This window comes from Amblyraja radiata, chromosome 7 (assembly GCF_010909765.2).
Source record: "Amblyraja radiata isolate CabotCenter1 chromosome 7, sAmbRad1.1.pri, whole genome shotgun sequence".
Lineage (NCBI taxonomy): Eukaryota > Metazoa > Chordata > Chondrichthyes > Rajiformes > Rajidae > Amblyraja > Amblyraja radiata.
The window spans coordinates 85740062-85812150 of record NC_045962.1 but is presented as its reverse complement, the minus strand read 5'-3'; the positions used below and the strand labels follow the sequence as shown (position 1 = coordinate 85812150).

At 45.2% G+C, this 72089-nt stretch overlaps 1 protein-coding gene across 1 annotated transcript; it reads left to right on the top strand.

Annotated features, from left to right (window-relative positions):
- The first annotated feature begins 12612 nt into the window (after window positions 1-12612).
- eaf2 (ELL associated factor 2) lies at window positions 12613-63766 on the top strand. The gene is made up of 7 exons (XM_033024893.1): window positions 12613-12845; window positions 12876-13042; window positions 42651-42745; window positions 44550-44686; window positions 46708-46865; window positions 52608-52847; window positions 62825-63766. The coding sequence occupies exons 2-7, from the start codon at window positions 12940-12942 to the stop codon at window positions 62866-62868; spliced, it is 777 nt and encodes a 258-aa protein (XP_032880784.1). The 5' UTR covers window positions 12613-12845; window positions 12876-12939; the 3' UTR covers window positions 62869-63766.
- Window positions 63767-72089: the final 8323 nt, after the last annotated feature.

Genomic DNA, 72089 nt, shown 5'->3' with positions numbered 1-72089 from the left:
TATCCCCACTCTCTGCTTCCTATTTGTTAGCCAATCCTCTACCCATGCTAATATATTACCCCCAATCCCATAATTTTTTATTTTTAGCAATAGTCTCTTATGTGGCACCTTGTCAAAAGCCTTTTGGAAGTCCAAGTATACCACATCCACCGGTTCCTCTTTATCCACCCGGGTTGTTACTTCCTCAAAGAATTCGAGCAGATTCGTTAAACAGGACTTCCCCTTCACAAAACCATGCTGGTTCTGTCCGATGAAGTCATGTTTATCCAAGTGCCCCGTTAGTGTTTCTTTAATAATTGTCTCTAACATTTTACCCACCACCGATGTTAGACTAACCGGTCTATAGTTACCCGCCTTCTGTTTACTTCCTTTTTTAAATATAGGTGTTACATTGGCCATTTTCCAATCCACTGGGACCGTTCCTGCCTCCAGGGAGTTTTGGAAAATTATCACCAATGCATCCACAATCCCCACCGCTATCTCCCTCAAGACCCTTGGATGTAATCCATCAGGCCCAGGGGATTTATCCTCCTTCAGTCTCATTAATTTCCCTAATACCACCTCCTTGGTGATCTTAATAGTATTTAGCTCCTCCATTCCTACCGCCCCCTGTTTATCCAGCGTTGGAATATTTTTTGTGTCTTCTATGGTGAAGACTGATACAAAATACTCGTTTAATGCCTTTGCCATTTCCATGTTCCCCACCAACAACTCTCCAGTCTCACCCTCCAATGGACCAACGTTCACCTTAGCCACCCTTTTTCTTTTTATATAGCTATAAAAACTCTTACTATTAGTTTTTATGTTGTTCGCTAAATTCTTTTCATAGTCTATTTTCCCCGTCTTAATTAATCTCTTAGTTATTTTTTGCTGACCTTTAAATGCTTCCCAATCCTCTGCCCTCCCACTATCTCTGGCTACCTTATATGCCCTTGCCTTCAGCCGAATACTATCCTTTATAGTTTTACTGAGCCATGGCTGACTGTTCTTACCCTTACCCCTTTTTTTCTTCATAGGAATAAATTTTTCTTGAAGGTTATACAGTAGATCCTTAAACGTACACCACTGCTCATGTACCGTCTTATTCTTGAGTCTGCTATCCCAGTCAACTTTGATCAGCTCAGTCCTCATACCTTCATAATCCCCCTTATTTAGACTAAGCACCCTAGCCTGAGTTTCAACCTGCTCCCCTTCTATTTGAATATGGAATTCGACCATATTGTGGTCACTTGTTCCCAACGAGTCCCTAACTATGACATTTTTAATTAATCCTACTTCATTACACAGGACCAGATCCAAGATTGCCTCCCCCCTTGTCGGTTCTGCGACATACTGTTCTAGGAACCCGTCTCTAATACATTCTATAAACTCTTCCTCTAGTCTACCCTGCCCAGTTTGGTTTGCCCAATTAATATGAAAATTGAAGTCCCCCATGATTACAGCAGTTCCCTTTTTACATGCGTCAACTATTTGCAGATTTATGTTCTGACTAACAGCGTCACAGCTATTTGGAGGTCTATAAATTACACCCACTAGTGTTTTTTTCCCCTTGTTATTCTCTATCTGTACCCAAGCTGTTTCACTATCCTGATCCTTCAACGCAATATCCTTCCTCTCTATTGCCGTTATTCCCTCCCTTATTAAAAGGGCCACCCCTCCTCCCTTTCTTTCCTGTCTATCTTTTCTAATTGTCGAGTACCCCTCTATATTTAACTCCCAGTCCTGATCCCCTTGCAGCCATGTCTCCGTAATGGCCACGATATCATAACTATATATACTTAATTGCACCGTTAATTCATTTATCTTATTTCGAATACTCCGTGCATTTAGATAAAGCACTTTCAGATGATTTTTACTACCCTTCCTTTCCGTTTTTGCCCCTTTTACATCTAGAGCTTTATCTTCACACATTCTGGATCCTCCTGCCACATTTTGATTTTCCGCTTCCCCACTGATACCCTGCTCTATTTCCTCTACCCCTGCCGTTATTACCCCCCTTGATACCTCCCCCCCGCTACTTAGTTTAAAGACCTCTCTACTGCCCTAGTTATATGATTTGCCAGGACCCCAGTCCCAGCACCGTTCAGGTGAAGTCCGTCCTTACAGAACAGATCCCCCCTGTCCCAGTACTGGTGCCAGTGGCCCAAGAAACCAAACCCATTTTTCCCACACCAGTCTTTGAGCCACGCATTCAGCTTTTTAATTTTACGTACCCTCGCCGATTTGGCCCGTGGCTCAGGTAGCAATCCGGAGATTAGTACCCTCGAGGTTCTGCTTTTTAATTTATTCCCTAACTGCTCAAACTCCTTCAGCAGATCCTCCTTCCTCGTCCTTCCTATGTCATTGGTCCCCACATGGACCACGACCACTGGATCCTCCCCCTCCCTCTGCAAATTTCTCTCCAGCACCGCAGAGATATCCTTAACCCTAGCACCGGGTAGGCAACACAGCCTTCGGGACATGTTCTGCTGGCCGCAGAGAACCTTATCTACCCCCCGAATAATACTATCCCCTATCACAACGGCATTTCTTCTAACTCCCCCCTCTTGAATGGCCCCCTGATCCACTGTGCTGCAGCCAGGTTGCTCGTCCCTCCCACAGCCCCTGATCCCGTCCTCACATTGAGTAAGAGCCTCGGTCATGCTCGTCAGGGACAAGGGCTGTGGCTCCTGCCGCATCTCCTCCTGGTTCCCCCTACCTGCCTCGCTTATGGCCACACCTTCCTTTCCTTGCTCACTAACTACTGAATTAGTTAAACTGGTCGGTGTGACCATCCCCTGGCACAAAACATCCAGGTAATACTCCCCCTCCCTGATGTTCCGCAGCGTATGAAGTTGGGTCTCCAGCTCATCAATGCGGAGCTCGAGTTCCGCTAGCCTCAAACACTTACTGCAGCTGTAGGGATCATCTACATCAATGGTGTCGACAAATTCCCACATCTCACAGTATTGGCACATCTCCTGGTCGCCCATCTTGCGCTACGTCACGCCGGAGGCGCACGATGATTACGTTTCCCTACACAATATGAAACGTAATTATTATTATTATTATTAGAACAATCGATCCCTAACACACGAACAATTTCAAGGTGCTGCTCAGTGGCTTAACCTTGATAGGTGACTAGCTGTCAAGGTGTTGGGCGAGGTTAGATGTGGGGGTGAATGTGTATGGGGAGGGGACACAGTCCGTTAACCATTTTTATTGCCTGTGGGAAGAAGCTGTTTAGCATCCTGCTGGTTCTGCAGCTGATACTCCTGTACCTCTTCCCAGGTGGCAGGAGGGAGAAGATGTGGTGGGAGGGGTGGTAAGGGTCCTTAATGATGTGAAGCTTCCTATGTGTACCATACCGTTAAACACGGACCCCAATACAACACTCTTGCAAGACTCAACGGTGCTTTGTTTAATGACTCAAATGTTGTGAAGCAGATGCACTTGGGAAGAACGAAAGCAGAGATGATTACAATAAATGTTTTAGAACCAAAAACTGTGCGGGATATTATGGATGATCTGTCCCCGACCGAAGAATGTGAGCTCGCGCATTTCTCAGTTGCCACCGATGCCTCAAACAAGGGAGATAGAAAAATGTTTCCAGTGTGCGTGAGATATTTCTCTGTGTCTGATGGAGTGCAGTGTAAGTTACTTGACTTTTATGAAGATAGTGATGAAACTGCAAATGGCATACATCAAGCTCTAATGAGCTGTCTGGAAAATTATGAACTGGATATTAGACACGTCACAGCAGATAATGCCAAAGTAAACTTTGGAAAGCACCACTCCAGTTTAGCAGTTGTTGAGCAGTGTCAACAATCGCATTCTGAAAGCTAATTGCCCAGCTCACATAGCTCATAACTCCTGCAAGCACGCCTGTGATCAGCTGTCAGTGGATATTGAAACAATTGTTCTAAAGGTCTACAGCCACTTCTCAATATCTGCTTCCCGAAGAGAGGAACTGAGTTTACTTTTTGCCTTTGTTAACATTGAGTGGCGTGAAATTCTGCGTCATGTTTGCACACAATGGCTCTCCCTTCATCCAGCTGTCGAAGGTCTCTTGCGAAGCTGGCCAGCTCTTACGTCTTACTTCAGGTCCCTTGAGACCTGTCCTGTGGCAATGAAGAGGATTTTTGGGGATGAAGAAAAATCTGGAGCTACTGAAATTTACCTGTGCTTTTTCCACACAACGTGGGGTGTCTTTTTGACCAACTCGTAAAAAAACTGGAGGAAACTAAATCTGCATCACATATCAATAGTCAATAGTGAGATATATTTGTCACATACACAATTAAGTCCAGAGTCCAGAACAAGGGGTCACAGTTTAAGGATAAGGGGGAAGTCTTTTAGGACCGAGATGACAAAAACATTTTTCACACAGAGAGTGGTAAATCTGTGGAATTCTCTGCCACAGAAGGTAGTTGAGGCCAGTTCATTGGCTATATTTAAGAGGGAGTTAGATGTGGCCCTTGTGGCTAAAGGGATCAGGGGGTATGGAGAGAAGGCAGGTACAGGATACTGAGTTCAATGATCAGCCATGATCATATTGAATGGCGGTGCAGGCTTGAAGGGCTGAATGGCCTACTCCTGCACCTATTTTCTATGTTTCTATGTTGCTATAACCCTTGACACCCCTATGTTTCTATGTTTCTAATAAAGTGCAGTGAAATGAATTTGTCAGCAGCAGTACAATAAAAATGAACACACAATACACAATAAAAATTTAACACAAACATCCACCACGGCATTCATCAGTGTGGTAGAAGGCGCAAAGTTCAGTCAGTCCTCCTCCATTTTCCCTCGTGGTCGGGACTACAAACCTCCGCAGTCGCCGCTGCGGGCGTCCAGATGTGCAGGCAAGGTAAGTCCCGAGTCGGTGCTTCCCTACCGGAGACCGCGGCTTCAAGATGATGTAGGCCGCGGGCCGATGGTCGGAGCTCTTCTACAGGGATCCTCGGCGAGGGATCCCACTCCGGATGGGATCCCTCGGATTTTGGTCGGTGGGGGCGCTGCAAGACGGCTGCCCTGCCAGCAGCGTGTTAGTCATTTTTTAGTATGTCTAAATGTGTGTTTTAATGTCTCTCGGTGTGTCTTGTGTGGGGGGTGGTGAGGGGGGGTAAGGGGGGAACCGCTTTCGGTCGCCTCCTCCACGGAGAGGCGACTTTTTCCATGTCGCCTCCCTCGCGACCTAACACTAAGGGTTGGTGCGGCCTTTCCCGTAGTCGGGCCCGGAGCTTTAACAGCGGGCGCAGCGTGGACTTTTCATCGAGGAACGGTCGAGCCCTCGCTGGGGGTCGCCAGAAGGGAGTGCTCCGATCGCTGGCCCGCTGCAGCCTGAAGCCGCGGTCTGCGGCGCTTCCAGCTGGTGCGGCGTCCAGAGCATGGGATCCCTCGTTGGGGACGACGGAGGAGAAGAGCTCCGACCACCGGCCCGCGGCCTACATCACCTTGAAGCCGCGGTCTGCGGTGCTTCTAACCACAGACGCGGCGGGGACTTATGTTTACGAGGAAGTCTGAGAGTTCAAAATGAAGATGCTTCAGCAGAAACAGGACAGCTTTTTTTGGATACCAGACCAAGCAGCTGATGGACAAACAAGTGCCAGCACAAAGGCCCAACCAGCAACAGGAATTTGTGAAGTTCTATGACTCTGTCAATCAATCAACCTTTATTGTCATCTTGCAAAGCAACAGTTGCACAGTGCAAAATGAGAAGATGTTTCCCAGGGAATACCAGAGCATCGCACATAAAACATAAACATTTCACACATAAATAAAAACAATAAAAACAATCCAGTCCCTGATAAAAACAATACGAATAGTTAAAAAGTGCAGGTGAAAAACAGCAACATTAAAATACAAGTAAAAACAGTCATAAATTGTCCAGGGCAGCTGATTTAAGTGGCCAGTGCCAGAGTTGTTATTAAATTGTCAGTGCAAAAAAGCAGCAGAATCAGGTGGAGTGACTGTTTAGCAGCCTCACAGCCTGTGGAAGGAAGCATACATTGACAATTGACAACATACATTGACAAATAGTTTGATTTCTCACCAGAAAATTTAATTATGAAACTGTAAACGATCGGCCTCTTAAATCTATGAAGAATTCTCCTTCACTGACCTGGAGCAGGTGGTGGCTGCCCTCAAAATGACAGACACAGTCAATATGGACCAACTTTATGAAGAGTTTTGTGCTAGCCGGGAGGAAAGGCAGAAAGCCAGACGGGATACAACAAAATCCACCAGTGAGAAGTGGGTGGCAGTTTTCCAAAACATAGGGATCAACATCATGGCTGATCATCCAACTCAGTATCCTGTACCTGCCTTCTCTCCATACTCCCTGATCCCTTTAGCCACAAGGGCCACATCTAACTCCCTCTTAAATATAGCCAATGAACTGGCCTCAACTACCTTCTGTGGCAGAGAATTCCACAGATTCACCACTCTCTGTGTGAAAAATGTTTTTCTCATAGAAATATAGAAAATAGGTGCAGGAGTAGGCTATTCGGCCCTTCTAGCCTGCACCGCCATTCAATATGATCATGGCTGATCATCCAACTCAGTATCCTGTACCTGCCTTCTCTCCATACCCCCTGATCCCTTTAGCCACAAGGGCCACATCTAACTCCCTCTTAAATATAGCCAATGAACTGGCCTCAACTACCTTCTGTGGCAGAGAATTCCAGAGATTCACCACTCTCTGTGTGAAAAATGTTTTTCTCATCTCGGTCCTAAAAGACTTCCCCCTTATCCTTAAACTGTGACCCCTAGTTCTGGACTTCCCCAACATCGGGAACAATCTTCCTGCATCTAGCCTGTCCAACCCCTTAAGAATTTTGTAAGTTTCTATCAGATCCCCCCTCAATATTCTAAATTCTAGCGAGTACAAGCCGAGTCTATCCAGTCTATCTAGTGTTGATGGGACATGTTGGTTAGTGTTGGCAAAGTGATCCGAAGGGCCTGATTCTAAGCTGTATGAGTATGACTATAGCAAAGCGATGTCAAAAATGTACGCTTCACTTGCCTGGACCTATCTAGTATTAACAGCGTTCAAGAAACTTGGCACCATTAAACCTTGGAACAGTACACAAGGAGTGAAGGATTGGCCATGATCTTATTGAACATCAGAGCACGTTTGATAGGACACAAGGTCTATCCATAGACACAAAGTCTACCCATTTCTTGTATTCTAATCAGTGACTATTGGCACAAAATGCTTTCGATTCCCTGATATCTTGAATACATAGAACCTAGAACAGTACAGAGCAGGAACATGCCCTCTGGAAACACTGTCTGGGCCAAACAGGATGCCAAGATAACTATGTGTTTAAGAAGGAACTGCAGATGCTGGAAAATCGAAGGTACACAAAAATGCTGGAGAAACTCAGCGGGTGCAGCAGCATCTATGGAGGGAAGGAAATAGGCAATGTTTCGGGCCGAAACCCTTCTTCAGACTGATGGGGGGTGGGCGGGGGGAAGAAAGGAAAAAGGAGGAGGAGGAGCCCGAAGGCTGAGGGATGGGAGGAGACAGCAAGGGCTAACAAAATTGGGAGAATTCAATGCCCATGCCCCCAGGATGCAGACTCCCCAAACGGAATATGAGGTGCTGTTCCTCCAATTTCCGGTGTTGCTCGCTCTGACCATGGAGGAGACCCAGGGCAGAGAGGTCGGATACGGAGTGGGAGGGGGAGTTGAAGTGCTGAGCCACCGGGAGGTCAGGTTGGTTATTGCGGACCGAGCGGAGGTGTTCGGCGAAACGATCGCCAAGCCTCCGCTTGGTCTCACCGATGTAGATCTGCTGACATCTAGAGTAGCGGATGCAATAGATGAGGTTGGATGACAATCCTGTGAGGAAGATGCTATGAGAATGCCGGGTGACTTGGACGGGTTGGGTGAGTGGGCAGATGCATGGCAGAAGCAGTTTAAGGGATAAAGCCATTTAGGACGGAGACGAGGAAACACTTTTTCTCACAGAGAGTTGTGAGTCTGTGGAATTCTCTGCCTCAGAGGGCGATGGAGGCCAGTTCTCTGGATACTTTCAAGAGAGAGCTAGATAGGGCTCTTAAAAATAGCAGAGTCAGGGGATATGGGGAGAAGGCAGGAAAGGGGTACTGATTGGGGATGATCAGCCATGATCACATTGAATGGCGGTGCTGGCTCGAAGGGCCGAATGGCCTACTCCTGCACCTATTGTCTATTGTCTATCTACTGTACCCATTGTTCAAGATGTGGACTCTTATACATCGGCAAGACAAAACGTAGACTGGGCTATCATTTCGCTGAGCACCTTCGCTCAGTCTGCCTGGACCTACCTGATCTCCCGATTGCTAAATACTTTAATTCTCCTTCCCATTCCCACACTGACCTTTCTGTCCTAGGCCTCCTCCATTGTCAGTGAGGCTAAACGCAAATTGGAGGAACAGCATCTCATATTTCCCTTGGGTAGCTTACAGCCCAATGGTATGAATCTTGATTTCTCTCACTTCAAGTAGCCCCGGCATTCCCTCTCTCTCCATCCCTCCTCCATCCAAGACACATCCGCTACTCGTTTTCACTCAACAAACAGCGAAATGGCCTGTTTCCTTTACCATCCTTACTTTTTTGCATATCTTTCATTCATTGTTCTATATCTCTCTACGTCTATGTCTCTCATTTCCCTTTCATAGAAACATAGAAACATAGAAAATAGGTGCAGGAGTAGGCCATTCGGCCCTTCGAGCCTGCACCGCCATTCAATGTGATCATGGCTGATCATCCAACTCAGTATCCTGTACCTGCTTTCTCTCCATACCCCCTGATCCCTTTAGCCACAAGGGCCACATCTAACTCCCTCTTAAATATAGCCAATGAACTGGCCTCAACTACATTCTGTGGCAGAGAATTCCAGAGATTCACCACTCTCTGTGTAAAATTCCAGAGATTCACCACTCTCTGCACCACTTTCCCGTGACTTTGGAGGATTTCGACCCGAATCGTCACCCATTCCTTCTCTCCAGTGATGCAGCCTGTCCTGCTGAGTTACTCCAGCTTTGTGTGTCTATCATATGCAGTTCCTTCCTGCACTTTATCCATTTTCACTGTTCCCTGCATATTCATGTACCAATCTAAAAGCCTCTTAAATGCCACTATTGTATCCCACCTCTACCACCATCTCTGGCAGCACGTTCCAGGCACCCACCACCCTATGTGTAAATATATATTTTACAATACCTCAATACACGTGACAATAATAGACCTGAACCTGACCTGCTAATCTCACCACTTCGACTCCCCCTCCCATTCCGAATCGGACTTTTCTGTCCTGGGCCCCCTCCATGGCCAGAGTGAGTCCTACTGCAAATTGGAGGAGCAGCACCTCATATTTCGCTTGGGTGATTTACACCCCACCGGTATGAACATTGACTTCTCCTATTTCAGGTAGTCCTTGCTTTCTCCCTCCTTCCCCTCCCCTTCCCAGCTCTCCCACAGCTCACTGTCTCCGCCTCTTCCTTTCTTCTTCCCACCCCCCCCCCCCCCCCCAACCCCCACATCAGTCTGAGGAAGGGTCTCAACCCGAAACGTCACCTATTCCTTCGCACCATAGATGCTGCCTCACCTGCTGAATTTCTCCACCCTGGGGGGGAAAAAAGGTTCTAACTGTCCACCCTATCTATGCTTATCATATTCCTGCATACGTCTATCAGATCTGCCCTTGACTGGCAATGTTCCAGAGAAATAAGGGGTTGGACAGGCTAGATGCAGGAAGATTATTCCCGATGTTGGGGAAGTCCAGAGTAAGGGGTCACAGTTTAAGGATAAGGGGGAAGTCTTTTAGGACCGAGATGAAAAAATCATTTTTTACACAGAGAGTGGTGAATCTGTGGAATTCTCTGCCACAGAAGGTAGTTGAGGCCAGTTCATTGGCTATATTTAAGAGGGAGATAGATGTGGCCCTTGTGGCTAAAGGGATCAGGGGGTATGGAGAGAAAACATGTACAGGTTACTGAGTTGGATGATCAGCCATGATCATATTGAATGGCGGTGCAGGCTCGAAGGGCCTAATGGCCAACTCCTGCACCTATTTTCTATGTTTCTATGTTTCTAAATCAGTTTAAGTTTCTCCAATCTTTCCCTACAGCTAATACTGGTTCAATGGTACTTTATTGTCTCAAGTACCGAGGTACAGAAAAATTCCTTTTTTGCATACAGTTCAGTAAAAGTAAAAAGATTACATTACATATTCACAATCATAATTAAGCGCAAGTCATAGAGTGATACAGCGTGGAAATAGGCCCTTCGGCCCAACTTGCCCACACCAGCCAACATGTCCCAGCTACACTAGTCCCATCTGCTCGCATTTGGCCCATATCCCTCCAAACCTGTCCTATCCATGTACCTGTCTAACTGTTTCTTAAATGTTGGGATAGACCCAGCCTCAACTACCTCCTCTGGCAGCTTGGTCCATACCCTCACCAACCTTTGTGTGAAAAAGTAACCCCTTAGATTCCTATTAAATCTTTTTGCCTTCACCTTAAACCTATGTCCTCTTGTCCTCGATTCATCTACTCTGGGCAAGAGACTCTGTGCATCTACCCAATCTATTCCTCTCATGATTTTATACATGAAGATCACCCCTCATCCTCTGTAAGATCACCCCTTGTGCTCCAAGGAATAGATTCCCCGCCCACTCAACCTTTCCCTATAGCTCAGACTCTCTAGTCCTGGCATCATCCTCGTAAATCTTCTCTATACCCTTTCTAGCTTGACACCATATTTCCTATAACATTGGGCCCAGAACTAACACAATATTCTAAATGTGGCAGGTATCTAACAGATTATACTAAGTAGATTATACTAAGACAGTATACAGGAGTTGCCATCTTTCTGGAGCCTTTTTTTATAATTCAAGTTTAAAGTTGTGATGAATGTAAAGTCTTAGCTTGGCCATAAAGGCCCATTGGCCTGGTGGGGTTGCAGGGTCGGCCATGCCAAGAATTTCATTGTACCATTTCGGGACATATGACAATTAAAAACACTCTTGACTTACTCTTATGTCTAGAGTCATAAAGTCATACAGTGTACACTCGACCCAACTTGCACACACTGACCAACATGTCCCATTTACACGAGTCCCACCTTCCTGCTCTTGGTCTATATCACTCTAAACCTATCCTTTCCATGTACCTTTCCTTTTCCACAGAAATGCTGCCTGATCCGATGAGCTACTCCATGATTTTGTGTCTATCCTCGATATAAATCAGCATCTGAAGTTCCATACTAAAATATCCATGTTTAAATATTTCTTGCCTAAATGTTTCTTAAAAGTTGCAATAGTATTACCTCCTCCGGCAACTCATTCCATACACCCACCATCCTTCGTGTAAAAAAAATGTTGCCCCTCAGCCCCCCCCCCCCCCCCCCCATCTTAAACTTATGGTCTAATGTATATTTTAAGGTGAAAATTGACAGATTCTTAATTAGTCAAAAGTTACGGGACGAAGATAGGAGAGTGGGGTTTAGAGGGAAAGATAGATCAGCTATGATCGAATGGCAGAGTAGACTTGATGGGTCGTATGACCTAATTATGCTGCTAATCAGGGTGGTGAATCTGCGGGATTCATTGCTACAGAAGGTCTGGAAGCCATCAATGGATATTTTTAAGGCTGAGATTGACAGATTATTGATTAGTAAAGGTGTCTGGGATTATGGGGAGAAACATAGAAACATTGAAACATAAAAATAGGTGCAGGAGTAGGCCATTCGGCCCCTGATACGATGAGCGAGTACAAGCCGAGTCTATCCAGTCTTTCTTCATATGAAAGTCCTGACATCCCAGGAATCAGTCTGGTGAACCTTCTCTGTACTCCCTTATGGCAAGAATGTCTTTCCTCAGATTAGGAGACCTAAACTGTATGCAATACTCCAGGTGTGGTCTCACCAAGACCCTGTACAACTGCAGTAGAACCTCCCTGCTCCTATACTCAAATCCTTTTGCTATGAATGCTAACATACCATTCGCTTTCTTCACTGCCTGCTGCACCTGCATGCCTACTTTCAATGACTGGTGTACCATGACACCCAGGTCTCGTTGCATCTCCCCTTTTCCTAATCGGCCACCATTCAGATAATAGTCTACTTTCCTGTTTTTGCCACCAAAGTGGAGAACCTCACATTTATCCACATTATACTGCATCTGCCATGCATTTGCCCACTCACCCAACCTATCCTAGTCACCTTGCAGCCTACTACTACACCTATTTTTCATGGTTCTATGCTTCTAAGATTCTGCTCCTTGATCTCAATGAAGATTGCCAAGACTGGGGGCGTGGTGGGGGCGTGGCCTTGAGTAAGGGGGCGTGTCCCGTTTGTGCGTGTGTGGGGGAGAAAACGGCACCGCCCCATGTGACGTCAATGGCAAATCTGCATACGCGACCTGACAATCATGCGTTGATGGACAGCGGGGTGGACCAATGAAAGCGCGGCGGAGTTGGGGAGTGGGCGGGACCGTGGAGGGTTGGTCACACCCGCTGGTGTCGGCCAATCGCGGCGCGGCGGAAGGAGGTGGGGGGGAGGGGGGAGGGGGGAGGGGGAAGGTGGGCGGGCCCTTGGCGTGATTGTCTCCGCCCCCTCAACCCCCTCCCCGCGCGCGCCCTGAAGGCGGTTGAGCGGCGGCCGCCGCGCGAGCAGTTAAAGGGGCAGCGCGAGCGCCCACGAGAGAGAGAGAGAGAGAGATTGTGAGTGAGAGTGAGAGTGTGAGGGAGAGCGGGAGATTGATTGAGAGAGAGTGTCAGTGTGAGTGAGAGGGAGAGAGTGAGAGTGTGTGAGTGGGAGAGTGTTTGTGTGATAGTGTGTGAGAGAGAGTGTGAGTGTGAGAGAGTGAGTGTGAGAGAGAGAGCGTGAGAGAGAGAGCGTGAGAGAGAGAGCTGGACGCCGAGTATAGTGGTGGTAGGAGGAGAAGGAGGGAAAAAAGCTCCGAGGATGAATGGAGGAGCTCACCCGCAGTTCGACCGCAAGGAGCACGTTTTGAAGTTGGGCGGCAGCTTCGACAAACGACCCCAGTGCGGCTTCCACACCATCCGATGTGAGTTTGCCCCCCCCCCCCCCCCCACCCTAGACGCGGGAGGGGCGAGGTGGTGGGGCAGCTGGTTGGGGAGGATCAGATTATGGTGGTGGTGTGGGGGTAATCCGGGGTGGTGGTGGTGGTGGGGAAGCAGTTGGTGGTGGTGGTGGGGAAGCAGTTGGTGGTGGTGGTCAAGCAGGTGGTGGTGGGGAAGCTGGTTGGGGGGGGATCAGGTCGCTGTGGTGGTGAAGCAGGTGGTGGTGGTCAAGCAGGTGGTGGTGGTCAAGCAGGTGGTGGTGGTGGTCAAGCAGGTGGTGGTGGTGGTCAAGCAGGTGGTGGTGGTCAAGCAGGTGGTGGTGGTCAAGCAGGTGGTGGTGGTCAAGCAGGTGGTGGTGGTGGTTAAGCAGGTGGTGGTGGTCAAGCAGGTGGTCAAGCAGGTGGTGGTGGTGGTCAAGCAGGTGGTGGTGCTGGTGAAGCAGGTGGCGGTGCTGGTGAAGCAGATTTGGGGGGGGGGGGATCAGATGGTGGTGGTGTGGGGAGGAATCGGGTGGTGGTGGTGGTGGGGAAGCCGGTTTGGGGGCGATCAGATGGTGGTGGTTGTGGGGAAGCAGGTTTGGGGGGGGGGGGGGGGGGGGGGGGGGAGAATCAGATGGTGGTGGTGTGCGGGGAATCTGCTTCTGCTTGTTTACTGCACAACCGCCAACAGCTGGGCTATCTCATAGAAACATAGAAAATAGGTGCATGAGTAGGCCATTCAGCCCTTCGAGCCTGCACCGCCATTCAATATGATCATGGATGATCATCCAACTCATTATCCTGTACCTGCCTTCTCTCCATAACCCCCCTGATCCCTTTAGCCACAAGGGATCTCGTGCAGGTTACGCTCGCGTGGGCATGGGTTGCCAAATGGTTATTTAGATTTTTATGTGGACAAATTTGGTGAGATGATCCAAGTCAAAGTTGTCAAACTGTGACTTGAAGAGTGACAAGGGTGGTGGTGGGGTAGCAGGATTTGGGGGGGGGGGGGGTCAGATGGTGGTGGTGTGGGGGGAACCGGGTGGTGGTGAAGCAGGTTGGTGTGGGTATTCAGGTGGTGATGGTGAGGAAGCTGAGGGGGAAGCAGGGGGTGGTGGGGAAGCAAGTTGGGAGGATCGGAGTACCTTCTGAATTTTGTAGTCGGCAGGGCAGTACTCTGCATATCGCCAACTTGGACAATTTAACATTTTATCAAGCCAATTAACCTACAAACCTGTACGTCTTTTGAGTGTGGGAGGAAACCGAAGTTCTCGGAGAAAACCCACGCAAATCACAGAGAGAACGTACAAACTCCATACATGCAGACAGCACCCATAGTCGGGATGAACCCGGGTCTCTGGCGCTGCATTTTGCTGTAAGGCAGCAACTCAACAGCTGTGCCACCGTGACTGCCGAGTATTTTAGTTTAGAGATACAGCGCGGAAACAGGCCCTTCGGCCCACCGAGTTCGCACTGACCAGCTACCCCCGCACATTAACACTACCACACACGCACACACACACACACACGTGACAATTTATACATACACCAAGCCAATTAACTTACATACCTGTATATCCTTGGAGTCTGGGAGGGAACTACGTCTTTGGAGTCTGCAAGGGAACTGAAGATCTCAGCGAAAACCCACATGGGCACAGAGACAATGTACAAACTCCGTACAGGGAGCACCCATAGTCGGGATCGAACTCGGGTCTCTGGCGCTGCAAGCGCTGTAAGGCAGCAACTCTATGGCTGCGCTACCATGGCCACAAAAGTCGTAGGGTTTGGGGGAGGGAAGCCAGTTTGTGGTGGTTGGGGAAGGAGGTTTGGCGGTAAAACAGATGGTGGTGTGGAGCAAGCAGGTTTAGGGGAATCAGATGGTGGTGGTGTGGGGGGGGGGGGGAAGCAGGTGGTGGTGGTGATTACGTGGAAGCATATTTGGGGGATCAGGGTATTGTTTTTTTTGGGGGGAAAGCAGATGGTAGTGTGGAGGAAGCATTTTTGGGGGAATCAGTTGGTGGTGTGGGGGGAAGTAGGTAGGGGGAAATTGGCGGTGGTGTGGGGGAAAAAAGGTTGGGGGGAAATCAGGTGGTGGTGGGGCAGCCGGTTGAGAGGATTAGTGTATTGGGGGTTGTGGGGGGGAAAAGCAGGTTTGAGGGAAAAGCAGATGGCGTGGAATAAGCAGGTTTGGGGGAATCAAATGGTGGTTGTGTGAGGGGAAAATCAGATGGTGGTGGTGATGGCGAAGCGGGTTTGGGGGATTAGATTAACAGGGTTTGTGAGGGGGAAGCAGATTGGGTGGGGGAAGCAGATGGTGGTCATTGGAGGAAGGAGCTGGGGGGGAAGCAGATGGTGAGGTGGAAGCAGGTTTGGGGGAAATCAAATGGTGGTGGTTGGTGGGGAGGTAGTGATGGGAGGGGAAGCAGGGGGGATGGGGAAGATGAGGGGAGGGAAGCAGGTGGTAGTGAGTTCAGGTGGTGGGGTAACAGGTGTTGAAAGTTTTTAATAAATACAAAAGGAGGATTTGAGAGAATAGAACAGAGGGTGAGTAGAGATTGCAAGGGAGAAGAGGGTGGATGGTGGAAAGGTTGAGGTAAGCTCTGATTGTTGAGTTTGTCATACCTTCGTTTAACTGTGTTGGGACTGGCTCATGCTTTGGATGGTTGTTAAATTTTGTGTTGGTCAAGTAACTAAAATGAAGGATTATGTGTTCAGAATACCTATATGACATGACTAACCTATATACGGAGTGGTTTCAATCTTTATCTTCACCCCTTGCTGGCTGTGATGGTTATTGTGGCATTGTTGTGGTTCATGGTGGATTGTAGTTGACCTTGTGTAATGGCAATTTCAAACTTCGCCGATGTCCAACTCTCCGTTGCCATTACTATACAGGCGTGGACTTGCGCAAAGGAGTGAACTTGCGCAGACGATAAAAAAACGGATCCTCCAGTTATTTCCAATTTAATTGATTCTTTATTGAAGTAGTTGTACAAACAAAGAAATGATTCATACCCAGTATTCCTTATTCTCATACAAGCTATAACTTTCCGTTCTCTCAACTGGTCAGAACTGTGTACTCTCTCTCCCTTGCCTGGTCTGATCCAGTCACTCCTTCTCCATCTATGATATTTGTAATGCCCATCTACGTATCAAATGCCCACCTCCAAGCGTTCATAATAATACTGCTAGAAATACCTACACAAAATAATGTAATATGCCAACAGTAACTAGCCTAAGCATGAATGGCTCCTGCACACACCGGCTCCTAATTGTTCTACATATATAACAAAACAATTACCAATAAACATTAAAAGGAGTTATAAAAGCTTTAACTATTATTAAAAACAAAAGTATGCATTTAATATTCTTTTCTTCCTTTTTCTTTGGCTGCTTGGAGCAGACATATGTTATCGGTCTTACCAAGATGTTGCTTTAAAGACTTCATCTCTTTATCAACCCTTTCCTTTAGTTTGCCAGGATCTTCTTCAAAGCTACTTATCATAGCAATCTCCTTTCTTTTTCGAGTCAACTGCAAGTGCATCGTCCTTATTTTAAGCTACCACAGTCTTCAGCGCCCTCCATGATGAGAAATAGGCAATTAGAGAGTTTGTTGAGTCCAATGGATCCTTGAAAATGATGTCTTGTTTGATTTCTGGATTATTAGCAGAAATTGCAGATTACAGGTTAAACTTTGGCCACTCTCTGGCTTACAGAGAAACTCTGGTCCCTTGATCCATCTCTTATTGCTTAAGAAGCAGTCGGCTGTTAGTTCTCTAGAGCAGGGGTCGGCAACCTACGGCCCCCGGGCTGAATGCGGCCCGTAACCCAAAGTCATCCGGCCCGCAGGTGTATTTTTTTCCCTGTAATTATCCGGCATGCAGACTTCCGTCATCTCCAGGCGCGGTGACGCAAGGAGGTCTGCACTGGCGGCCGCAATGGCAGCGCCGTCGAGCGTGGCTGAGTGCCGAGCTCTGGCTGTACCGCATCCTGCGCAAAGTCACCGGCACGGCCGCGCACCTTCTGTGTCTGGGCTTCACTGTCGGGATCGGGGTTGTCAATAGGCCGGGGATGAGTGAGTGTGAGTATTTGAGCCACCCCCTTCAGGACAGAGCCAAGGCAATGGTCCATAGGGGCGCCATGTTGGTGAGCGCCCGTAACTGAGGTGATGTCGTCGAAAGGGCGGGATCTATGTGAACATGTGATTTGATGCCTGCCATCCGGGGAGGGTTGGGGGCGGGATCCATGTGTACATGTGATAGATGTGGCCGCCATCCGCTCAAAGGCATGAGTCATGGCCCCATTATAGAACCAGGTAGCCGACCCCTGCTCTAGATGCTTCATCTGCAGGATTTCCCTTTGTGCCAATATATCTCCATTGTGATACATTAGTAGCATCCCTAAAAAGTCACCTAAGTGGGACAGGCCCTTTAAGCACAGTTGTGCTATCAGTCCAGAAGATGGATTGCTCCAGTAGAAGCTGTAATTCCTATTGCAACGTTATGTCCACTCTGACAGCTAGGACTGCAGCTGTAAGCTCCATTCTGGGAATCGTCATTTGTTTCCATAGTGCCACTCTGGCTTTTCCCATTATGAATGCACCAAGCACCTCTTTGTTATTATTTTCCAGTCTTAGATATGAAACAGTACCGTAGGCACTTTCGCTTGCAGCTGAAAAGTGGTGCAGCTATGCTTATCTGATTTGACCTAAGTTTGCTTTAAATTCCGACATCTTATTGAGATCTGCTAACCATCCTGTCCATCGCTGAGAGAAGGTTTGGGATATGTTCTCATCGCATCCGAAGATTTCCTTATAGAGTTCCTGCATAATCAGCCTGGCTGGCAGAGTAAATGGTGCTAGAAATCCTAAAGTTTCATATACAGAGCCACGGACAAGATACCCCCTCCCCTGGTACTTTCCCTTGCAATCACAGGAAATGCTACACTTGTCGCTTTACCTCCCCCCTCGACTCCATCCACGGACCCAGCAGTCTTTCCAGGTGAGGCAGAGTTTCACCTGCAACCTCGTCTATTGCATCCACTGCAGGCTTGGCGATTGCTTCGTCCAACACCTCCGCACAGTTCGCTTTAACCAACCTGATGTCCCAGTGGCTCAGCTCTTCAACCATTCAGAATCCGACCTTTCTGTCCTGGGCCTCCTCCATGGCCAAAGTGAGTCCCACCGCAAATTGGTGGAGCAGCACTTCATATTTCACTTGGGTAGTTTACACCCCAGTGGTATGAACATTGACTTCTCCAATTTCTGGTAGTCCCTGCTTTCTCCCTCCTTCGCATCCCCCTTCTCCTACTGTCTCTGCCTCTTCCTTTCTTCTTCCCGTCCACCCACCCCACATCAGTCTGAAGAAGGGTCTTGACCTATTCCTTCGCTCCATAGATGCTGCCTTATCCGCTGAGTTTCTCCAGCATTTTTGTCTCCCGTCTTGTGTCTGGTCGATCCTATGCCACAATTCTGAACTCGAACACATCTGCTTCAACGCACCAGTGCAATCCCAGGGCCCTCTCCATAGGCATATTGTCATTGTCCAAGTCCAACTCCCTGGTCTCTTTGGCTCTATTTTCTAGTGGAATGGATGCTGATCCACTTTGACAGCATGAATTCTCCCATTTGGCAGTGGGAAGTCAGGTGTGTTGCCATTCGAACTGCTTCCTGTTCTGAAGGCATGGACTTTAAACAATCATCTCCATAGAAGTTGTTCTTTACTATGTTTGTCACCTCTGCTGGGAAATGAGCTTTGTTGTCTTCAGCAGTCTTCCAAAGTTTGCACAACCTGGTGGTGACACTGCTCCAAAAAGATGTACCTTCATCATTGTGCACCATCCTCTGGCCACCACAGGAACTGCAAATAGTCAATATGCTTTTCTGATATCTTGACCTGATGAAGATATTGAAACATAGCTTTGATATCAGCCAAAAGAGCAACCAGTTCCTTTGAAGATTGCACCAGTCAAAGACTCCCCTCAAGGTCCCTTTCCTTGAGTGATACACCCATGGTGTGGGATATACCAGATCTCTCCATCACTTTGATTAAGCTGATTCACTGGTACCATTTCAGCATAACAATTATCAATAATTTCTGTGAGGAAAGATGGATATTCATCATGAAATTTCTTATTCTTGCCAAATCTGTGTTTCAGGTTCTGGATGCTCTGCAATGCAACGGTTATTTGGCAAACTGACACTTTCTTGTTTGGAAGATAAGTCTAGACAATAGTGTCGGTCTATCATCTTTGCTGAGTGATTAATAATATCCAAGAACTTTACCTCTTTGGACATTTCTTCTGCTTCCTTGCTGGTTCTTTCACTGAAGTTGTGAATGTATTGCTTGACCAGTAGCTCCTCTCGGTTCACAATGGATATTCGATTGGCAGCAGCAGCGGGGCAGCCATTTTCTTCCCTGCTTTCGTTGTCTCTTCTCAGGGGATCAAAGATGACCAACCCCAGTAAGGTCCTCACGGCAAACGGTCCATCCCCTTGACTGTTAACAAACTCTCTTGGTTCCAATACCTTTGTACCATTTGTTCCAATGAGTAGGTCGATGCCAGAATCTATTTTAGGAATCTTGATATCCTTCAAGTAAGGCCATTGTTTCAGCTCTTCCTGGCTGGGAATGTTCAGATGAGAAACAGGCATGGTCTGATGTGTAAACACATCAGATAGTTGTATAAATCATCTTTGTCCAGATTAGATATTTCCAAATCTGAAATATGATGACTGATCACAGGCTTCTCCATTCATTGTATGCAAGAGAATCTTAGTCTTTTCCATCACAATCACAATACTTTATTAGCCAAGTATGTATTGCAACATACGAGGAATTTTATTTGCCAAGTCAGTCATACAAATAAAAAGCAACGGAACATACAAAACACATTTTAACATAAACATCAATCACAGAGATTCCTCCACATTCCTCTCTGTGATGGAAGGCGAAAAAAAGTTCAATCTCTTCCCTTAGCTCTCCCGCAGTCGGGGGCCTCGATCCCTCCGTTGATGGGATGATCTTGACTCCCGTAGCCGGTTGTGGGCTCTCCGCGTCGAGGCGGACCAGCCCCTGCATCGGGGTTGTCAGCTCCCCCGCGCCGGACAATCGAACCCTGCGTCGGGGCCGGTCGAACCTTCCGTGACATTGGAGCTCCCGACATCCACGGCCTCTCCCGAGACTGCGAGCTCCCGATGTAAAGTCCGCAGGCCGCGGTTGGAACTATCCCAGGCAAGGGATCGTCTCCGATGTAAGGCCACGCTCCGCCGTGGGGCCCAAAGTCAGACTGAGGAGGCCTCCAGCTTCATCGATGGTAGGCCACAGAGCGACTGGAGAATGAGATCTGAAAATTAATCGCATCTTCAGCAAGGTAAGAAACTGAAAAAAAGGTTTCCCCGACCCCTCCCCTTCCCCCTCCCCCCACATGAAACAAACTGGAGAATACACAAACTTTTAGCACACATTAAAAATTAACAAAAAGATCCTGTAATGTTCAGTCATCTCATCAAGCTTTCAGTGCAAAAGGTAGTTGAACTACCATGATCCAAAAATGCGTATGTTTGCTACACCGTGTCCCCCTTGCGGCTCTTTACCTGTATTGGTAAGATGGAGAAGATGCAGGTTTCATCACCGGCCCCAATATGCCCACACATCTTGGATGAGGAAACAGCATCACTCACAGTTGGCTTCTCATTCTGTTCTGTATGCTCCGGCTTCTCTGTGTTCTTTTGTTCAACATGAAATATTTCAGGATGATCTTGGTTGAACACGTCACAAGTCATACAGCTCTTGCAGTGTCTACTCATGTGTCCTTTCTTCAAACATCCAAAGCTTAAGAAGTCCATCTTATCTTTGTGTCCCTTCTTCCTGATCAGTAGACACCGCCCTAATGTGTGGCCACTTTTATTACAGAACAAACCAGAACCTTGAGTATTAGTGGTAAATACATTTCTTCTCATTTCACCTGTTGTCAGATTTACTTGCACTGCTGTTTCTACAGATATTACAGTTGTTGCAAAACTGCTTCCCTTTGGTCCTGATCTTTCTCTTGCTTTAGCAAAAGTAGAGACGTTGACGGTTGCAATTGGTCTAGCATCCTGAATGTTTCCAAAAAGTGGATCTGACTGTATCTTCACCTGCCTCTCCATGAAGTCTACCATTTCAGAAAATGTAGCTTGACGTCCATGCTCTTCCTGTAGCTGACATGCCCTGTCCCTCCACTTGTCTCTGAGCTCGTAAGGCAGTTTCAGAAGAATAGTCTTCATATTGGAAGCAACATTCATGAAGAAGGGTTTCGGCCCGAAACGTTGCCTATTTCCTTCGCTCCATAGATGCTGCTGCACCCGCTGAGTGTCTCCAGCATTTTTGTGTACCTTCATTTCCTCCATATTGGCGAGATGTTCCATAGCATTGCAATGACTTCTAAGAAACAGCGAGAACGCATGCAATGCCTTCAAATCCTCTTGCTTGATCACTGACCAAGCAAAGGCCTTGACCATATATGCATTGGCAATCTTATGTTTGTGACCAAAATATTCTCAAGCAAATCTTTTGCCTTTTGATAGTCCTCGTCTGGAGACTAATGTTGGCAACCGTGGACTAAGTCTTTTGGATACCCTCTTGTGTATTGCTCGAGAAAATGCAAGCAATTACTCTTCTCATTAGTTTTTCTTTCCACTGCTTTCTCAAATGCTGTAATGAAAACCTCGTACTGCAAAGGATCACATCATAACCAGGAATGTCTCGGTGGTAAAGTAGAAGAGAGGTTTTGTTGAGCATTCTGCTTCTTCATTAATTTCCAGATATCACGTTGGTTTGTATCATTCCGTGCAGGGAAGGTAGTACTAACATGCCCCGTCCATACCCCTGCTCATCTGAGCTCTAACAGGTGGCCTGAGAGCTGTTTGTTTTGGTCTAACAACCTGTTGCACATGTGTTTAAGAAGGAACTGCGGATGCTGGAAAATCGAAGGTACACAAAAATGCTGGAGAAACTCAGCGGGTGCAGCAGCATCTATGGAGCAAAGGAAATAGGCAACATTTTGGGCCGAAACCCTTCTTCAGACCTGTTGCACATGATCAGGCAAATATTTATCTGCCTGTAGATTTAATTTAGCTGATGTTTCCCTTTGAGCAGCTCATTTTCTCACACAAGAGCTCCTCCCGTGAGATACTCTAGAGCTGCTTCTTGACCCTTTGGCATCAAGTGCATTAAACCTTGCATCGGCTTGAGCTCTGTCTCTGTCCCATCTCTCTTTTAAAATATTTCCCTTGTGCCTCAACCTCAAGCTCAAGCTTGGCATTGGTTGCTGCCAGCACACTCACTTTTCCATTGCTCCTTTTGAGCCTCAAGCTTGTGCTTTTTCCTCATGGCGGCAGCCCGTTCCAAGAGAACAGCCCTATCTGCCTGAACTTCAATATGAGCAGAGACCCTTGAAGATCCACATGATGCAGAACCAGATTGGTGGCTTGATCTTTGCTTTGAAACATTTGAAATACTGTCTTCAGATCAAATTTCTTCAGATTCCACATCACTGTTGCATGGCACTTTCAACTATAGAGTGCGTAGTTTGCAGTCCAACTTCAGATAACCACCTTTCTACATCTTGTTTAAAACCCTTAAATGATTACATTTAGAATGACAAGGAAAAACCTTTTCACCCAGAGAGTTGTGAAACTCTCTGCCTTGAAAGGCAGTGGAGACTAATTCCCTGGATGCTTTCAAGAGAGTTAGATAGAGCTCTTAGCAGAGTCAGGGGATGGGGTGAGAAGGCAGGAACGTAGTACTGAATGTGGATGATCACAGTGAATGGCGGCGCTGGCTCGTAGGGCCGAATAGCCTACTCTTGCACCTATTGTCTATTGTCTTCTTGAAACCACTGATTTTGTCTTTCGGGCAGTGGTACTTTAACCAATGACTCGTGGTTTTCTCTGACTTCATTGCAGAGCTTGGTTAATTGAACCAGGTTAGATTGTACTTCATTCACATTCTCATCTGTTTTCATGAGCTCCTTCAGCTTTTCAATTAACTTGTTAGCTTGTTTACATATCGTGTTTCTTGACTTCTGATACCTTTCCATGAACAATACCTGGCCTTTGTCGGTGAGCTTAATGGTTCTTCTTTCTCTTCCAGAATCCTGTTCCACATCTCCCTCTTGTGGCTGAGCTTTAGACGTACTGGCTTTAAGACGTGTTGACATAAAGCCGTATGCTTACAGGCTGGAATTCAAAACAACTGAGCTGGAATTCAAAACAACAGATATCGTTGTGATTCTCAAGGTCACTTCTCAAACCTCCATAGTGACAGCCGTTTTCCAATGCAGCTTAATGCAGTACGTTCAGCTTCTCCAATAAAGTTTAATGCTGTACTACTCACTAATTCCCTGCGCGTAGGCTTCCGAAGTTTCCAATCTTCATTAGTCAGAAAAGTGCAGGTGGCAATCTTGTCCAGTAATCGGAATGGCGATATCAAGCTTATGAAATAAAACAATCCTTTGTTCCGTTTGAATGATTCACAAGCTCCATGTTTCACCATAGAGAATAGTTCTTACTTTAGCGTAATGGCAATTTCAAACTTTTCCAAAGTCCAACTCTCCGTGCCATTACTACACAGGCAGGTCGGAGTGAACTTACGCAGACGATAAAAAACCGGATCCTCCAGTCGTTAATTCCAGTTTAATTGATTCTATATTGAAATAGTTGTACAAACAAAGCGATGATTCATACCAGGCATTCCTTATTCTCATGCAAGCTGTAACTTTCTGTTCCCTCTCGTCTGGTCTGAACTGTGTACTCTCTCTCCCTTGCCTGGTCTGATCCGGTCACTCCCTCTCCAACTATGATATATGTAACGCCCATCTACGTATCAAATGCCCACCCCCAAGCGTTCAAAATAATACTGCTAGAAATACCTAGAGAAAATAATATAATATACCACCAATAACTAGCCTAAGCATGAATGGCTCCTTCACCTTGTATTTTGCAGTCTTGCGTTTTCCTGGCTTTTAATTAAATAAAGAGCATTCAATACACTCCTAAATGAAATATATTATCTCTGCTTCCATATCCCTCCCCAAAGGTAGGCAAATTGGCCACCAAATTGCAGATCTAAATCGACAATAGGAGTATCGGCAGGAGTAGGCCATTCGGTCCTTCGAGCCTGCACTGCCATTCAATGTGATCATGGCTGATCATCCCCAATCAGTACCCCTTTCCTGCCTTCTCTCCATATCCCCTATCTTTAGAGCTTTCTAGCTCTCTTGAAAGTATCCAGAGAACCGGCCATCACCCTCTGAGGCAGAAAATTACACAGACTGACAACTCTCTGTGTGAAAAAGTGTTTTCTAAATGGCTTGACCTTTATTCTTAAACTGTGGCCGCTGGTTCTGGACTCTCCCAACATCGGGAACATTTTTCCTGCCTTCAGCGTGTGTCCAAACCCTTAATAATCTTATGTGTAAATAAGATCCCCTCTCATCCTTCTAAAATCCAGAGTATTTTATCCAGAGCATCCGCTCCATTCTCTCAGCATATGACAGTCCTGCCATCCCGGGTATTAACCTTGTAAACCTACGTTGCACTCCCTCAATAGCAAGAATGACCTGCCGCAAATTAGGGGACCAAAACTGCACACAATACTCCAGGTGTGGTCTCACTAGGGCCCTATACAACTGCAGGAGGACCTCTTTGGTCCTATACTCAACTACTCTTGTTATGAAGGCCAACATGCCATTCCCTTTCTTTACTGCCTGCTGTACCTGCATGCTTACTTTCATTGACTGATGAACAAGGATCCCCAGATCCCGTTGTACTTCCCCTTTTCCCAATTTGACACCATTTGGATAATAATCTGCCTTCCTGTTTTTGCTACCAAAGTGGATAACCTCACATTTATCCACATTAAACTGTATCTGCCCACTCACCCAACCTGTCCAAGTCATCCTGCATTCTCATAGCATCCTCCTCACAGTTCACACTGCCACCCAGCTTTGTGTCATATGCAAATTTGATAATGTTACTTTGAATCCCTTAATCTAAATCATTGATGTATTGTAAATAGCTGCGGTCCCAGCAACGAGCCTTGCGGTACCCCACTAGTCACTGCCTGCCATTCTTAAAGGGACCCGTTAATCCCTACTGTTTCCTGTCTGCCAACCACTTCTCTATCCATTTCAGCACTCTTCCCCCAATACCATGTGCCCTAATTTGGCCCACTAATCTCCTCTGTGGTACCTTATCAAATGCTTTCTGAAAGTCCAGGTACACTACATCCACTGGCTCTCCCTTCTCCATTTTCCTAGTTGCATCCTCAAAAAATTCCAGAAGATTAGTCAAGCTTAATTTCCCCTTCGTAAATCCATGTTGACTAGGACCAATCCTGTTACTGCTATCCAAATGTGCCGCTAATTCATCTTTTATAATTGACTCCAGCAGCTTCCCCACCACTAATGTCAGGTTAACTGGTCTATAATTCCCTGTTTTCTTTCTCCCACCTTTCTTAAAAAGTGGGATAACATGAGCTACTCTCCAATCCACAGCAACTGATCCTGAATCTATAGAACATGGGAAAATTATCACCAATGCGACTACGATTTCTAGAGCCACTTCCTAAAGTAACCTAAGATTACCCTTCTCCCTCTCAAATTGTGGATTAAAATTTACCATATTATGGTCACTACCTCCTAATGGCTCCTTAACTTCAAATTCCCTTATCAAATCCGGTTCATTACACAACATTACCTTCTCCCTGGTAGGCTCCAATAAAGGTGCTCCAAGAATCTATCACAGAGGCACTCCACAAACTCCCTTTCTTGGCGTCCAGTACCAACCTGATTTTCCCAGTCTACGTACATGTTGAAATCTCCCATAACAACCGTAGCATTACCTTTACGACATGCCAATTTTAACTCTTGATTCAACCTATGTCCAGGCTACTGTTTGGGGGCCTGTAGTCTGTAGACAAGTCCCATTAGGGTCTTTTTACTCTTATAATTCCTTAGTTCCATCCATACTGACTCCACATCTCCTGTTTCAATGTCACCCCTTGCAAGGGACTGAATTTCATTCCTCACCAACAGAGCTACCCCACCCCCTCTGCCCGCCTGTGTCTTTTCGATAGGAGGTATACCCTTGAGCATTCAGTTTCCAGCCCTGGCCCTCTTGCAGCCATGTCTCTGTAATTCCCACAACATCATACTTGCCAATTTCTAACTGAGCCTCAAGCTCGTCCACTTTATTTCTTATACTTTCTTATAAATCAAATCTAAATTAGACTTGTTGTGCATGTCAGTGAGAAAATTGAGGGGAGGAGAGTTAATGGGAATGTGGAAAGAAATGGGCTTTTTGTAGGAGATGCGAAAAACTCGTGTTGGAATCTTGAGTAAAACACAAAGCGCTGGAGTAACTTTGCTGCCTGACCTATTGAGCTTTTTCAGCACTTTGGGATTAGTGTTGGCTTGAACTCGATGGGCTGAGCTTTATTACTCTGAATGACTGGAATTGTACATCTAGTTTGGTGATGGACCAGGCAATGAAACATTATTTGAATAGGAAGGAACTGCAGATGCTGGCTTACACCGAAAATAGACACAAAAGCCTGGAGTAACTCAACGGGTCAGGCAGCATCTCTGGAGAACAGGAATACATGACATTTCAGGTCGAGACCCTTCTTCGGACTCTGCGGATGGGGTGGAGAAAGGCACTGGTGAATGTGTTACAGTGGGCAATCCCCCTGATCCTATAGCCGACATCATTCTGCAGCCTTGACCTCAAGTTACAAATATAATCAACGGGGTGAAGACCTAAGTTTCATTCTCAAAAGTACAACAGTGCACTGGGTTTTTTCAAACTGGCAGTTAGTTTCGCTGTCCCCACAGTAACTATAGCCTAGGTTTTATTTGCATTTCACCAATTTTAGCTGAATGCAGGAAACTTTGCTAAACTTTAATAAAGAAACATGGGACTGCAGATATTAAGTTACACAGGACACAAAATGCTGAAGTAACTCAGCGGATCGGACAGCGTCTCTGGAGACCATGGAGAGATGACGTTTCAAGGCGAAATGTTCTCCAGAGATGTTGCCTGATCCGCTGAGTTACTCCAACACTTTGTCCTTTTGTGAATTTTATATTTGGAAAGTGAAGACATTTTCTGGGTGGCATTGAAGTGTGTCTTGCAGGGTGTAAATTTTGCATTTACTCTCCCTGTTTACTGAGAGGTTTTCTTGGCAGCATATTTACTCATTTATAGCATGTGAGTGTTGTAGAGACACGGGTGTTTAATTGTCATATGTAATAGTAAGATTAAACGAGAACTTACCAGTTTGAAGTTTGATCTTGATTTTATGAGGAGTTACGATGAGCGATTACGTGAAGAAGGGCCGTCCGTCTGCGTGATCGTCAATCTTCAAAGCAGCGGTGTTAAATCACAGATAAAAAGAAGACCTGAGAATAGTAAGATTGTGAAGAAACTAGAACTTCCATATGACCTTGATAGTATGAGGGTGGGAGTGGTGGGCACGTAATCGCTCATCGTAACTTCAAGATCCTCATAAAATCAAGATCAAACTTCAAACTGGTAAGTTCTCGTTTAATCTTACTATTTTACTTAGGAGTCACGTGAGTGACTACGTGAAGATTTCAAAGCTCTGATTTTACGCCGGTTACGAATCCAACGTCACACACTGAATGGATTGACCATGGATGCGTGTAATCATTAAAGCGTTCAGACATTACGTAGTTAAGTAAAGAAACTGATGCTTTAAATGAAAGAAAAGTTTAAAAAAAGTTACCCCTCCCAACCTTGGGGGGGAAACTAAGGGACAGAACTTAAAATGGTACGTGCAAACACCCCCAGTCCGGTTATGGGTTTGTTATAAAACCGGTGGACCGTTATTTCATTCGTCCATCCTGCAGCCACTAGGATGTCGTCAAGGGGCACGTCCATAGCTCTTGCTGCCGACGTAGATGCAGCCCTGGTGGAGTGAGATTTAACCATATAAATGTTTACTCCTGCTACTGCCATTACCTCTTTTGACCATCGAGATGGTTTGAGTTGACACCTTTTGGTGTGGTTTTTTTATGGCTGATGAGGACCGATTGTTCTGAGCCTCTGAGGTTCTCTGTAACTCTCTGATAGTGGTGTTAGTATGTTACCACCCACACAACCGTTGGTCCTCTGGATATGCCAAGAACTGGATCTCCATCCCTGGCATTCCTGGCCTGCTCTGTTTTATCAGGTTCCTGATTAGGAATGTTATGTTGTTCATATTGGTGGTCATGTAGTCCAACCGTAGCTTTTGCAGTGTCTGGACTCTTTGTCAGCATACCACCTTCAGGGTTAGTTATAGGCGGTCCCCACTGTCAAAGTAGGGTTTGTACCACGCTCACATCCCATGTGTCAGTGTACCTTGGCCTTGGAGGTCTTAAATTGTAAATTCCCTTCATGAATTTTGTTGTAAAGTGGTGCGTTCCTATCGAACTGTGCCCTGCTTCCGACATCAGATTGGAGGAGAGTGCGCCTCTGGCACTATAGATGCACTATAACTTAGTTTATAGTTATAGTACAATTGATAGGAACTCCAAGACATCCGTTATCCGAACTGTGTTGTATTTGATCGGACAGTCCTATGCCTTGAAATGGCCTCCTCAGAATCTGCAGACCAACAAGTTATACGTTCATGTAGTGGATGATTGTTCCCTGTAACTGGGTTCACTAGGAGGTCCCTGCTCTTGGGTACAGCCATTACTGGCTGGACTATAATTCCCAAAATTTTTGGGGACCAGGCTTGAGTAGGCCAATCTGGCACTACCAATATGCCTGTGGCTTAGTCTTGCTTGATTTTTGTCAAGCAACGATTTGTGAGACAAATTGGCGGAAAGCATACATAAACATTCCTCCCCAATTGAGGGAGAAAGCATCCACTGCCTTGCTCCTGGATCCAGCTCGCAGGACACGTATCAGGGTAACTAATGGTTAGTCTAGATGCAAACGGATCAACATCTGGTATGCCAAATCGCGTAGTTATTTTGTTAAATACTGTCTGATTCAACATCCATTCTGTGTTATTAAACATTCGTGATCCAGCATCTGTCACCGTGTTATATCTACCTCGTAGATTTCCCAAATATTCCTCTCGATACACCAGTGCCAAATGAGGTTCGACAATCTGTCGTAAGATACAGATTTTACACCACCCTTGTTAATGGATATATGCCACCGCAGTGGTGTTATCAATCTGAATTTGAACAAGCACCGGTTGCATATCACTACAGAGAACCTTGAGTCCATATTGTGCCCCCAACAATTCTGGGTAATTGATTCCATGTGTTGAGGAATTACAGACTCCTGCTCATTCCATCTGCCCCCACAGCTTTAGACTGTGTTGGTGTGTCCCCATCCTTAGCCGCTTGCATAGGTCTGAAGAAACCTCGATGGCTTTCGAGCAAAATTTCCCTGAGCTGTCTCCCATTCGTTATCCACTATAGTTATTCAACAATGGCCTCAAATCCATAGTTTGCCAATTCGGCCTGTATGTAATCTGAGTGTTCGTTCCTTTGCTTGCTGTAAGTTCTGGTAATGCAAAGGCCCGTACTGCTGGGAATGCAGCTACTATTTGCCAATTACACTCGCTGTTTGCCTGATAGATGGCTAGAATTTGACTATCAGGTCATTGCAGGCTTAATTAATATTGTTGTTTGCCCCCTAGGCAAAGTCACCAACATATTTACTGTTTTTGATAGTAAATTCTAGGTTATCAATTACCCTTGTAGGTGTCAATTTTGATTTAACTGGATGGATGAGGTAACCAATTCTTTCAAACAGGGTTTTGGTTTGCTTGACTGATGCTTCTGCCAATTCTTGGTGACTCCAAAATGAAAATGTCCTCCAAATATGCCATTACTATGTGGTTTTGAGACCTTTGTAGTCCCAGAATTGGTTTCCGTAGTTTGGTCAATAGTCTAGGAGCTGATGTCAACCCATTTGGCAGAGCCATGCCATCCAGTTAAACTTCAAATATCTCCTGTTCTTAATGAAAAGACACTGAATAATATGCATCTTTGAGGTCAATTCATGCCATGTGACCATTTTATAGGAAGCTCCTATAAAACAGTAGTTAGACCGTAACAAAAAATTGCTGTTTCTAAAAGCCTGTACAGGTACTGCACAAATGAGTTAAACCTGGATGAAGTGACATCCTCCATCTGTCACCTGCCCAAAATACTGGGCCTGCCTTGAAGACAATTCCGGTCCGAGTTCCAAGTCTGCTTGGAACCTATGTATGTTGTGCAGTAAAAAATAATCACATGTTGTTATCTGTTTTTTAAAACCAGATCTGAAATTCATGTTATTGTCATTTTGAACAAAAACACAAGAGTAAAATTACCAACATGTAACTGGTCCACAATCCCTTGTTTCAGTAAACCCAGACCCACCTACCTCCATGGCTACCGATGGTCTTGTGGTAAGCCCAAAGGCCCCTGATGCGGGTTCCTTTTCTCTCCTTGATTGGGAGTTGGACTGGTAGGAAGTGTGGATTACATGTTTCTCCTGACCTCTGCTTGGGTCTTGGTCTGAAAGCCTTATCATACTGAGCCTGCCTTGTCGGACAATTCTGGCCATAATTCTGAGTCTGCCTTGAAAGACGACTCTGATCATATTTCCGTGCCCAGCTTTCAAGCTACCACCGGCTTCAGTGAACTGCTTACCCCCTATGGAGGTGTGGGGTGTGTTGTCGCCTACTGATGAAGTTTGCTTGTCATTGGTACCTTGATTGGTCCGACAGCTTTTGCTTCCTTCTTCGGGTCTTACCTGAAGAGAGGATTTGGCGGCTGGTTTCTCCAAAGTCACCCTGATAGCGCTGTTCCCTTGCCGGCATTTGTGCGGATATTCTGCCAACTGCTGTCTCTTGAGGCCATATGCATGTGCTTCAGTATGTTCATACTTTAATTCGAGATCAGTTACCTACTGATCTCGAAACCAAATTTCGTTTGAACGTTATGTGAGGTTCAAATGAGAAATAAATGGTATTGTATAGTATTGTAATTCGAGATCAGTTACCTACTGATCACTCACACTCCCCTCCATTGAGAGTGAGATTTGTAGGTAGCCCTGAAAACAGGTGCTGCCGCAGGCCCCTAAGGATACCTGCGCTGACATGGCCCGTCCAGCGGGCCTAAATGAGATTCTTGCTTTGGGTCAGACTGAAACTGATCGTGAATGCTCCTCTCCTCAGAGCAGGAGACATTTTCTAGATCTCTATCCAGGGAAGCACTCAGTGGAACCTGGATGATTGCAGAAGTATTTCTTTTCTTTTGTGCTTATTATTTATTTTATGTAAAGCTCTTTGGTGCAAGTTAACTTAAACAGTGCTATATAAGTAAAAGTTACTTACTTACTTCCTTCTGCTTGTCCCTGGGAAGGTTTCCCCCCCCCTGCTTTTGTACTCTGATTCAGAGTGGTTTCTTCCATATGTACTTCCCCCTCCAATGGGGAAGACATTGGGTTGCCCCATTATGCGAGGCTCCCGGTACTGCCCAAAGATTATAGAGGAGCCTCTGCTATAAGATCTTTGGTACTGCCTGTTGCTGTAGGCCCGGGCTGACACAGCTCTCTCCTTAGAGCAGGTCATTGTCGGAGCAACTTCTCCAAAAAGTTGCTTCTATGTGGGAGAGTCGTCCTAAGATGCTCTCCGTTGATGGAGGGTATCCCTTTCCCTCCCCGGACTCTTCTGAGTCAACGGGTTGTTTGACTTGCGGGTGGATTTTCCCATACTGCAGGACCACCAACGGCGCTCTCCTCCTGCAACAAGTCTCCTGCCAGTTCACAGCTGCCGGCGCTAAATGTCGGGAAACACCGTTGCCCGCTACTGGGAAATGTTGCGGTCTTCGGCAGCCGACTTCCCCGCGGACCGTCTCCTCGACATCTGGGCCCTGAAACTACAAAAAGTTTCAAGCCCGAAAGAATGCAGGTAAGTGATTCAACTTTCCTTACCTGCCCATCCTAACGGCCTGGGAGGACGCAGTGCCTCTGCCAGTCCGTCGCGCGTTGCGTTCAGATGTAATGACGCGCACGCAGACGGACGGCCCTTCTTCACGTAGTCATTCACGTGACTCCGAAGTAAAATTGGGGGTTCAGTATTGATGTGGATAAAGAACTGGCTGGAAAACAGGAAACAAAGAGTAGGAGTAAATGGGTCCTTTTCAGAATGGCAGGCAGTGACTAGTGAGGTACCGCAAGGCTCAGTGCTGGGACCCCAGCTATTTACAATATATATTAATGATTTGGACGAGGGAATTGAATGCAACATCTCCAAGTTTGCGGATGACACGAAGCTGGGGGTGACTTGGATAGGTTGGGAGGGTTGGCAAATGCATGGCAGATGCGGTATAAAACACACACACACACACTCACACTCACACTCACACTCACACACGTCCGGCAGGTACACGGTGCGGGCCGAGACCAGGAGCAGGGCGAAAGAATGACATCAAAGGGGTCATGGCAGCTAACGAAAAAGTATGGAAATGGCACAGGGGAAATTTAAAAGAAACACCCGAAGGAAATAGATGTTTCACAAAAAAAAGGGGCGCCGGCGATCGCTCCGTGTCCATGTCGGAGGGGGGTGGGTAGCTTGAGTGGGTGCAGGATTTTCTGGAGCTCCTTCCTAATGGCAATATTTTGTATGTTCAAAGTTAATAAGGAAGACTAGGCAGGAATATCAAAATGATCACCTGCAGCAAAGATGACGCGTGGTATTTGGTAAAATAATAGCAATATGAAGACGCCATGACCAAAGCAAAGATACTAGAGTGGAGACGGAAGCCGGTTACGGAAATGGCGCTATGACCCATGACCTACTACGGCTTTTTCGTCGAGTGGGCTATCTTGCTCCGCTATAGTGTCTTTGGTCAGGTGGTCAATCGCTGTGGTGGATCGAGCACTGTCCACTACTTTGTTTGTGATCTCCTTTGTTCGTGGGCGTTTTGAGTTGCTGAACTAGGCAATCGGACCGTATGCTCTCTACCGTACACCTGTAGAAATTCAAGAGTATTTGTCAGCATACGAAATCTCGATCTTCTAAGGAAGAAGAGGCATTGATGGACTTTTTAAAATAATTGCTGATAATGTGCTGGGTCCAGTACAGATCTTTAGAGATATGCATGCCCATGAACTTGAAGTTGTTGACCCTCTTCACCACCGACTGAAGACAGTTTAAAGGATCCTCGCCCTTCCTCTTCTAAAGTCAACAATCAGCTCCTTGGTGTTATGAGCAGTTTTTAGCAAAGGAGATCGGGATTTGATGTTTTATACTCTCCAGCCGTCCTAGTGATGAATAAGTTACCAGTTATACTATTTAATATTAAATGTTTAAAATAATATTCAAGTGTGTATTCCTTGGCTCTGAGGCTTTAGTTGGATAGTTCAGCTTTGGCTATGTAGTCTGATTCTCCTGAATGATTTGTACACAGTGGGTTTAGTGCTGGTACCCTAGATACAGAGTTTATGCCACCTAATGTTGGAACATTTGAAAACAAAACTCCATCTAGCCTCTTGCAAAATTTCATCAGACTGCCACTGATTTTTTTAGCAATTGTGTTTTGATTCTCCTGTTTGTGGAGTGATTTTGCAGAATGCAAAGGCTGACTGGTACTTTGTTGTAAACCTGAGTCTGTGATGACTGGGTGGGGTACAGAATATAGGAGCAAGACGTTACGAACCTGTTCACTTCTTGACAAAAGAGGAAATCACTTGGACCTGTTGCCAGTCTGAGAGTGCTATTGTGTGTCTATTTGGGTCAGGTTTGTTTGCACACTCTATCTACACCCTTGATCGGCCCATTCCAGACTGCAGGAGTACGTGTGGAGGGACACACTGAAGCTTGGTGCAGCCAATGCTGAGGCTCTGTGGGGTCCACAGCCTAGGGTCCTTCCGCTGCTGCTTATTGGGGGGCAGGGTCTGGTGGAGATGCCCCTCAAACAAGGGAAGGGGTATCACCCCACAAGGATGCCTGGTATAATGAACGTTTTGTGAGCACTACCAAATATAACGCTAATGGGTTTCGGCCCGAAACGTTGCCTATTTCCTTCGCTCCATAGATGCTGCCGCACCCGCTGTGTTTCCCCAGCATTTTTGTCTATAACGCTAACAAATGCATGTATAGCTGCTGAGAAAGTCGGAAGAGCTTTTGATTGGTTCTTGTTTTATCTTAGTTTTAGAGATACAATGCGAAACAAGTCCTTCGGCTCACTGCGTCCGTGCCAGCCAGCGATTTTTATTTTTATTTTTTTCCCCCGTACACCTGCACTATCCTACACATTAGGGATAATTTACAAAAAGCTGGGTTAACTCAGCGGGTCAGACAGCATCCCTGGACAAAAACAATAGATGACATTTCGGGTTGGGACCCTTCTTCAGACTGAGAGTCAGAGGAAAGGGAAACGAGAGATATACAGAAAAATAGAAAATAGGTGCAGGCGTAGGCCATTCGACCCTTCGAGCCAGCATCACCTTTCAATATGATCTTGGCTGATCATCCAAAATCAGTACCCATTCCCGCTTTTTCCCCATATCCCTTGATTCCGTTAGTCCTAAGAACTAAGAGAGAGATATAGAACAAATGACTGAAAGATGTAAAAGGTAATGATGATAAAGGAAACAGGCCATTGTTATCTGTGCTCGGTGAGAACGAGTACGACAATGAAACTCAGCAGGACAATTTTGAAGTTGGTACGACTTGGGTGGGGGAGGGATGGAGAGAGAGAGGTGGGATGCAAGGGTTACTTGAAGTTAGAGATGTCAATATTCATACCACTGGATTGTAAGCGGCCCAAGCAAAATATGAGACGCTGTTCCTCCAATTATTGGATGATCAGCCATGATCATATTGAATGGCGGTGCAGGCTCGAAGGGCCGAATGGCCTACTCCTGCACCTATTTTCTATGTTTCTATGTAATTAGCGTTTGGAGGACAGAAATGTCAGTGTGGGACTTCCGGTGGCGCTATGGAGGCTTGAGTCCAGCGCCAACTAGCTCCGTGCCGAAGAAATTTAAAACGGGAGAAAATCGGGTCTTACCTGCAGCGATCGCGATCTGAACGGCTGCCTGCGTGACGTCATCAGGCGCGCGACTTTAAGATATGTCGTCGGTACAACATACCCCCCCCCGTGGGACAAAAAAAGCCGGTAAAGGGAGACCGCAGAAGGAAGAGGAAGGCCTTACAGAGGCCTCGACCTCAGTTACAACAACGGCCCAGGAAGACCCTTCGAAGAAAGCGAAACCGAAAAAGTCTGAAATGGAGGAGCTTAAAATTTTTCTCTCTGCAGAAATGAAAACTTTTGGAGAGAAGTTTGGAGAGAAGTTTAAAGAGGAACTTGACTCTTTTAAGGTAGATTTTAAAGCAGAAATGCTTTCTACCGTTAAACAAATGCTGGAAATCTGGAAGAAGACGAGGGAGGAAGAGATCAAGGATCAGATGGAAGTGCTGGAAACCAGGCTTGTTTCGGTGGAAACGAAGGTGGACCCCATTTATCACATACTTGATCAGCATAGAACAGTGATAACCGAACTTGAGAATTCGGTGACGACAAGTGTGGAAACAGTAAGTCGACTCCTTATTGAAAATCAACGCCTCTCCGATATGGTGATCAAATTAAATGATAAGTGTATTGATTTGGAGGGGCGTCAAAGACGTAAGAATCTAAGAATTGTAGGGGTGAAAGAAGGAAGTGAGAAGGAAATGGGTACGCGGGATTTTGTGGCAGACCTACTACAAAAAGCCTTAAAATTGGATCACAAACCTTCACTCGGTCGAGCTCATAGAGCGCAGGGACGTCGTATACAAGATGATGGCCGTCCAAGACAAATTATCGTAAAGGTACAATTGGATCATGAATTTGATGATTTAATGAAGAAAATTGTTCGAGGTGGACAGCTCCTTTTTGAAGGTGCGAGATTCAGTATTTATCGAGATTATCCGGCAGAAGTCTTCAAGAAAAGAGCGCTGTTCACTGAGACAAAGAGAATACTGAAGGAGGTACCTGATCTGAAATACAGTTTGTTTTACCCCGCAAGACTAAGAGTCTTCTACAAGTCCAAGGAGCACTTTTTTACAGACCATGAAAAAGCACTGGAATATGCCAAAAAAGTCAATAACACGACCACAGACGGAAGAATTTACATTACCCCTTAGGAGTCAAGCCAGATCTAAAAGGACCTTTAAAGTTCTTTTAAGAGCTTTAAGGACATTCGGAAACCGAAATGGACGGAGGACATTGGATAAAACCGTGATCTTTGTATTTTTGTTTATTAATCAATATTATTATCTGTATATTCATGCCTAACTATATATGTAACAACTAATACTTATTAAATATCTATATTACCACTAAAATTATTAACATTAACATTTCTCATAAAAATTTAATACTGTATATGATTGATAACAATGATTAATAATTAATAGTCTTTGATTAACGTAGAAATGAATTACATACTTATATTATATAGGAAGATATGCAAGAGGTAAATTAGATTACGTCATTAAAAAAGTTTAACGGTTTTTCTCTTTATTTTTCGATTTAAAATTAAAATTATAGATTTAGCGAAAAAATTAATATGATATGTGAGAATAATAACGTTGGGAATTTTTGCTATTTTTGAACTTTTCTGCAGGGTCACGTGTTTGTGTATGTATGCATATGGGTATATATGTATATATATGTATATGTATATATATATATATATGTGTGCATATTGTGTGTGTGTACGTATGGATATGTAAATAAGTTTGTAACTCCCAAAGAAGTTATTTGAATGTTAGAAATAATCTTTTTTTTCTTCGGGCACGGAGCTGGAAATTTTTTTTTTACAAAGGCTACGGAAGTCTTTAGAATTCTAGCCACGTTAGTGTGGCTATCACTAACTACACTAATTGTAGATGTAGTTCTTTCTCTTTCACCCTATACTAACCAACTCTATCACTTTTTTCACTTTAAATATTTTTATAATTTAATGTTAGAATGGAAAAATAAGACTAATACAAGGAGATGTGTTCGGAAGAGCGATGTATATGATTTCAAATTCATCTATTTGAGGTTCGGGAGCAGGGTCAGGTTCTATGTGTTGTGCCTTCTGCTCGGTTATAGACCACCTTAGAAACAATATGCAAGATGTTAATATGATAAGAGGGGGTCAGGGAATAACATTTTGTAGTTGGAATGTCAAGGGAATTAATGAACCAATTAAGAGAGGTAAAGTTTTGGCGCATCTAAATTTAATCAAAACAGATATAATATTTCTACAAGAAACACACCTTAAAAAGGAATCCCAACATAGACTTAAAGCTAAGTGGATCGCTGAATCATATCATTCCTCCTTTTCCCACAAGTCCAGAGGAGTTGCAATACTAATTCGTAAAGGAATACCTTTTAAGAACTCTTCAACAATAGTGGATATTGATGGTAGATATATTATATTAGTTGGAGAGTTAAATGGAGAAAAAGTGATTCTTCTTAATGTTTATGGGCCTAATTTTGATAACCCCAAGTTTTTTAATAAAACATTTAATAAAATTCCTGAATTTACACAATATAAATTAATAATTGGAGGAGACTTCAATTGTACACTAGATCCATACTTAGACAGATCATCAAGGCAAAAAAAAGTAAAATCTCAATCAAGTGTATTTCTAAATTCATTTATTAATACCACTAATATTAAGGATATCTGGAGAATAGAAAACCCAACGGGACGGGAATATTCATTTTACTCACCAGTACACAAAACATACTCAAGAATAGATTATTTTTTAGTTGACTCTACGTTTATCCCATTTATTTATAATTCAAAATACCATAACATTATAATCTCAGATCACGCACCTGTAACATTCATGATTAAATTAAATGGAATGTCCGAGAAACAAGCATATTGGAGATTTAACCCACAAATTTTGAACGAAAGATCATGCCAGGAATATATTATTAAACAGATTCAAATATTTTTTGAGGTAAATGACAACCCTGAAACACCTACTTCTCTTATGTGGGAAACGTTTAAAGCGTATGTTCGAGGTACATTAATTTCTGCTCAAGCATTTTATAATAAAGAGAACAGGATTAAGCAACAAACATTAGAAATTGAAATCAAGCAACTAGATATAGAAAATGCGAGAATGCCATCTACTTTAAAACATAATAAAATTGCTGTATTGAAATATAAATTAAATAAAATGTATTCAGAACAAGTAATAAAACTTTATCAAAAAACCAAACAACTACATTTTGAATTTGGAGACAAACCACAAAAATTATTAGCACGTCAGTTACGAAAAATGGAAGGGGAAAAAACAATTCATAAAATTAGAACAGAGACAGGAGAATTATTAAAAATGCCCAAGGATATAAATGATAGATTTCTCCAATACTATCATAACCTTTATTCAACTAAAACCGTAGCACAATCAGAAGGAATAGCAGATTTTTTAATAAAATGTAATTTAAAAGGTTTAGATTCAAACGATAGAGAATTATTAGAAAGGGAGATTACGATAAAGGATATTGAGGAGTCTATTGGCTCTTTAAAAAATGGTAAAGCAGTAGGACCAGATGGTTTAGGTTCCGAATTTTATAAAAAATTTTATGATTTGCTTAGCCCACGTTTACAAAGACTGTATGAGGATATCTATACTCAACAGAAACTTCCAGACACGTTAAATGAATCAATAATAACACTTATTCCTAAAGCTGATAAAGATCTGGAAGACCCGGGATCATACAGAGCAATTGCACTTTTAAATACAGATCAGAAAATTTTAACTAAAATACTAGCGCATAGATTAGGTACAGTGATGAATAAATTAATACACCCTGACCAAACAGGCTTTATTCAGAAACGATACTCATATTATAATCTAAGAAGATTATTTAATATTATATATTCTAAGAGAATTATTAATGAAGATCTAGCAATAATTTCACTTGACGCTGAAAAAGCATTTGATCAGGTCGAATGGCCTTATTTATTTTCGGTGATGGAAAATATGCAGCTAGGGGAGAAATTCTGTACATGGATAAAACTGTTATATACAAATCCCACGGCTAGAATATTTACAAACCAAAGGTTGTCACCTAAATTTAGCCTATCTAGAGGTTGTAGACAAGGATGCCCATTATCTCCATTATTATTTGCGCTTGCTATTGAGCCACTGGCAGAAAGAGTTAGGGGGCATCCGGAAATACATGGGTATAACACAAAGGACACAGTGAATAAAATTTCTCTATACGCAGATGATGTATTAATTTACATTACAAAACCAGAAATTAGTATTCCAAACTTATTAAAGCTAATAACCCAATTTGGTTCACTTTCAGGATACAGAATAAATTGGAATAAAAGTGAAATTATGCCAATAAGGGAACATAACAAACAGATAATACAACAATTTCCATTTAAAATAGTAAATGAAAAATTTAAATATCTAGGTATTTATGTAACTAAGATATATACATCATTATTTAAAGCAAATTTCCCCCCATTACTGAACAAACTACATAAGAATATTCAATACTGGAAAACACTTCCTATCTCAATGGTAGGCAAAATCAATGCCATAAAAATGATTTTTTTACCGCAAATACTATATCTTTTTCAGACAATTCCGATATATCTGGCAAAAAACTTTTTTAAAAAATTGGACTCTATTGTTAATGATTTTATCTGGGATTATAAGAATCATAGGATAAACAAAAGACACTTGTGTAAATCAAAAATAAATGGAGGCTTGGTTTTACCCAATTTTTTGTTTTATTTCTGGGCAGTTAACATTAAAAATATGAATTTCTGGTTGGAAGAAATAGATCATCAACCAGACTGGTTAAAAATGGAAAAGGAAGATTGTTTACCTTTTGATATCGGTTCGATATTATTTGCTACGTCTAAATTAAACAAAAAAATTTATAGGGAAAACCCTATAATATTTAGTGCTATACGAATCTGGAAACAATTAAAAAAGACATTAAAATTAGATAATTTATCACTTTTTCTTCCAATTGTGAATAATCCTTTGTTTAAGCCTTCATGGTTGGACGGGGGTTTTACACAATGGAAGAATTATGGAATTAAAAATATGGGACAACTTTACAAGGAAGGTACTTTTCTGACATTTCAGGAATTGCAACAGACTTATGGACTTCGAGGAAATGATTATTTCAGATATCTTCAACTTAGAGATTATGTAAAATCGAACTCCCAAAATTTTCGAATTAGAAATTCAGAAATTCTTGATGAATGTTGGAACAAACATCCTAATACAGAAAAATTAATATCTTATATATACAATATTTTATTAGACAGTGACATTCCCTCGACGGACTTACACAGACAAACATGGGAAAAAGAATTAAATCAAGTAATAACGAAAGATACTTGGGAAGAAAGTTTGCAACACATACATCAGTGTTCATTAAACGCCAGACATTCTCTAATACAATTTAAAGTAATACATAGGTTACATTATTCAAAAACAAAACTACATAAAATTTTTCAACATATCTCACCTATATGTGATAAATGTCAACATTTAGAAGCTACATTATCTCATATGTTTGCAAACTGTATAAAAATAAAAAAATTCTGGGTAAATATTTTTAGTATAATATCTAAAGTAACCAGCATACAATTGGACCCAGATCCAAAATTAATAATACTCGGAATATTAGAATTAAATCAAACACTTAGAACAACACAAAGAAACTTTATTGATTATAGTTTAATAACAGGAAAAAAATTAATTCTAAAATTTTGGAAAGGCCCTACGGCCCCCACAATCAAAATGTGGATTATAGAAATGACGGAGACCTTAAACGTGGAAAGAATCAGATTTTCCCTGTTGGATAAACAGGAATCATTCGTTGGAACATGGTCTCCTTTTATTGATTACTTAAAGGGTCAGAATGGTTCAGCACAGGAACCTGACTAGCACGCGGGCTAAAGAATGGATGAAATATTATACTCTGAAATGTACGAATATATCTCGAATGAAGTCTTTTTTATTTTAACAAATTTTTCCATTCTTCTTTAACTACCTTTTTTTTTTTTGTTTTTTTTTGTTTGTTGTTTTTGTTTTTTGTTTTTCTTCTCTTTCTTTTCTTTCTTTACTTCAACTATCTCTTTAGTTCTATCTAGTTTAAAAAAAAAAAAAGGTAAAAAGTATTGGAGACAATGTAATAATTATTGACATGTAATGATGTATTTTGGTTATGTACCTATCTCCAATAAAAAATATTTTCAAAAAAAAAAAAAAAAAAAAAAAAGAAATGTCAGTGTGGGAAGGGGAAGTAAAGTGTTTGGCACCAGGAGATTGGGTAGGCCTAGGCGGACTGAGCGAAGGTGTTCTGCGAAATGATCGCCGAGTCTACGTTTGGTATCTCCTCCGTGGGAGGTGGTTGAGGCAAGGATTATAGCAACTTTTAAGAAGCAATTAGACAGGTACATGGATAAGACAGATTTAGAGGGATACGAGCCAAATGCAGACAGGTGGGACTAGTGCCAATAGTACATGTTGGTGGGTGTAGCCAAGTAAGGCTGAAGGACCTGTTTCCACACTGTATGATTCTATCTGAGAGGAATGTGGGAACGTGGAGGGCCCAAACGCTGCCAGCTACGGGAGTCAACGGGGGCTCGAGGCCCCCGACCAAGGAAGAACACGGGAAGGACTTGAACTTTATTTCGCCTTCCATCACAGTGAGAAATGTGTAGGAATCACTGTGGTGGAGGTTCATGTTAAAATGTTTTTTTTGAGTCTGTTGCTTTTAACTGTATGACTGACCTGGCCAGTGAAATTCCTCGTAGGTTGCCAAACATACTTGGCGAATAAAATCTGATTCTGATTCTAGGGTTTATTCCTTTTGTAATATTTCATCCCAAGGAGCCCAGCTATCTTGGCCCTTGAGGTTGGCCAACTTTTTGGTATATGGATGTGGCATCAGGCATGAGTTCCTCGCAGGTTACAAAGCTTTGTTTCCCGTCAGGAAGTCAATGCCTTCCATCATTGTAGGTAGACAAAAGTGCTGGTGAAACACAGCGGGTGCAGCAGCAGCATCTATGGAGCGAAGGAAATGGGCAACTTTTCGGCCCGAAACGTTGCCTATTTCCTTCTCTCCATAGATGCTGCTGCACCTACTGAGTTTCTCCAGCACTTTTGTCTACCTTCGATTTTCTAGCATCTGCAGTTTCTTCTTAAACGCCTTCCATCATTGTGCTGGGCCGCACAGTGGTGCAGCACCTGGGACCCTGGCTTGATCCTGAATATGGCTGCTGTCTGTGCAGAGTTTGTACGTACTCCCTGTGACCAATGTGAATTTTCTTCAGGTGCTCTGGTTTCCTCCCACCCTCCAAATGCGTGCAAGTTTGCAGGCTAATTCAGAAATATTGTAAATTGTCCCTAGTGTGTAGGAGAGTGTTAATGTATGGGGTTGCTGCTGGTTGGCGAGCACTCAGGCCGAAGGGGCTGCTCTGCTCGGTATCTCAAAAGCCTAAATTAAAGATTGATATCCAGACTGTATAACATGATAGGATCTTTCATGATTGTGCAACGGGTTCTGTTTTGTGTTCCAGACGATTTCAAGCCCGCGTCCATTGACACTGCATGCGAAGGAGATCTTGAAGTGGGCAAAGGGGAACAAATCACAATCACCTTACCAAATATACAGGTAAGGATTTGATTGCATCCTATTTGAGTCCATCACTTAGCAAGGTATATTATGGGCCAAAAACAGGCCGGTGGGACGTGTAGTTGTGACATGTTGGTCTGCAAGGTCATTGGGCTGAAGAGCCTGGGAAGCCATGCGTCCCAAACATTATGGTGCCCTGAAATGGGAGGACTATGTATAAACACTGCTGTAATTTCTACATGGTGAAACCAAAATGTATAAAAATGGCCTTTATTAAAATCTGACAATGTGCACTTCCCCTTCATCCATTTTACTTGTCACATCCTCAAAAAATTCCAGAAGATTAGTCAAACATGATTTCCCTTTCATAAATCCATGTTGACCTGGACTAATCCTTTTATTGCTATCCAAATGTCCCATTATTACATAGAAACATAGAAAATAGGTGCAGGAGTAGGCCATTCGGCTCTTCGAGCCTGCACCGCCAATCAATATGATCATGGCTGATCATCCAACTCAGTATCCTGTACCTGCCTTCTCTCCATGCCCCCTGATCCTTTTACCCACAAGGGCCACATCTAACTCCCTCTTAAATATAGCCAATGAACTGGCCTCAACTACCTTCTGTGGCAGAGAGTTCCAGAGACTCACCACTCTGCGTGAAAAATGTTTTTCTCATCTCAATCCTAAAGGATTTCCCCTTTATCCTTAAATTGTGACTCCTTGTCCTGGACTTCCCCAACATCGGGAACAATCTTCCTGCATCTAGCCTGTCCTGCATCTAGTCTTACCTCTTTAGTAATTGACTCCAGCATCTTTCCCACCGCTGAAGTCAGGCTAACTGGTCTGTAATTCCCTGTTTTCTCTCTCGCTCCTTTCTTGAAAAGTGAGATAACATTTGACCCCCTTACTAATCAAGAATCTGAATTTCCACCTTAAATATGCCCATTGATGGCCTCCACAGCCATCTGCGGCAATAAATTCCACAGATTCACCACCTACTGACTAAATCCACATCCCGTTTCTAAAGGTACGTCCTTTTATTCTGAGGCTATGGCGTCTAGTCCTAGACACTCCCTCTAGTGGCAACAACATCTCCCCATCCACTCTATCCAGGCCCTATTCAAAATGAGGGTGGGCAAAGTTTAAAGGAGATGTTCATGGCAAGATTTTGTTTTGAGGGTGGTGGGTGGTATGCCAGAGGTGGTGGTGGAGGCATTTACGATAGTAGGGTTTAATAGAAACATAGAAAATAGGTGCAGGAGGAGGCCATTCGGCCCTTCGAGCCAGCACGCCATTCATTGTAATCATGGCTGATCGTGAACCCATGCCTGCCTTCTCCCCATATCCCTTGACTCCACTAGCCCTTAGAGCTCTATATAACTCTCTCTTAAATCCATCCAGTGATTTGGCCTTCACTGCCCTCTGACAGGAAATTCCACAAATTCCCAACTCTCTGGGTGAAATAGTTTTTTTCTCACCTCAGTCTTAAATGGCCTCCCCTTTATTCTAAGTGGGCATGTGGAATAGTGGAAGGCACAAAATGCTGGAGTAACTCAGCGGGTTAGGCAGCATCTCTTTAGAAAAGGAATAGGTGACGTTTCTGGTTGACATGTCATCAGATTGGGGAATGGAGGAATATAAATCATGTGCACACATGAGATTAGTATAACTGGCATCAGGTTCGGCACAGATATTGTGGGCTGGTACCTGTGCTAACTCTTCAATCCTTTTAACCAAAGCTTCTATTGTCTTTCCACGGTGCAAAATCATGATCGTATTGCATATCAACACTGGTCCTAACTTTCGTTTCAAACTAGACTTTCTGGTTTTACTTGGACAGGGATCAACACCACCCATGTCAGTGTTTAAAGGCTCGAAGAGACCATACTTAAAAGAATGTATTCTCATAGTAAATCACGACACTGGGGAATATCGGCTCGAAAAGCTCAGCAGCAACATAACGGTGAAGAAAACCAGGTGGGTGTTAAATGCTCTGTGTGTGTTGACGTAATCAGAATCAGATTATTCGCTAAGTATGTTTTGCAACATACCAGGAATTTCACTGGCCAGGTCAGTCATACAATTAAAAAGCAACAGACTCAAAAACACAGCTCCCCGCGCCGGGCGATCAAATCTCGCATCGGGGCTGGTTGAGCCTTCTGCGGCGTTGGAGCTCCCGATTCAGCCTCTCTCGAGACTGCGAGCCCTTGTTGGTAAGTCCGCAGGCCGCGGAGTGAGCGATCCCAGGCAAGGGATCCGCTCCGATGATAAGTCCGCGCCCCGCGGTGGGGCTCACGACAGTCCAAGGCTGCTACCAGCTCCATCGATAGTAGGCCGCAGAGCCTGGAGAATGTGATCCGAAAAATGATCACATCTCCGGGAAGGTAAGAACCTGAAAAAAAAGTTTCCCCCGATTTCCCCCTCCCCCACATAAAACAAACTGAAGTAAATTAAATCAAACTTTTAACAAACACTAAAATAACAAAATGATGAAAAAACGAACAGACTGCCGTAAGGGCTGGCTATCTCCCCGGCGCCCCTGGTGGTCAAGGGGAGATGGTGATACATGAAGGGCTAAGTTCATGTTACATGAACAGAATTAGGCCATTTGGCCCATCAAGTCAGTCATTCAATCATGGCTGATCTATCTTTCCCTCGCAAGCCCTTCTCCTACCACCTTCCCTTAACACCTGACACCCGTACTAATCGACAATCTGTCAATCTACGCCTTAAATATATCCATTGACGGCCTCCGCAGCCGTCTGTGGCAATTAATTCCTGAGTTTCACCACCCTCTGACTAAAGAAATTTCTCCATCTCATTTGTAAAGGTATGTCTTTTTATTGTGAGGGTAAGACCTCTGGTCCCAGACTCTCCCACTAGTGGAAACATTCTCGCCATGTCCACTCTATCCAGGCCTTTCACCATTCGGTAAGTTTCAATGAGACCTCATCCTTCTAAACTCCAGCGAGTACAGGCCCTCTGCCGTCAAACGCTCATCATAAGTTAACCCAATCATTCCTGGGATCATTCTCGTAAACCTGCTCTTGACCCACTCCAATGCCGCCACATCCGTCCTCCGATGTGGGGCCCAAAACTGATCGATGCACCTCACATTTGCAGCACCCTCCTTCGGGAAAACAACGGTCAAAAACTGCCTTCTGTTTATAGTGTGTGCGGATTGGCTGCGAATGTGGGATTAGTATGAACGGGCGTGAACTCTGTGGGCCAAAGGTCTTGTTTCCCTTATTAGAGGTGATTAACTAAAATAATACTAGGGATGTGTGGAGATACTGATTCTTTCTTTTGTTTTTGCAAAGAAGATAAAGGTGAACTATAATCAAGGCCACAAAAATTATTACAAGAAAACAAAGGATTTTTTAAATGTCACAGGCCATGATGAGTAATGTAGTGAAGCAGATTTGTTAATTAACCAGTGAAGTAGCACATAGAGTCTAGCTCAATGTCTGGTACAGAGAATTCCAGAAATTCTTTCCCTTTTGCCCGATGGGAGAGGGGAGAGGAGGGAGTGGTCGGGCTGTGAGACTGGTCTTTGATTATGCTGGTGGCATTGCCGAGGCAGTGTGAGGTATAAATGGAGTCAATGGAAGGGAGGTCGGTGGTACCACTGCTCCTATGTGGTGGCTTATGTGGAGGTATGTAGACACAAAGGGAGAGACCTCGTGGACGCAGTGAGCTATTACTGTGCTTTAGCGGGCAGCATGGTAGAGCAGCGATGGAGCCGTTGCCTTACAGCACCAGACATCCTGACCACAGGTGCTGACTGTACATTCTCCCCATAACCTACATGGGTTTTCTCCGTGTGGTCTGGTGTCCTCCCACGCTCGTACAGGTTTGTAGGTTAATTGACTTTGGTAAAACTGTAAATTGACGTGTGTGTGTATGATAGTATTGGTGTGCAGGGATCGCTGGTCGGTGGTCTGAAGAGCCTGTTTCTGTGCAGTAAACTAAATTAAACATCTTTCTATTCCCTGCAGGGCGGAAGGAAGCAGCAAAGTCCAATCTCGCCTTGATCAGCAGACCAATCGCCTGGGGCAACAAATGCGCCTCAGTACCAAGGCCGCCTTTGTACCAAAGAGCTCGCCTCCAAAGGAAAAACTTTCACCAGCCTCTCACATGGATGACATAGAACGAGGTATATAGGGGTGATACAACAATGCAAGATTTGGCCAGGTGGTCTGTTCCAACATTCAGCAAGATAGTTTACCTTCCATATCCATTGCAACCTCCTACCACTATTCCTTGTTGCCTATAATGCCCAAATCTGATTTAAATCTACCGAATGAGTGAGCATCCACAGATCTATGGAGCAGAATATTTAAAATGTTCACAACCCTCACAGAATAAATTAATCCTCATCTTGTTCCTAAATTGCCCTTTTTCTGCTGAATATCATCATTCGAGAAACAACCTCTTTAGTCTGAAGAAGGGTCTCGACCCGAAACGTCGACCATTCCTTCTCTCCAGAGATGCTGCATGTCCCGCTGAGTTACTCCAGCATTTTGTGTCTATCTGCAGTTCCTTCTTGTGCAAACCTCTAGTTAGTTTAGATGATGATGTTAAACACAGAATCAAAAGCTTTTTACTGTACCTCAGTACACGTGACTATAAACTAAACCACCCAAGCAAAATATGAAGTGCTGCTCCTCCAATTGGGAGTGGGACTCACTCTGGCCATGGAGGATTAGATAATTCTGATTTTAACAGTCAGCATAAAGACCAGGGCTCGAAATTAGCAGTTGCCCGGGTGCTAATGACCACCCAAAGTGCCGCCGGGCAACCTAAACGCCGAGTAATTTTGCCCGGCTTGGCACTGCAGATACTGGTTTAAACCGAAGATAGACACAAAATGCTGGAGTAACTCAGCGGGTCAGGCAGCAAATCTGGAGAAAAGGAACGTGACGTTTCGTGTCGGCAGCAGCTGTCGTGCGGGGCAAAGATACTAGGTGCAGGGTGACGGTGGGTCAGAGTGAATGACGGGCCCCACACAGCACCTCCTCCTCCTCCTCCCGCACCCCGCCCGCCCTGATAGCGTCCGCTGCTTTCAAAACAAACCCTCCCGCACGCCGGGGCTGGGAGGAGGGAGGGGGAAATGGGGAGGCCCCTTTCGCCGTATGAAGCACCTGCACCGCTCGCCCCCTCCTGTTGGCTGGTGGAGGAGGGGAGACGGTGGTGAGGAGATCCCAACTGCCTCCCCCTTTGGCGGTGGCACTTGGCAGTGGACAGGGACGGCCAAGGCAGCAGGGCGATGATGCCATCCCTGTCCGATGACTGCTGACCTTCCTTCCTCCCCATCTCCCCCCCCCCCCCCCGTCTCTCTCTCGTACGCTCCCCTCCACCCACCTTATCCTGAGACCCCTCCTCTCCATCCCACACTGATCCCCATTCCCGTCTCTATTCAGTCCTCACTGACATCCCCTGTGCTCCCCTCTCCATCTTCCCACCCCCCCTCCCAATCTATTCATCCTGCACTGATCACACTATCCACCTTGCATTGATTCTCCTGCCACTCCCCATCCATCCTACACTGGTCCCCCAATTCATCCTGTATTGACCCCCCTTCCCATCCATCCTGGGGCCTCTTTGTGGCCTCCGCAGCCAGTCCGATGTTTTCAGGCTCTCTTGCTGGGAAGATGGAACTCCGGCGTCAGGTGAACACTCCTCAGCGGCTTGGAAAGTCTGGAGCGGCCGCTTCCTCCCCGGAGACCGCGGCACCCAAAGTCCTCAGGCCGCTCTGGTTGGAGCTCCGACTCTGGCGATCTTGGATCCCAGGCTCCGCTGTGTTTTTAATCCAGCGTCGCCCGCCCGCGGCTGGACGCCCGCAGCCACAGCTCCTCGGATGTTGGAAGTCGGCGGTCACAGCACTCCGGAGTGTACCGCACGGCGACCCGGGTAGGGAATCGCCCGCTCCGTGATGGTGTCCCAGCGCTGTGCTGCCGTCGAAGCTGTAGTCCCGGCCGTTCCCGACAGGAAACGCCGCTCCAGTCCGATGGAAGCGGCGAAGAAGCAGCTCGGAGGGAAGCTGCCTCTCCGACCAGAAAGGGACTAGGTGCACTACTGTGCACCTGTTTCCCCGCACCTGTGACTCCGTAAACTTCTCAGGAAGTAGAGGCGCTGATGCGCTTTCTTTATAATTGCATCAATGTTCTCGGGAGGGGGAGAGAGAGAGGGGATGGGGAGGGAGGGAGGGGAAAGGAGGATGGGGGAGAGGGAAAGGGGGATTATCTTTAGTGAGATTGCAAAATTAAGGTAGGTTTTAGAGCTATTATATTTTCTCCTCCATATGAATAATATCAAACAATTGGAACTGCTTTCATAACAATTTCATAACAACCCTTGATAACAATACTGAAAAATATGTATTCCATAGTTTGCGACTTTCAATTTGCATCATACTTTTAACGTGCACACACTAACACAGTCGATCAGTAACAGGCAATCAAATCAACACACAAAACATTTTCAAAAAAAAGGTATTGTTTACTATAAAAACTTACAATATTTTATTTGCAGTGTTTGCATGCTCCTTTAGAACATTTTGCATAACATTTTACAGTACAACTTGATTATTAAAACAAGGACAGCTTCAATTCTTGAGTAAAAAAATGTATGCAACAATGATCCCAATCATCCCATTCCAACCACTCATTACTCTTGACTCAACCAAAATTATTTCTGAAATATTGGTCATAGGTGCAGAAATGCTCCAAAATAAGGCTCAGAATGCACCAGAGAGCATCTAAAACCCCAGAGCTTCCAGGGCCTTTAAGTGGGCCCTGGACCCCGGCCGCAAGGGTCTTTGAGCTTCGCGCTTGTGATATGCGCTGCGTGCATTTATTTCACATAAATCTTTTGTAATCCTGCCATGCCACCCCCCTTTTTGAAAAGCTTCATACGGGCCTGGTGTATAATATTTTTGACACTGTCATAGGCCTTTCGTACATATGTTGTCACAACCCACTGTAGTTTCTAAACAACACTTCAGTAATTTTCCTTGCCCTCCATTTCAGAATAATAGTGTTTTAAGCCGATAACTCGACACTAGCACTGGCAATAAATAAAAAGCGCAGCTTTCCAGCCCTTATCTCATTGGCCACGCTCAGCTGCACATCGGTGTCAATCTGGTGGACTCTTCCATCTTCCTCTCGTCGTGGGGGTGGGGGATTGGGAGGGGCCTCACAAGTGGAATAGCCTAGTGCCTCTCTTCATCTAAATCCGGCCCTGCATATGGGCCAAATGCAGGCAAATGGGACTATCTCAGGAAGGCATGTTGGTCAACATGGATGAGTTGGGCTGAATGGCTCGTTTGTATGCTGCATAACTCTGACAGCGCTTGATCCACGAAGTTCTGTCTCCCTGATGCTTTGGCAGTGACTCCTGGTGCCCCTTCAAGTTCAAACTTTGAGCTCAAGTGTAAGCATATTGGGCACTCCTACTCTTTCCTCAGGATATGGGATACACCCACAGTTCCCATTGGCAACGGGAATTCTCAGCTGCTCATTTCCTATCTGCGGGGACTTTATTCCAGAACCTTTAGCACTCGTGTATATTTAAACAATGCTTCCAGATCTTTACCATGATTTAACACCAGTTCAAAAAACAAATTGCTAATCACCTACCTGCCTTGGGTAGTCAAAAGCTTGTAACTTCTGCTCTCTGATTGTGTGTGCTTTCTTGGTCATATACAGCATTTAAATTTCATTATGTATTTGTGTGTTTATTTACATTGTTCGATGGTCTAATTATAATCAAATTATTTCTCAAGATTCCAGCAAGCGTTATGACTAAAAATGTCGGTTCTCCATTCCTTCCACAGATTCTCCAATATTCCCTCCACAGAAGGTTAAGGGGGGACTTGATAGATGTCTTTAAAATGATGAGAGGGATAGACAGTTGACGTGGATAAGCTTTTTCCATTGAGAGTAGGGAAGATTCAAACAAGAGGACATGAATTGAGAATTAAGGGACAAAAGTTTAGGGGTAACATGAGGGGGAACTTCTTTACTCAGAGAGTGGTAGCTGTGTGGAATGAGCTTCCAGTGGAAGTGGTGGAGGCAGGTTCGGTTTTATCATTTAAAAATAAATTGGATAGGTATATGGACGGGAAAGGAATGGAGGGTTATGGTCTGAGTGCAGGTAGATGGGACTAGGTGAGAGTAAGTGTTCAGCACGGACTAGAAGGGCCGAGATGGCCTGTTTCCGTGCTGTAATTGTTATATGGTTATATGTTTATTCTGCCTGATCTGTTGTCCTTCAGCACTTTATGTTTTGCTCAAGCTTCCAGCATCTGCAGTTCCTTGCGTCTCAACCTTTTAAGTGATTTTTTACAGTACTTCCTATTCATCTATCATCGGATGGGTATTTAAATCAAATTTCTAACTCTCATCCAGATCTCACAAATTTCTAACTCCAGACTGAGGAAAAACTGCAACACTGACCAGCTAATAGCCTCACAACCTTCCAGTGTTGTTACTGAACTCTTGTTGCCTCGCTCGTCCACTCGTTCATTGCCAGTTGCAGCTTGACAATGCAAAGCACCATCAGGCTACACTTATAACTGCTGTAGGTGTTCATTATTTGAGAATTATCCTGAAATATAACGATATCCTCGGTCTTTTCTTCACACTGCAAGCCAGTTTGGTCATCTCAATCCTGTTCCCTCTATTTTCACAACCAAAACTTCAATCTGTCACATTGACTCCATCTGTACATAAGCACTTCACATCATCTTGGGAAAGCTGCCATCATTATCAGGATCATTTATTGCCTGGTCATTCTCTTCTCCCTTCTCCTTTTGGGCAGAAGATACAAACATTTAAAGCATGTACTACCAGATTCAGGGACAACTTCTCTGCTGTTATCAGATGCTTAAGCTGGGGATACATATCCAGATCTTCTAATCTATAACTCTTGATCCCCTTACATTTTACTCACACTTTCTCTGTAGTTGAAACACGATATTCTATTCTCCATGAATCCATCTCCTCCAAAGATGCCACCTAACCCACTGAGTTAGTTTGTTTATTTTGTAAATCAGCATCTACTGTTCCTTGCATCTACACAACATTCTGCATTTCCCTTTCTCTTTAATGCACTCTTGTGTACAGTATGATCCTCTTGAATAGTATGTAAAACACAGGTTATCCAATGTGTCTCAGTACTATGACAACATTTATAAAAACATTTAGACAGGTACATGGATGTGACAGGTTTAAAGGGATTTGGGCCAAAAGCAGGCAGGTGTGACTAGTGTAAATTGGGCATGTCGGTCGGTATGGCAAGTTGGGTCAAAGGATCTGTTTCCATGCTGTATGACTGATGTTTTGGTTTGGGACCCTTCTTTAATATGAAGGGGCCCGACCTGAAATGTTACCCACTGGATAGACTCGGCTTGTACTCGCTAGAATTTAGAAGATTGAGGGGGGACCTTATAGAAATTTACAAAATTCTTAAGGGGTTGGACAGGCTAGATGCAGGAAGATTGTTGCCGATGTTGGGGAAGTCCAGGACAAGGGGTCACAGTTTAAGGATAAAGGGGAAATCCTTTAGGACGAGAAAAACATTTTTCGCACAGGGAGTGGTGAATCTCTGGAACTCTCTGCCACAGAAGGTAGTTGAGGCCAGTTCATTGGCTAAAGTTAAGAGGGAGTTAGATGTGGCCCTTGTGGCTAAGGGGATCAGAGGGTATGGAGAGAAGGCAGGTACAGGATACTGAGTTGGATGATCAGCCATGATCATATTGAATGGAGGTGCAGGCTCGAAGGGCCGAATGGCCTACTCCTGCATCTATTTTCTATGTTTCTATGTTTTGTTCACCAGAGATGCTCCCTGACCCTCAAGGACCTTTATCTACCTTCTATGTTATTCTGTGTTGTAGAGCTGATGGCAGAGGTTGGCGCTATGGACCAGATGAGTTCATCGGATAGTTCGTCGGACTCCAAGGGCTCCTCCTCCTCGAGCAATGAAAGCTCTAGTGATTCTGAAGACGAGGCACACAAGCCAGCTCAACCTCTACCTCCCAACATAGTGCCTTCCTCTCATGCCTCTATGCCATTAACATCAACGCCACTACCACAGGAGGCTGTCAACGAACCTGAAGAAACTCTTAACACATTACGTAAGTAACTTGCTTTTCCACTATTAGTTAATGAAACAAATAATAATTTTAAATTTTAGGCATGTGACACTTTCATTGGATAATCGTTTTACTGTTTTTGAAATGTTTTAGTTGATTTAAGTTATGTCATTGGATGGAAGAAGCAAACCAAATCTGGTTACACCATTGTACAATGACAATAACATATATTATTATTATTATTATTATTATAATTCCGACAAGTACAGCACAGGAACACTCCCTTCACCCACAACACCTGTGCCAAACATAATGCCAAGATAAACTAACTATCTTCCAACACATGATTCATACCTTGCCTCTCCCTGCATAACAATGTGCCTATCCAGAAGCCTCTTAAACCATCATAGTTGCCTCCCTGACAGTGCATTCCAAGCACCCATCACTCTCTGTGTAATAAATAAATAAATAGAAACGTAAAAAATAGGTGCAGGAGTAGGCCATTCGGCCCTTCGAGCCTGCACCGCCATTCAATATGATCATGGCTGATCATCCAACTCAGTATCCTGTACCTGCCTTCTCTCCATATCCCCTGATCCCTTTAGCCACAAGGGCCACATCTAACTCCCTCTTAAATATAGCCAATCAACTACATTCTGTGGCAGAGAATTCCACAGATTCACCACTCTCTGTGTAAAAAACGTTTTTCTCATCTCAGTCCTAAAAGATTTCCCTTTATCCTTAAACTGTGACCCCTTGTTCTGGACTTCCCCAACATCGGGAACAATCTTCCTGCATCTAGCTTGTCCAACCCCTTAAGAATTTTGTAAGTTTCTATAAGATCCCCCCCCCTCAACCTTCTAAATTCTAGCGAGTACAAGCCGAGTCTATCCCGTCTTTCTTCATATGAAAGTCCTGACATCCCAGGAATCAGTCTGGTGAACCTTCTCTGTCCTCCCTCTATGGCAAGAATGTCTTTCCTCAGATTAGGAGACCAAAACTGTACGCAATACTCGTACAGCTTGCCAGCGTGGCGCAGTGGTGTCGCAGGTAGTAGATTTTGACACACAGGAAATATATCTTCAAATCAAAAGAAACTCGCCCAAGCCAAATATAACTTGCATACTAAATATTATGGTGCCCTGAAATGGGTGGGGGGGGGGGGGCTATGTATAAACGCTGCTGTAATTCCAACATAGTGAATAAAAATGGACTTTATTAAAATCTGACAATGTGCACTTTAACCACATGCGATATTACAAATCTCAAATTGTGGAGTATAGAGGCAAACAAATAAATGAAGGGTCTTTGTCCCAAACATTATGGAGGCCACTGTAAAAGTTTCCAACGGTGATGGAAAGACTGAAGGAAAGACTAGGTGCTGGGAGTTCTCTCATACCTGCATTAAGGAGGCAATTAAACACAAGTGAGCAATTACAAAGACCTGTGAAGCCATGTGTCCCAAACATTATGGTGCCCTGAAATGGGGAGGACTCTGTATAAACACAGCTGTAATTTCTACATGGTGAAACTAAAATGTATAAAAATGGCCTTTAATGAAATCTGACAACGTGCACTGGAACCACACGTGATTTTTTTTCTATTACAAATCTCAAATTGTGGAATACAGAGGCAAATAAATAAATGATTTGTCCCAAACATTATGGAAGGCACTGTTTCTAAGGTTGTCCCAATATTCCCACTGCTATTTCCACTAGGCCACTGGGGCAAGAGGCAACTACTGTCGGTGACCAGGCGACAGTGCCTTGCCTTTCCACTGTTGGCAAGCGAGAAAAATAGTTGCCTCTGCTATGTGAATGCCAGGCTCTGTGTACTTTGATTCTGTCATTGCATAATCAGTGATGGTTGTACTTTGAACCTGCAAGTGATTAGCCAGTGGCATAACCCACAGTCAACTGTATGACAGTGGAGTTTAGATTCTAAGGATACAGTGCAGAAAACACCCTTCAGCCCGCTGAGTCTGCACCAACCAGCTATCATCCCCGTACACTAGTTCATTCTTAAACATTAGGGCCAATTTTACAGAAGTCAATTAACTTACAAACCTGAAGATAGACACAAAATGCTGGAGTAACTCAGGACAGGCTGCCTCTCTGGAGAGAAGGAATGGGTGACATTTTGGATTGAGACCCTTCCTCGGACTGAGAGTCAGGGGAGAGGGAGTCTAGAGATATGGACAGGTAAGGTGTGAAAACGACAAACCTGTACGTCTTTGGAGTGTGGGAGGAATCCGGAGCACCTGGAGAAAGCCCACGGGGTCACAGGGAGAGCATACAAACTGTGTACAGACAGCATCTGTAGTTAGGATCAAACCCGGATCTCTGGCACTGTATGCTGCCCACTGTGCTGCCCACTAAAATTAGTTATAAATATAGTTAAAAGGTTGGGAGATAAACACACAATGCTGGAGTAACTCAGTGGGACAGGCAAGCATCTCTTGAGAGATGGAATGGGTGACGTTTCGGGTCGAGACCCTTCCTCAGACTTAAAAAGATGGGGATGGGCATAGGCCATTTAGTCCGCAGAACACGGCTTGAACAGTGGGGACCCAATTCTAAACACCTGTTTGTTATTGCCCCATATCACTTCATAAAATATTTTCAATCTTAGATCTAATGTTAACAATTGAAGTGTTCAAACAAGCTGTAAAGGGCGTAGTGAAGGTGTACGAGGATTTTGTCAGGACTCTGGGATCTGAGTGATAGGGAGAGATTGAACAGGCTAGGACTTTATTCCTTGGATCATAGGAGCATGAGGGGTGATCTTAGAGGTGTATAAGAACACGAGAGTAATGGATAGGGTAAATTGAGTCTTTTATCCAGAGTAGGGGATTCCCAGAACTAGAAGGCATAGGTTTAAGGTGAGGAGGAAAAGATTTAATAGGAACCTGAGGAGCAACATTTTTTTACACAAAATGTGATGATGTATAGAATGAGCTGCAAGAGGAAGTAATTGAGTCAGGTACTATCACAATGTTTAAACATTTGAATAGGATAGGTTTAGAAGAATGTAGGCAAAATGCAGGCAGGTGGGACTGGTGCCGATGGGGCATGCAGGTCGGCATGGGCTGAATGGCCTGTTTCAATAGAATAGAATATAGAATAGAATAGAATAGTAAGATTAAACGAGAACTTACCAGTTTGAAGTTTGATCTTGATTTTATGAGGAGTTACGATGAGCGATTACGTGAAGAAGGGCCGTCCGTCTGCGTGCGCGTCAATCTTCAAAGCAGCGGTGTTAAATCACAGATAACAAAGAAGACCTGAGAATAGTAAGATTGTGAAAAAACTAGAACTTCCATATGACCTTGATAACATGAGGATGGGAGCGGTGGGCACGTAATCGCTCATCGTAACTCCTCATAAAATCAAGATCAAACTACAAACTGGTAAGTTCTCGTTTAATCTTACTATTTTACTTCGGAGTCACGTGAGTGACTACGTGAAGATTTCAAAGCTCTGTGATTTTACGCCGGTTACGAATCCAGGCGTCACTCACTGAATGGATTGACCATGGATGAGAGTATTATTAAAGCATTCAGACATAACGTAGTTAGTAACGACACTGATGCTTTAAAATAAGGAAAAATAAATGTTTTATTTGCTTCCCCTCCAAACCTGTGGGAAAACTAGGTAACAGAACTTAAGATGGCACGAGCAAATACCCCTGGTCCGATTATGGGTTTGTTATAAAACCGCTGGAACGTTCTTTCGTTCACCCATCCTGCAGCTGCTAGGATGTCATCAAGGGGCACGTCCATCGTTCTTTCTGCCGACGTAGATGCAGCCCTGGCGGAGTGAGATTAAAAGATATGAGTATTTATTCCCGCTACCACCATTACCTCCTTTAACCATCTGGAGATAGTTTGTGTCGACACCTTTCGGTGTGGTTTCTTGTGGCTGATGAGGACCGATTGTTCTGAGCCCCTGAGGTTCTCCGTGACTCTCAGGTAGTGGTGTAAATGTGTTACCACACACAATCGTTGGTCCTCTGGATATGCCAGGAACTGGATCTTCATCCCTGGCATTCCTGGCCTGCTCTGTTTGATCAGGTCCTTAACAACGAATGTTATGTTATTCGTGTTGCTGGTCATGTAGTCCAGTCGCAGTTTTTGTAGTGTCTGGACTCTTTGGGCTGTTATTAGCGCCATCAGCATAACCACTTTCAATGTTAGTTTAGACAAAGATAAGGCCGTTGGCTGTCCCCACTGACGAAGTAAGGTCAGTACCATGCTCACATCCCATGTGTCCGTGTACCTAGGCCTTAGGGGTATCGAATTGTAAATTCCCTTCATGAATTTTATTACAAAGGGGTGCGTTCCTATCGGCCCGTGCCCTGCCTCCAGTGTCAGATAGGAGGATAGTGCACATCTGGCACTGTTGATTGCGCTATAACTTAATTTATAGTCATAGTACAGGGCTGATAGGAACTCCAAGACATCCATTATCCGAACTGTGTTGTATGCTATATCGTTTGCATGGCAGAAAGCTTCCCACTTCTTAATATGAGTGGCGTACTGTTTTTTGGTACTGTCCCTCCATGCCTTTGTGATGACATCCACAGTTCGTTCGGATAATCCAATGTCTTGAAATGGCCTCCTCAGAATCTGCAAACCAACAAATCAATCCGGTCAGAAAGTGGATGGCTGCTCCCTGAAACTGGGTTTACTAGGAGATCTCTCCTCTTAGGTACAACCATTAATGGCTGGACTATGATCCCCAGTATTTTCGGGAACCAGGCTTGTGTAGGCCAATCTGGTACTACTAAAATGCCTGTGGCTTTGTCTTGCTTGATTTTAGTCAAGCATCGGTTTATGAGGCAGAATGGTGGGAATGCATAAATATACATTCCTCCCCAGTTCACCAGTTTAGGGAAAAGGCATCCACTGACTCTGCTCCTGGGTCTGGCTCCCAGGACACATATCTGGGTAATTGATGATTTAATCTAGATGCAAACAGATCCAAATCTGGAGTGCCAAATCGTATAGTTATTTCATTGAATACCGTACGATTCAATATCCATTCTATATTATCATTAAACATTCGTGACCTTGCATCTGCCACCGTGTTATATCTTCCTGGTAGATATACTGCCGTGACCCAAATATCCCTCTCGATGCACCAGTGCCAAATGAGGTTAGATAATCTGTCACAGGATACAGATTTTACACCACCCATGTGATTGATATATGCTACCGCAGTAGTGTTATCAATCTGAATTTGAACATGCACATGTTGCATGTTGTTACAGAGAGACTTGAGTCCATATTGTGCCCCCAACAATTCTAGGTAATTGATTCCATATAGTTGGAGTATAGTTGACTCTTGCTCATTCCATCTGCCTCCACAGCTCCTGACTGTGTTTGTGGCTCCCCATCCTAAACCGCTTGCGTCGGTTTGGAGAAACACTGATGGGCTCTCAAGTAAGATTTTTCTTGAGCTGAGTCTTATGTTTGCCATCCACCATTGTAGTTCAATAATGGCTTCAGCTGGTAACCGCATTGATTTGCCAAACTGACCTGCATGCAATTTCAATGCTCGTTCCTTTGCCCGCTGTAAATGCTGGTAATGCAAAGGTCCGTAGCGTACTGCAGGAAAGGCAGCTACCAATTTGCCAATAGCACTTGCTGTTTGTCTGATAGTTGGTTTGTGTTTTTCTATCAGAACATTGCAGGCTTTCCTCAAGTCTTGTTGTTTGCCTTTAGGCAAAGTCACCAACATGGTTACTGTATTGATAGTAAATCCTAGATAATCAATTACCTTGGTAGGAGTTAATTTTGATTTTACTGGATGGATTAGGAACCCAAGTTTTTCAAACAGGGTTTTGATTGCCTTGACTGTTGACGGTACCTCCTCCCAGAGTTAAGCAGTATAAACAATCCAAATTGTGGGTGTGTGGGGGCTCTGGTAATGCCCTTAGCTCTAATCAGACAGCGCTTGTACCCCATGTCCATGATGGAAGGAAGAGAAGTCCCAATGATTTTTTCCGCTGTCCTCACCACTCTCTGAAGGCACTTCCAGTCCGCAGCTGTACAGCTGCCGCACCACGTAGAGATGCAGCTGGTCATGACCGATTTCACAGTGTACCACAGTCCCTTAGTATGTATCGCCCCTGCGTTCCTTGGCGGCTACATTTAGTGCCTTTATAGCAGTGGGGTAAAAACTGTTTTTAAGTCTGTTTGTCCTTGTCCTTGTAGAGCTGTACCGTCTGCCTGACGGCAACAGTTCAAACAGGGAGTGTCCGGGGTGGGAAATGTCCTTTATAATACTCTGGGATTTTTTGATGCAGCGGGAACTGTGTAAGTCCTCCAAGGTAAGGAGAGGGCAGCCGACAATCCTCTGGGCGTTGTCAATGGCCCTCTGGAGCGCTTTCCTCTGAGCCGCTGTGCAGCTGGTGTACCATACGCATACACAGTGTGTTAGGATGCTCTCAATGGAGCACCGATAAAAGGACAGCAGCAGTCTCCGAGTGATGTTATTCTTCCTGAGCACCCTCAGGAAGTGCAGTCTCTGCTGGACCTTTTTCAGCAGCGCAGAGGTGTTCACACTCCACGTCAGGTCCTCCTCAATATGGATTCCCAGGAAACGGAAATCCGCCACCCTCTCCACACAGTCCCCTCTGATAATTAATGGTACCATGTCCATTTTATTCTTCCTGAAGTCTATTATTATTTCCTTTGTCTTTAAGGTGTTGAGGAGCAGGTTATTTTCTCCACACCACACTGTCAGCTGCTCCGCCTCATCCCGGTAGGCGTACTCGTCCCCCCCGGAGATGAGTCCCACCACCGTAGTGTCATCCGCAAATTTGACAATGGTGTTGCTGTGGTGGGCGGGGGTGCAGTCATGTGTGTAGATGGTGTAGAGCAGGGGGCTCAGCACGCAGCCCTGTGGAGAGCCGGTACTGAGGTTGAGGGCCGTGGATGTGTGATGGCCCACTCTGACTCTCTGGCTGCGACCCGACAGGAAGCTATTTATCCACATGCAGGTGGAGTGTGGAAGTCCCAAGTCCCCCAGTTTGTCCACCAGTTTGTGGGGAAGGATGGTATTAAAAGCAGAGCTGTAGTCCACAAAGAGCATCCGCACGTAGCTCCCCCGCTGCTCCAGGTGGGACAGTGCAGCATGGAGAGCTGTGGCTACAGCGTCCTCTGTAGATCTATTTGCTCTGTACGCAAACTGGTGGGGGTCAAAGCTTCGGGGCAGGAGTGATGTGATATGACCCCGGACCAGTTTTTCAAAACACTTCATCACCAGTGGTATGAGTGCGACTGGCCGGTAGTCGTTGAGGCTGGAGATGTGGGTTTTTTTGGGCAAGGGGACTATGGTTGTGGACTTCAGACAGGGTGGAACAGTGGACTGGGCCAGAGACTGGTTGAAAATCCTCGTACAGACTCCAGCCAGCTGGTCTGCGCAGTCCTTCAGCACGCGTCCAGAGACGCCGTCGGGTCCAGTAGCCTTCCTTGGATTGATGGCCCACAGCGTGCGCCTCACCTCATGCTCCTCTATCTTGAGGATTAGGCTGCTGTGGACCATGTGGTGTGATGTGGCTGTCTCGGGTGGCTCCACTTCAAAGCGAGCAAGAAGAGGTTCAGCTCCTCTGCCAACGAGGCGTCACCTTCAGCAGCTCCAAGGTTGGTCTTGTAGTTGGTGAGATACTGGATCCCCTGCCACACCTGCCTGCTGTTATTACTGTCCAGGTGGTCCTCTATCTTCCTCCTGAAGTCTGATTTGGCCTCTCTGATGCCTCTCTTCAGGTTAGCTCGGGCCGTGCTGTATAAAGCCCTATCGCCAGACCTAAAAGCAGTGTTCCTCTCTTTTAACAGCCTCTGGACCTCCCGGGTTATCCAGGGCTTCTGGTTGGGGTAGACCCGGATGTGTTTGTCCACTGTGACCGTGTCCATGCAGTTTTTAATGTAACACAGTACACTGTCTGTGAACACCTCCAGGTCCCGGTGTTCAAACACATCCCAGTTGGTCCTGTCGAAGCAGTCCTGCAGCTGCTGAGATGCACCATCAGGCCAGGTTGTGATGGTCTTTGTGATGGTAGGAGCGGTTTTCCTGAGGGGGGCATATGCAGGAATTAAAAGCAGGGACATATGGTCCGACTGACCCAGGTGTGGTAGTGGTCTAGCCCTGTAGCCCTGCTTGATGTTGGAGTAGACCTTGTCCAGTGTGTTAGCTCCTCTTGTAGCACATTTAACATGCTGGTAGAATTTGGGGAGCATTTTCTTCACGTCCGCGTGATTAAAGTCCCCTGCTATGATGTGAACAGCGTCAGGATATATGCTCTGTTGACTGCTAGTGCTACCATACAAATGTCCGATAGCCGAGTTAGCATTAGCATCCGGTGGTATGTACACAGCAGTTATCATGACAACAGTAAACTCTCTAGGGAGATAAATGGGCCTGCATTTAACAGTCACATACTCCAGGTTTGGGGAGCAGTGACTGTCCACAATCACTGTGTTTGTACACCAGGTGTTGTTCACGTACACACAGAGCCCTCCACCTCTGCTCTTACCAGAGTCTCTTGTCCTGTCATGACGCTGTGCTGTGTAGCCTGCTAGCTTGATAGCAGAGTCCGGAATGAAAGAATGAAGCCAGGTCTCCGTGATCAACAGGATACAGCTGTCCTTCACGGCGTTGTTAGCTGCAGTCTGTAGCCTCAGTTCATCCATCTTGTTAGCGAGGGATCTGGCGTTCGTGAGAAACAGGCTGGGAAGCGGTGGTTTCAGTGGCTGCCTCCGTAGCCTGGCCAGCGCGCTGGCCCTGCCGCCTCGCTTTTGCCTTCTCTCTCTGCGCCGTCTTCGCCTCCTCCCCGCGGGGATGGTGATCCACGGAGAGTCGGGGCTCCTCGCTATGTCCGCCGGGATCTTGTATGAGCGGACAAACTCGGCGGTAACCCCCCGTTCGCGACCGGCTCCAATCCTAAGAAGATCCTGCCGGCCGTAGACGTTGCTCGCCCGACAGTAAGTACACAGGGCACAAAACAACACGCACACATACACAAAAAACACGAAGCACCGACCGGGAGGACATCGAGCCGCTGCAACTGTGTGCGCCGCCATTTCCCAGTTGTTGGTGCTCAATGCTCTATGACAGAGGGTTATGTTAATGTTTCAACTTTTCTGTGTGTAGTTTTCTAGTTTAATCCCTGAATGGACTTTTAATATTATCCCAAGATGAGAATCTTCAATCTGTGGAAATGGGTTTGTCCCATCTGTGGGTTAGCGTTAGCATCCTGATAACTTTGTTCAAATTGGCCATTATTTTTTAAATTGCTATATTTAAGAGGGAGTTAGATGTGGCCCTTGTGGCTAAAGGGATCAGGGGTATGGAGAGAAGGCAGGTACAGGATACTGAGTTGGATGATCAGCCATGATCATATTGAATGGCGGTGCAGGCTCGAAGGGCCGAATGGCCTACTCCTGCACCTATTTTCTATGTTTCTATGTCTATGTTTTAAATTCTAGAGAATATAACCCTAGTTTCCATAATCCCTCCTTACAATTTAATGCCTGTAACCTTGAATCCTGATCTAGATAGCTACTTAATGGCTTGTAAGGCCGATATAACTGTTGACAAGTCAAAATCAAATGACAATATTTACCTAGCTATTGATAAAACTTCCCCTGATGGAAGAGGGAAAGAGAGGGAATGTCCGGGGTGCAATTCATCCTTGATTATGCTGATTGTACGAATGCAGTCAGGAGATCTTGCAGGAAGCATTCAGATGGAGGACACTGAGATGTGAGACACGGTTGTACTCTAAACATCTGCTTGAGGATTTAAATTGCTGGAATATCTCTCTGTTCATTGTGACACTTGTCAATGGGGGGAAATTGGTATACAATCGGTGATTATACAATGCGTAGCCCGAGGAAGTGTTGAAACATATGCGTTTGATTGTTATCTTGGACCATTCACTCATGGGCAGGTCCAGGTTTAAACCCAAACGAAGCTGAAAAGATCTTTGATTTTGTTTTAATCTTAAATCTTCAGGAAGCGATCTGCAACTAAGTGACTCCGGAAGTGACAGTGATTGAGTGAAAGGACTTTGTTGTGTATCGAAAACATTTAGCAGAAGTTTGGCTCTGCAAAGCAAATTGGGAACCTGCCTTGAAAAGAAGAAGACAATGGGGTGTGTGTGTGTGTGTGTATACATGTACATGTTGGTTCAGATAAATATATTTTAATAAACCTTTTTGCAGTAAGGAACCACCTTCTGCCGGAACTGAGGTTGTATAATTGGTGAGTGCGAGAATGTCCAAATAAGTTTATCAAATAATAGTCTATCCTGTTTCCTATTCTCTGCTCGATGATCTGTTAAGAAATAATTGCCTCAGCCAAACTATACATTTCGAAAGAAAGTAGTTTAATTACTGGCGGCACAATGCCAGAAACCCAGATTCGATATTGACCATAGGTTTTGTCTCTACAGAGTTTGCACGTTCTCCCTGTGACCACATGGTATCCTCCCACATTCAAAGGTTTGTAGATTAATTGGCTTCTGTAAATTGCCCCTAGTGTGTTGGAAGTGAAAGTGGGATAACATGGAACTTGTGTGAACAGGCGATCGACGGTTGCCGTGGACTCGGTGGGCCGAAGGGCCTGTTTCCACTCTGTATTGCAAAACTAAACTAAGCACCACATCTTGCAGTAATCAGGCCATGGAATTTCCAATTGTTCATTTTACAGATTAAAAATTAAAAGTTCAGATTTTTATATGAAAAAAACCTAAAACCCAACAAGTGGGCCTGCCATCACTCTTGTCTAACCTAATTCATGGAAGATGGACCATATAAGAATCTTGGTCCCTTCTTGATACCAGCAAGGCAGCTCGTTTTGCTAACTGCATGTTTACACCAGGTGTGATCAATTGTCTGTAAAGTATATTTTGTGAAATATTTAATAAAGTGCTGTTACTTTGTGTGCAGAACATCATGTAATTGCTGAGTGGATTGTTCGTAGGTTGTATCAACAGAATTGGGCCATTCGGCCCATCAATAGTACTCTGCCATTCAATCAAGGCTGATCTATCTTTCCCATCTAACTCCATTATGTTGCCTAAGTCCCATAATCCCTGACACCCATACTAATGAAGAATCTATCTCTGCCTTAAAAATATCCATTGCCTTGGCCTCCACAGCCTTCTGTGGCAATTAATTACGCAGATTCACCACCCTCTGACTAACGAAATTCCTCCACATCTCCTTTTATACTGAGGCTATGGCCTCTGGTCCTCGACTCTCCCACTAGTGGAAACATCCTCTCCACTCTATCCAGGCATTTCACTATTCAGTAAGTTTCAATGAGGTCTCCCCAATGAGGTGATATTCTTAGAAACATAGAAACATAGAAAATAGGTGCAGGAGTAGGCCATTCGGCCCTTCGAGCCTGCACCGCCATTCAATATGATGATGGCTGATCATCCAACTCCGTATCCTGTACCTGCCTTCTCTTCATACCCCCTGATCCATTTAGCCACAAGGGCCACATCTAACTCCCTCTTAAATATAGCCAATGAACTGGCCTCAACTACCTTCTGCGGCAGAGAATTCCAGAGATTCACCACTCTCTGTGTGAAAAAAGGTTTTCCTCATCTCGGTCCTAAAAGATTTCCCCCTTATCCTTAAACTGTGACCCCTTGTTCTGGATTTCCCCAACATCGGGAACAATCTTCCTGCATCTAGCCTGTCCAACCCCTTAAGAATTTTGTAAGTTTCTATAAGATCCCCCCTCAATCTTCTAAATTCTAGCGAGTACAAACCGAGTCTATCCAGTCTTCCTTCATATGAAAGTCCTGACATCCCAGGAATCAGTCTGGTGAACCTTCTCTGTACTATGGCAAGAATGTCTTTCCTCAGATTAGGAGACCAAAACTGTACGCAATACTCCAGGCGTGGTCTCACCCTGTACAACTGCAGTAGAACCTCCCTGCTCCTATACTCAAATCCTTTTGCTTCTTCTTATCGAGTACACACACACAAGATTAGAAGTAGTTCAGCCAGAGTTGAACACACTTCTCGGCATCTCCATACAATGGTGTCTGCCTTGTCGATTCTTGTGCGTTGTGGTGGAAAGATTGGTGGGAACAGGGAGGGCCGCGACATGAATGCTCTCTCCTTGACCCCATGAGGTGATGATGAAGAGATACAAGCATGTGAGGCCATATGCAGATTGGAGGAACAACACCTTGTATTTCACTTGGACAGCTGACAACCAGTCAGTATGAACGTTTACTTATCTAATATCAAGTAATCCCTGCACTCCCTCCCCCCATCCTAGTTGTCCTACCAGTTCTAACGTTTGTATCCTTTTGTTAGCACCCACTTCCCCAGCAAACAATGGGCCATTATGAGCTCCGGCCAACCTTGGTCATCTGTTCAAGAAGGAACTGCAGATGCTGGAAGATCGAAGGTACACAAAAATGCTGGAGAAACTCAGCGGGTGCAGCAGCATCTATGGAGTGAAGGAAATAGGCCACAAAAATGCTGGAGAAACTCAGCGGGTGCAGCAGCATGTATGGAGCGAAGGAAATAGGCCACAAAAATGATGGAGAAACTCAGCGGGTGCAGCAGCATCTATGGAGCGAAGGAAATAGGCTTTGCTCCATAGATGCTGCTGCACCCGCTGAGTTTCTCCAGCATTTTTGTGTACCTTGGTCATCTGTTGCCAGCCTACATTTTCCGACATCTACCCCGGAATGTCACCTTCCCTTTTCTCCAGAGACGCTGCCTGACCCGCTGAATTGCTCCAGCGCCTATATCTTTGGTATAAACCAACATCTGCTGTTCCTTTCTACACTGATTATGTTTTCACAGTTGTTAGATTGCTGCCATTGTTAGATTATCATCTCAAAACCAGGCTTGCTTACCTGCAGTACTTTTGAGAATGTAGTTTATGATTGAACTAAAATTCCTTCGCCTAAAGATATGGTAGATTTTGTTTTTCTTGCAGCTTCTGAATTTGCTAAAGGTTTGTGCTTGCACGACTAATGGATTTCTATGCAGCTAATGAAGAGCGTGCCACAAGGAAAAGCCTTTGAGCCAGTTATATTGGTAATGTATTGGTTGCGAATCTAAATCCTGGAGTTCCCTGTCACACTGCATTGTGCATGCACATTCACCAGGTGGTACGGTGGCACAGCGTTAGAGTTGCTGCCTTACAGCGCTGGAGACCCGGGTTCAATACAACACAATACAATACAATTCAATTTATTGTCATTTGGACCCCTTGAGGTCCAAACGAAATGTCGTTTCTGCAGCCATACATTACAAAACAAAAAGACCCGAGACACAACACAGTTTACACAAACATCCATCACATCGCTGTGATGGAAGGCAAAAAAAACTTATCTCTCCACTGCACTCTCCCCCCCGATGTCAGAGTCAGAGTCAAAGTCAAAGCCCCCGGCTGGCGATGGCGATTGTCCCGCGGCCATTAAAGCGACGCTGGGTGATGCAAGGTCGCGCACCGGGTCTTGGTGTTAGAGCCCCCGGCGTGCGCTCGCAAAGTCCCGCGGCCATTCCAAGCCGCACGGGGCGGTGCTGTAAGGCCCCGCTCCAGGTGCTCTTCAACCCCGCAACTCGGGCGGGAGAAGTCGCCGTTGCGGAAGCCCCGAAAAGCTACCTCCCAGCTGGGACCCGCGGGCTCCCGGCGTTGCCGTCCGCCAAACCCGCAGTTGCAGCCTCCGAACTCCGGAGGTCGGGTGGCAGCAGCGCTCCACCACCGCTCCACCCGCTCCGGACTCGGCCAGCCCCGTGACGGTGAGTAGTCGGCAGCTCCGCAGCTGGAACCCCAGGTCGTTCCTGTTGGAGGCCGCTCCACGTTGCAGCCCCAACGACAACGGAGACCCGACAAAGAAAAGGTCGGGTCTCCCGTGCAGGGGAAAGATTCTAAAGTTACCCCCTCCCCCCCACCCCCACCCCCACACACACATACCCCAACAAAAAAAATAACAAAAACTACATAAAAACGAGACAAAAAATAATAAAACACAGACGGACTGCAGAGGCCGCTGCTGACGAGAGTCGCGTCGATCCTGACTATGGATGCTGTCTGTACGGAATTTGTATGTTCTCCCCGTGGGTTTTCTCCAGGTGCTCCGGTTTCCTCCCACAATCCAAAGATGTACAGGTTTGTAGATTAATTGGCTTTGGTAGTGTGTGTAGGATATTTGGTAGGATGTTGTTATGCGGGAATGGATGGTCGGCGCAGACTCAGTGGGCCGAAGGGCCTGTTTCTGTCCTGTAACTCAAAACTAAACTAAAGGATGACTGCAGCAGTGCACAAGGCAGCTTATTTCACCATCACAAAGACTACCAGAGTCCAAGCCGGCTGCCTGCCCCTTTACCGGGGTTTACGTCTGCGCCCAGGTTGTATGAGAGAGGGACTACGCGCTGTCCATGGTCAACCTGTGGGATTTACAGGTCCGCTGGACACCGTGCGGGGGGTGGAATGCATCCTTAGTAAGGAAGGGGAAATAGTTAATTAAAGAATATTTGCTTCACGTGCTATGGTGATGGGTTTACATAAAAACGTAGAAAATAGTTGCCAGGAGGAGGCCATTCGGCCCTTCGAGCCAGCACCGCCATTCATTGTGATCATGACTGATCGTCCCCAGTCAATAACCCGTGTCTGCCTTCTCCCCATATCCCTTGATTCCACTAGCCCCTAGAGCTCTATCTAACTCTCTTAAATCCATCCAGTGACTTGGCCTCCACTGCCCTCTGTGGCAGGGAATTCCATAAATTCACAACTCTCTGGGTGAAATTTTTTTTTCTCACCTCAGTCTTAAATGACTTCCCCTTTATTCTAAGACTGTGGCCCCTGGTTCTGGACTCGTCCAACATTGGGAACATTTTTCCTGCATCTAGCTTGTCCAGTCCTTTTACAATTTTATTTGTTTCTATAAGATACCCCCTCATCCTTCTAAACTCCAGTGAATACAAGCCTAGTCTTTTCAATTGTTCCCCATATGACAGTCCCGCAAACCCAGGGATCAATCTCGTGAACCTACGCTACACTGCCTCAATCACAAGGATGTCCTTCCTCAAATTAGGAGACCAAAACTGTACACAATGCTCCAGATGTGGTCTTACCAGAGCCTTATACAACTGCAGAAGAACCTCTCTACTCCTATACTGAAATCCTCTTGTTATGAAGGCCAACATTCCATTAGCTTTCTTCACTGCCTGCTCTACCTGCACGCCAACTTTCAGTGACCGGTGTACCTCCCCCTAACCTAACCCCATTGAGATAATAATCTGCCCTAAGAGCTAAATCTAACTCCATCCTAAACATCCAGTGAATTGGCCTCCATTCCCTTCTGTGGCAGATAATTCCACATTCACAACTCTGAGTGAAAAGGTTATTCCTCATTTCAGTCCTAAATGACCTACCCCTTATTCTTAAACTGTGACGCCTAGTTCTGGATTCCCCCAACATCTGAAAGATTTTTCTTGCATCTAGCCTGTCCAATCCTTTAAGAATTTTATATGTTTCTATAAGATCTCCTCTCATCCTTCTAAATTCCAGTGAATACAAGCGAAGTCGACACATTCATTCATCATGGCTGATCTATGTTGGCTGAACCTAACCCAGTTCTATTGCCTTCTCCCCATAACCTCTGACACCTGTACTAATCAAACCTATCTGTCGCCGCCTTAAAAATATCCACTGATGGCCTCTACAGCCTTCTGTGGCAAAGAATCCCACAGATTCACCACCCTCTGACTAAAGAAATTTCTCCTAGTCTTCCTAAAAAATCACCCCTAGTCCTAAACTCACCAATTAGTGGAACCATCCTTTATACATCCACTCTATTCAAGCCTTTCACTATTCTGTATGTTTCAATGAGGTCCCCCCTCATTCTTCTCAACTCCAGCGTGTACAGGCCAAGTGCCGATAAACGCTCATCGTAGGTTAACCTACTCATTCCTGGGATCATTCTTGTGAACAAGCCCAACACGTCAATAAGTCTCCCTCATTGTAAATGCCGATGTGTTTCCATTGATTGCAACAACTCATTCCGTGGTAACACGTCCGCAAAGCTCCAGGGCCGGATCGTATTCCAGGGCGGGCTCTCAGGGCGTGTGCTGACAACTGGCAGAGGTGTTCACCAACATCTTCAACCTCTCCCCGAGTCAGTCTGGTTCCCACCCCCTTCAAAGCTTCCATCATCGTCCCTGTTCCAAAGAAACCAATAATCTCCTGTTTAAATGACTACCGTCCTGTCGCACTGACATCAGTCATCATGAAGTGCTTCGAGCGACTAGTCAAAACTCATATCAGCTCCTCTCCTCCTGACACCTTGGACCCTCTTCAGTTTGCGTATAGACCAAACAGCCACGGGCGATGCCATCGCCACGGCTACTCACACTGCGCTCACCCACCTGGACTAAGGGAATACACGTGTGAGAATGCTCTTCATTGATTACAGCTCGGCCTTCAACACTATCATTCCCTCAAAAACTCGTTCCCAAGCTCCTTGATCTTGGACTGGAGATCTCCATCTGCGGCTGGATATTCGACTTCCTGATGGGCAGGCCCCAGGTGGTGCGAATCGGCCGCCACACCTCTTCCTCACTGATCCTCAACACAGGGCTGTGTGCTCAGTCCTCTCCTGTACTCCCTGTTCACGCACGACTGTACTGCTAAGCATTCATCCTAAAGTTTGCTGACGACTCGACCATCCTGGGTCTCATCACAGACAACAATGAAACCTCCTATAGAGAGGAGGTAAAGGAACTAAACAGCTGGTGCCAGGAAGATAACCTCTCTCTCAATGTCAGCAAAACTAAAGAATTGATCGTGGAGTACAGGAGACAGCAGGGGTGTGGACACCTCCCCATCCACATCGGTGATGCTGAGGTTGAAAGGGTCAGCAGCACACCACTGAGGACCTCTCTTGGACACTGCACACGGACACAATAACAAAGAAAGCCCGCCAGCGTTTCTTTTTCCTGAGAAGACTGAGGAAGTTTGGCATGAACGCCAGCATCCTCACAAACTTCTACAGATGCGCCATCGAGAATGCTGACGGGCTGCATCACAGCCTGGTATGGGAACTGTTCTGCCCACAGGCACAAATCACTACAGAGAGTGGTGAAGGCGGCACAGCACATCACTGGCACTATAAACCCACTGACTCCCATGGCTATCTATCTAGACTACATTTCTTCCCACCCTGCTTCCTGTAAGGACTCCATCCCCCACTCCCAATTCCTCCGTCTATGACGCATCTGCTCCCAGGATGAGGTGTTCCACACCAGGGCATCGGAAATGTCCTCATTCTACAGGGAACGGGGGTTCCCCTCCCCTACAATAGATGAGGCTCTGACCATGGTCTCTTCAATACCCCGTAACACTGCTCTCTCTCCCCATCCACCCACTTGTAACAAGGGCAGAGTCCCCCTAGTCCTCACCTTTCACCCCACTAGCCATCACATACAACAAATAGTCCTTCAGTTTCGCCACCTCCAACGTTATCCCACCACTCGCCACATCTTCCCATCTCCCCCCGTCTGCTTTCCGCAAAGACCACTCCCTCCGTAACACCCTGGTCAATTCTTCCCTTCCCATCCGTACCACCCTCTCCCCGGGCACTTTCCCTTGCAACCGCAAGAGATGCTACACTTGTCACTTTACCTCCCCCCTCGACTCCATTCAAGGACCCAAGCAGTCGTTCCAGGTGCGACAGAGGTTCACCTGCATCTCCTCCAACCTTGCATCCGCTGCTCTAGATGTCAGCTGATCTACATCGGTGAAACCAAGCAGAGGCTTGGCGATCGTTTCGTCGAACACCTCCACTCGGTCTGCAATAACCAATCTGATCTCCCGGTGGCTCAGCACTTCAACTCCCCCTCCCATTCCGAATCCGGCCTTTCTGTCCTGGGCCTCCTCCATGGCCAGAGTGAGCACCACCGGAAATTGGAGGAGCAGCACCTCGTATTCCGCTTGGGCAGTCTGCACCCCAGCGGCATGAACATTGACCTCCAATTTCTGGTAGCCCTTAATGTCTCCACCCCTTCTCAGCTCTCCCTCAGCCTTCTGGCTTCTCCTCTTCCTTTCTTCTTCCCGCCCCCCCCCCACCCTACATCAGTCTGAAGTAGGATTTTGGCCCGAAACGTTGCCTATTTCCTTCGCTCCATAGATGCTGCCGCACCCACTGAGTTTCTCCAGCGCTTTTGTCTTCCTTCAATTTTCCAGCATCTGCAGTTCCTTCTTTTACATCACTGGCAACTGTCTCCCGGCCATTCAGGACATTTTTCACAGGCGGTGCCTGCGGAAGGCACACAGCATCATCAAGGACCACAGCCACCCAGCACGCAAACTGTTCTCCTCGTTGCCGGCAGGCAGGCGATACAGGAGCATGGTTGCAAGTACCACCAGACTTAAGAACAGTTTTTACCATCAGGCCATCAGGCTTCTGAACTCATAAACACATCATATATGTTGATTATTTTATTTATTATTGTCTTTTACCTACCAATGTAACTTTTATCTTATTTTTATCCTTGTAATATCATTGCTGAGGTGACCCGTTGTCTTGTCAAACACATTTCATTGTACCGTTGACCCTGTGTTAACCTACATATGACAAATAGAACTGAACTGAAACTGAAGTTGCGCGTCTCCCCATTTGCATTCTAAAGGCGTTGAAACCGAGTGCGATTTGGAAAGGTCCTCTCAGGCATAATTATCATAATTAGACAAAGACTCATGCGAGACTTGGCTGCCTTTATTAAAGTCCAGTTGAGTTTGTTCGCAGCTTGTCAGACGTCCCAAAGAGGGGGTTGGAATATCCAGCGCCGCTGCGGCTATGCCCTGGAGCTGTTGGTTGCGTTTCACCCATGACTGGAGGCGGCTACTCTTGCAATATCGGGTGTTCGTCCCGCTGGTTCAGCATGGGCCAGTGGCGAAACCGGCTGCCTTCAGCTCCCAAATCAAAGGAGCGGCACCAGGATTGAGAACCATTGGCGATATGCCCGGGAAAGGGCTGGTTTCTTGCTTTTACACGTATTTTCTGAAGGGATATATCAACAAACTTCACGAACTGCAGGTAAATCCATTTGGCCCATCTCTCGACGAGGGATTGGGCTGGTAATCAGGAATTTCGTTATATGCATTGCCACAGAGGGCTGTGGAGGCCAAGTCAATGGATATGTTTACGGCAGAGATAGATTCTTAATTAGTACTGGTACCAGGTTATGAGGAGAAGGCAGGAGAATGGGGTTGAGGGAAAAGATAGAGCAGCCATAAT

Excerpts from the sequence above, each read along its gene's own strand:
- eaf2 (XM_033024893.1), top strand. The coding sequence starts at position 12,940 with ATGAATGGAGGAGCTCACCCGCAGTTCGACCGCAAGGAGCACGTTTTG. Across the intron at positions 42,746-44,549 it reads TCACCTTACCAAATATACAG|GGATCAACACCACCCATGTC; the intron begins GTAAGGATTTGA and ends TTACTTGGACAG. Across the intron at positions 44,687-46,707 it reads ATAACGGTGAAGAAAACCAG|GGCGGAAGGAAGCAGCAAAG; the intron begins GTGGGTGTTAAA and ends TATTCCCTGCAG.